Source organism: Heteronotia binoei, chromosome 2 (assembly GCF_032191835.1).
Source record: "Heteronotia binoei isolate CCM8104 ecotype False Entrance Well chromosome 2, APGP_CSIRO_Hbin_v1, whole genome shotgun sequence".
Lineage (NCBI taxonomy): Eukaryota > Metazoa > Chordata > Lepidosauria > Squamata > Gekkonidae > Heteronotia > Heteronotia binoei.
In genome coordinates this window covers 205,614,063-205,685,210 of record NC_083224.1, presented here as the reverse complement: position 1 = coordinate 205,685,210, position 71,148 = coordinate 205,614,063, and the positions used below count along the sequence as shown (strand labels likewise).

General features: G+C 46.9%; 2 protein-coding genes across 5 annotated transcripts; both read left to right on the top strand.

The window, feature by feature from the left end:
• Positions 1–16,787: 16,787 nt before the first annotated feature.
• On the top strand, positions 16,788–18,101 carry S1PR4 (sphingosine-1-phosphate receptor 4). Its single transcript, XM_060233159.1, has one exon. It carries the CDS (start codon positions 16,788–16,790, stop codon positions 18,099–18,101), a length of 1,314 nt encoding a protein of 437 aa, XP_060089142.1.
• A 15,836-nt stretch (positions 18,102–33,937) lies between these two features.
• On the top strand, positions 33,938–61,764 carry NCLN (nicalin). 4 transcript variants are annotated; one of them, XM_060232903.1, is made up of 15 exons: positions 33,938–34,240; positions 38,118–38,308; positions 39,407–39,551; positions 42,840–42,934; positions 43,179–43,259; positions 44,186–44,289; positions 44,375–44,463; positions 44,723–44,862; positions 53,650–53,828; positions 56,447–56,534; positions 56,638–56,676; positions 56,800–56,963; positions 58,243–58,296; positions 58,938–59,016; positions 61,231–61,764. In XM_060232903.1, exons 1-15 carry the CDS (start codon positions 34,054–34,056, stop codon positions 61,288–61,290), a joined length of 1,695 nt encoding a protein of 564 aa, XP_060088886.1. In that variant the 5' UTR covers positions 33,938–34,053; the 3' UTR covers positions 61,291–61,764. The 4 variants fall into 4 exon arrangements, with proteins under 4 accessions (XP_060088886.1, XP_060088883.1, XP_060088885.1 ...); XM_060232900.1 differs by having other exon boundaries at positions 33,949–34,240; positions 53,650–53,840; XM_060232902.1 differs by having other exon boundaries at positions 34,016–34,240; positions 53,650–53,840; positions 56,803–56,963.
• The last annotated feature ends 9,384 nt before the right edge of the window (positions 61,765–71,148 follow it).

Sequence of the window (71,148 nt, the reverse complement as noted above, 5' to 3'; positions counted from 1 at the left end):
CGCAAAAGGTCCGGCACTTCCTGGTTCTGCGGAGTTTGTGGGAAATCCGCGCAGACGCTGCGCGGTGAAGAGGGACGTCGCTCCGCGGTAAGCTCTGTGGGAAAACGCCCATAGTCTTAGTTCAGGAAAAATAGCCCCTGAGCAAACTAATTTATGCAGTAGCTCACAACTATAGTGCCAGTAGTTCACAAAGTAGAATTTTTGCTCACAAGACTCCACAGCTTAGAGGGAACATTGCCTGTGGCCAGTGTTTCCGCTAAGCTGAGTTAGCGTGAGCTAGCTCACAGACTTTTAGCCTCACACATTTGTCTTAGCTCAGAAAAATTGACTCAAGAGCATAATAATTTATGCAGTAGCTCACAACTTTAATGCCAGTAACTCACAACTTTAATATCAGTAGCCAGTAGCAGGAACTCCTTTGCGTATTAGGCCACACCCACTTGATGTAGCCAATCTTCCAAGGCCCTGTAAGAAGAGCCCTGTAAACTCCAGGAGGATTAGCTACATCAGGTGGGTGTGGCCTAATATGCAAAGGAGTTCCTGCTACAAAAAAAGCCCTGCCAGTCGCTCACAAAATAGAATTTTTGCTCACAAGACTCTGCAGCTTAAAGGGAACATTGCATGTGACCTGTTTTTCACGTGGAAGGAACATAAACACCTCAGTAAAAGGACAGCCCTCTTTCTCATGGTTCCCCAGAATGCTTGTGTTTTAAAATGCCACCCCTCCCCAAGTTAAAGCTGGAGGCAAAAAAATTGGCCACTAGCTTCCCTCAACCTCATCCTGGCCCAGCCACAGGCTCTGCTTGGCCTTGCAAGGTTGAGCCTCCCTTTCTGGCTGTGCAGGGGGTGAGTAGAGCAGCCTTTTTCTCTGGCTCCTCTTTGGCAGCCCTGGGAGCCAGTGAGTTAAGGCTTCATTAGACTCCCAATAAGCTCTTTGGCGAGTAGGCCTCATCCAATTGAGAAAGACTCAAATGACTCCCCGAAGGAATTGGCCATGCACAATGTTCAGTCAGAACTGGGACTGCCCACCACAGAACATGCTGCTTGAAGGCAGGAAATGGCAGGGCCACCAGCCTAAGCAAGCAGTAGAGGGCCATGGTAGAGCTCGCTCCCTTGTTAGCACCTACTTGGAAGTGGAGGAGCCCAGAGTTGGTTGCTGTCCCAGGAGCGGTGGCAGGGGTGAGAAGAGGAGCCACCTGAGCCCCAGTTCACACAGCGCTTTCCTCAGAAATGCCATGTGTAATGTACTGAGTTCGGAGACGTTTATAAGGCAACATACTTTAATAGCGAGTACATCACAAAGACAACATGGCGGGGCTGGGGCCCCTCTTATATACATTCCTCGGAACAACTCACATTTTGGTCAGGTCCAATCCTGATCGGTTAAACTTCCAGCCACTAGTCGTCATGGGTGGATTTGCCTTCATGCCTTACAATCAGGTGACCTGCGGCACCTAGTTGTGCTGTGTTGTTAACTCAGGGACTGAAATGCAAGACACAACACTCCTCTCCCCCTAGTTCAAGAAACATAGAGCATTTTCGCACTGACCTTACTCGGGAGCGACGTCCCTCTTCACCGCGCAGCGTCTGCGCGGATTTCGCACTAATTGCTCCGCAGAACCCGGAAGAGCTGCAAAGTCTCGCGGCTTTTGCATCGCAAATGTAAACTGGCCAAAAGCCGTGGGACTTTGCGGCTCTTCCGGGTTCTGCGGAGCAATTAGTGCGAAATCCGCGCAGACACTGCACGGTGAAGAGGGACGTCGCTCCCGAGTAAGGTCAGTGCGAAAACGCCCATAGTCTTTCGAATAAGCGGGTGGCCTTTGTTCCCTGCTCGACCTTCTAGGTTCAATCTGGGGAACTGGAGTGGCTGCTGTTGCTGCTGGGGCCACTGGTTCCTCATTGTGGGGCAAAGCCGGAAGGGCGCTGTCCGGTGCCTGCAGCCGTGGTTAACCTCCTACCCATGAGCAGCTCTGCGGGCCTTAGGCCAGTGACTGGGTTGGGGGTGATCTGGTTCCAAAAAAGGAAGGCTGCCAGGTGGTGATCCCAATCCCCCTGTACGTGACCCGGGGCCTCCTTGGTGGTGCGCACCATGCACTCCGCTTGGCCATTGGTGACTGAATGAAAGGGAGCAGACCGTATGTGTCGAATGAGGTACCTATTCAGGAACTCCTGGAAGTTCCAGGAGGTAAAAGTGGTACCATTGTCTGTGACTATGGTCTCGGGGATCCCGTGGGTGCAAAAAACCCTCCGTAGGGCTCTGACCACTGCCGCGGTGGAGGTTGAAGCTACGGGAATCACCTCCAGCCACTTCATGTAGGCATCCACCAGGATGAAGAATATTTGGCCCTGGTATGGCTCTGTGAAGTCGAGGTGTAGCCGGGACCACGGCACATGATTGGACTACCAGCGGTGGACAGGGGCGCTGGGCAGATCTGGCTGGGACTCTTGGCAGGGCTGGCACCTTCTAACCCACCTCTCTATCTCTTCGTCCATCCCCGGCCACCATACATAACTACATGCCAGGGCCTTCATTTGCACTATCCTGGGAGTGTCTCGTGCAAGGCTTCAAGCACTTTCTACCGGAGTTGGGGGGGAACCACCACCCTGCTACCCCAGAGGATACACCCTTTGTGTATGGAGAGTTCATCCCAGCTGGATGCAAAGGGCCTGAAATCAGCGTCCAATTTGCCTGTGGGCCAACCCCTCCCCACCCAGTCCAAAATGTGTGCAAGGATGCGGTCTTTGCCCGTGGACCAAGCTACCTCAGCAGCATGGAGGGGCCTCTCTGGGAGAGCCTCCCATCCTCATCACCAGTGGAATGTACTGAATTCGGAGACATTTATAAGGCAACATGCTTTAATAGCGAGTACATCACAAAGACATGGCGGGGCCGGGGTCCCTCTTATATACATTCCCCGGAACAGCCCACATTCTGGTCAGGTCCAATCCTGACCAGTTAAACTTCCCACCACTGATCGTCTTGGGGGGATTGCCTTCGTCCCTTATAGTCAGGTGACCCGCAGCTTCCCACTGGTAACCTCAGCGCACCTAGTTGTGCTGTGTTGTAAACTCAGGGACCGAAATGCAACACCATGTTTTTGCAGCAGAGAATGGGAGGCTCCAGGGCCTCAGCCACTGCAGGAGGAACATGGCAGACCCTCGTCACTCCCCAGTCAGTGGTTGCCACCCTGCAGCAAACGTACAAACAACCATTATGAAAATACGATCCTTTCTCAGCAGAGAATTGTCCAGAAGCAGCCTTGACTTTGAGCTTCAACTCCCTACAAGCAGGGCAGTTGGCAGGAGTTGCACAACTTGTGCACATGCTCACAGACAACCTCAGCTACTGTGTGAGGGGGAGGGCATGCTATTTTAAAAATTATTATTATTATTATTTTTTCTTTTGAACTTTTGCACCCCTAAAATTTTTGCGCCTGGGGCAAGCACACCTGTGGCCCACCCCCCAGACTTCCAGTAAGTGAAAAATCCAGTCCAGATATAGGTGCAGGTTAACGACTCATCCTTTCTCCCTCCTAACTTCTCTCCCATTCAAAAGTCTTTGAATTAGTTCCCAGACCATGGTGTGGTTTGGATCCTGTTACTGTTAAGTGGATCTGTAACTGGTTGACAGATCGCACCCCAAGAGTGCTTGTGAATGGTTTCTCATCCTCTTGGAGAGGAGTGACAAGTGGAGTGCCTCAAGGATCTGTCCTGGGACCTGTTTTGTTCAACATCTTTATCAATTATTTGGATGAAGGAATAGAGGGAATGCTTATTAAATTTGCAGATGATACTAAATTGGGAGGGGTTGCAAACACAGAAGAAGACAGAAGCAGGATACAGGATGACCTTGACAGGCTGGAAAACTGGGCTAAAATCAATAAAATGAATTTTAACAGGAATAAATGTAAAGTTCTGCATTTAGGTAGGGAAAAGCCAATGCATGGTTATAGGATGGGGGAGACTTGTCTTAGCAGTAGTATGTGTGAAAAGGATATAGGGGTCTTAGTGGATCATATGCTGAACATGAGTCAACAGTGTGATGCGGTGGCTAAAAAGGCAAATGCAATTTTGTGCTGTATCAATAGTAGTATAGTGTCCATGTAATGTACTGAGAACCGAGACGGTTTGAAAGCAACATAGTTTATTCAGTAGCACATTACAAGAGAGGGAACACGCGGGCCGGGTCCTGCTTATATACATTACCCGGAACTGCCCCCTTGTCTGGCCAGTCCAATCCTGGCCAGTCAAACTTCCCGCCACAGATCTTGATGGGCAGGGCTTCTGGCGAGCCACATCAGGGGACCCGCCGGTCGCCTTTAGTAGCGATCGCCATGCGGTACACAGCTTATGTTCAAGACATAACACTCCTCCCCCCTTAGCTCAGGACACATAATCCCGCAAGTAAGCGGGGGCTGTGCGCTCCCTGGTTGACCTCCTTGGGGTTACCAGTGGAGCCGGAGCGGTTTGGGGTGCCACCGGGGCCACGGCTGCTGTGGTGGCCGGGGCGGCGGTTTCCCCGTGTGGGAGAGACCCCGGCCTAGGGTTGTCTGTGCCCTGCTGCTCATCTGGTGCCCCTACTCTTGGGGAGTCGCTCCCGTTTCAGTGTGGCTCCACCACCCGATTGGCCAGGTTGGTCATAGGGGGTGGGGAGGCTCTTTGTGTGGGTGCGGCCGTGGGTTCCTCCTCACTCCATATTGCCGCCGGCTCTTCCGGCAAGGTGCAGCGGCACATCTGGTCTATATGCCTCCGCAGTATACTGCCTCCCTCCATTGATACGTCGTAGTGGCGGGACCCTATTACTCGTAGCACCCGGCCCACTACTCACTCGGGGCCACTAGCATAGTTCCTCGCGTACACCGGATCCCCTGGGAAGAATCCCCTGGCTGCTTCTTTATTCTCGGGGGAACTGCGAATGTCGGTGGTCTGGTCGGGGTGTAGCCTATCTAGTCTTATGATTAGCTTCTGTTCCATTAACAGCTCGGCTAGGCTGATCCCAGTGACTGGGTTGGGGGTTATTCTGTTATCAAACAGGAAGGCTGCTAGGTGGTGGTCCCAGTCCCCCTGTACGATACGGCTCAGGGCTTCTTTAGTGGTGCGCACCATCCGCTCTGCCTGGCCGTTGGTGGCCGGATGGAAGTGGGCGGAATGTATGTGCAGTATTAGGTATCTCTGCAAGAACTCCCGGAATTCCCGGGAGGTGAAGGCTGTCCCATTATCCGAGATGATGGTGTCCAGAATCCCGTGCGTGCTCAGGACACTGCGCAGCACCCGGATTGCTGCCACCATTGAGGTTGAAGCTACCGGAATAACTTCCAACCACTTGGTGTAAGCATCCACCAAGATGAAGAATATTTGGCCCTGAAATGGCCCCGCAAAGTCGATGTGTAGCCTGGACCACGGCTTCCTGTGTGCTTCCCAGCGCTGAATGGGGGCACTGGGCGGTTCGAGTCGGGATTCCTGGCATGCTTTGCACCTCCGGACCCACCCCTCTATCTCTTCATCCATCCCCGGCCACCAAACATAGCTGCGTGCTAAGGCCTTCATCCGTACAATCCCTGGATGTGTTTCATGAAGGGCCTCCAGCACTTGTTCCCGCAGCGGGGGGGGGGGGGGACCACCACCCTGCTACCCCATAAAAGGCACCCTTTGTGGGCGGATAATTCTTCCTTGCGTGTTGTGTATGCCCTGAACTCTTCGCCCTGTTTTCCCTCTGGCCATCCCCTTACCACCCAGTCGAGAATCTGCGCAAGTATTCTGTCTCGCCCCATGGCTCTCGCTACCTTTGTTGCGTGTAAGGGCCTCTCCGGTAGCGTTTTGATGAGCATCACATGGTGGGCTGGGGCCGGGTCGGGGTCTGTGGAGGGCAGTGGTAGGCGACTGAGAGCGTCTGCGTGTCCCATCGCCTTGCCCGGCCGGTGGACCAGGGCATACGTGTAGGAGTTGAGGAACTGATTCCACCGCAAAATGCGCTGTGATAGAATCTGTAGCGTTTGGCGGTCCGGGGCGAGGAGGCCCCAGTTTTGGAGGGAACTGTTACTTTTGGAGGGAAACTGAACAAGCCAAGCTTGTACTCCACACCAGGGTTCCAGAGAAGGCCTAAGCGTGCCCAATCAGGGGAAGGATTGAAACATAAGTAGCCAATCAACATCTAGGCTCATACTGTACCCTGATAGGCCCTTAGGCCTCTGTAAATAGCCAATCCATGTACATAGTTAAGGTCCAATCAGAAGGAGGCAAGAATTGTATAAAGGAGCGGGAGGTTTGAATAGAGCTCAGTCTGTGTTGGTGTTCCTGAAGTAAAGCTTGCTGAAATCACTCTCCGACTCTGGTCTCTTACTGCGCCGACCCCAGTCCTTTACACTGGCGACGAAGGTGGGATGCCAGTAAGAACCAGCAACAGAACCAGGAACACGGAAAGGTGGCTAAATCCAAGCCATCTGGGTCCGCACCTCCGCTCTGCGCACACCCCATCTCTCAAGCCGCCCAGACACGCTGCCAAGAATGGAGGCTTCAGCTAACCTCCTGCAGCCCTTTAGCATCGATCGCCCCGAGCTGTGGGACTTGTGGGTCGAAGGCTTCCAGTCATACCTGACCTTCTGGAAGATTACAGAGACTACCATGCAGAGAGCTCTGCTTATTAGTACGTGTGGCACGGAGACCGTGGACTTAGCCAGGGCTCTTCTCCAACCCAGGAAGCTCTCAGAGACGCTGGTGGACGACATCATCAGCGCTCTGGAGAAGTATTTCCAGCCCCAGCCAACCAAGCTCACCCGGCACTGGGACTTCCGACAAAGGACACAGAAGGCAGGCGAAACCACGATGGCATTCTTGACAAGCCTGCGCCGGGTGGCAAGCCGATGCAGTTTCGCAGACCTCAACGAAGCCCTTCTCGACCAGTTTGTATGGGGCTTGAGGGACGAAAAACTAGTACAGAAACTCCTGTCCCTCTCCGAGTGCGACCTAACAAAGGCAATCGATGTGGCCACCAGCTGGGAGAAGGGCAGATCAGCAGAGCCACGGCTGACAAGACAGGCTGCGGCACACCAGATCAACCCTGAACCATCTACAGAGGACTCAGACGAGGACAAAGCTCTACAAACCAGCTATCGTTCAGCAGGAAGGAAGACCACCCATGCCCCACAGGGCATGAGACACAAGACACCACCTGCATGTGCAAGCTGCGGGGGACAGCACGAGCGAAAGACCTGCTGATTCCGGAATGCCACCTGTCGACTCTGCAACAAGGAAGGCCACATCGCCTGTGCCTGCAGATCCACATCCCGAGCACGCGTCCCGCAAAGATCTGCGCACTCCGAAGGCCAGCCAGACTTCGAGACCGACGCTCTCCACGCCCACCCATACCCGGTACAGTACCTACCCTCGCCAGTCAGGCCCTCCAAAATCCGGGTCAATGTAGGGATCGGGGGGGTGCCCTGCCAAATGGAGGTGGACTCTGGGTCAGCATCATCTATTATAGCGGCAGAGACATTTTTTAAAATCCCCACCAGGCTGAGGCCTCGTCTCAGGGACCCGGGGTTTACCTTAGTGGACTTCCAGAAGAATAAGGTGCCTATCTTGGGAGTGGGCCCGGTCCCAGTCCAATACAAGGGGTTCAAGGGCCAGCTACAAGTGCTTGTGGTCAAGAACCACCTTACAAACCTTTTGGGTCTCGACTGGTTCAAGCCCCTGGGAATAGAGATCAGGGGGGTCAATAAGACTGTCGGAGTGGACTTTAACAAGGTTTGCGAAGAGTTCCCGGCCGTTTTTGATGGCACCTTGGGCTGCTACACGGGTCCCCCGGTTACACTACACCTCGACCCCACAGTGCGGCCTATTAGGCTTAAAGCGCGGCGAGTTCCATTCGCGCTCAAGCCTAAAATTGAGGAGGAACTGGATAAACTGATTGCACAGGGAATACTAGAGCCTATCACCCACGCAACCTGGGAAACTCCCATCGTGACTCCAGTCAAGCCCAGTGGGGAAGTGCGGATTTGTGCAGACTATAAGTGCACCCTCAACAAGGCTCTTCAGGCCCATGCATACCCTGTGCCCATCGTCAGCCACGTTCTAGCCACCCTAGCCGGCGCAAAAATTTTTGGCAAGTTGGACTTGGCCCAAGCTTACCAACAGCTGCCGGTGGATGAGGCCACGGCCAACGCCCAAACAATTGTGACCCACCGGGGGGCCTTTAGAGTAAAGCGGTTGCAATTTGGCATGAGTGTGGCTCTGGGGTTGTTCCAGGAACTCATGGACTCTCTTTTAAAAGGACTTCCCGGAGTCACTCCATTCTTCGATGATGTGCTTCCTCACCTGAAGAATTCGCCGCCCGCCTTAGAGGAGTCCTACAACGTTTTGAAACAGCCGGCCTCAAGGTCAAACGGGAGAAGTGCCTCCTGGGCGTGGATCGGGTGGAATTCCTGGGGTTCTCCATCGATGCCCAGGGGGTCCATCCCTCCGACACCAAGCTGCGTGCCATCAGAGATGCTCCAGCGCCCACCAACAAGCAAGAACTCCAGGCCTTCCTCGGCCTCCTAAACTTTTATCATGCTTTTCTCCCCCACAAGGCAGCGGTGGCCGAACCCCTGCACCGGCTTCTAGACAAGAACCGACCCTGGGCGTGGGGCCGCCAGCACGCTAAAGCCTTCCAGGATATCAAGGGCCTCCTGATGTCCAACTCCGTCCTTGCCCCTTTCGACGAGACCCTGCCCTTGGTCCTTGCATGCGACGCATCCCCTTATGGCGTGGGGGCAGTTCTGGGCCACCAACTCCCTGATGGGACCGAAGTCCCTATCGCGTACTACTCGCGGACCCTCTCGTCGGCGGAGCGGAACTACGCCCAAATCGACAAAGAAGGGTTGGCAGTCGTGGCCGGCGTCAAAAAATTTCATGATTACATCTACGGCCGGCCCTTTACCCTCTATATGGACCACAAACCCCTCTTGGGCCTCTTTGCATCGGACCCCTCAGGTGTTGTCCCCACGGGTCCTCCGTTGGTCCATTTTTCTAGCCGGCTACACCTACACCCTAGTGCATCGCCCGGGCAAGGCAATGGGCCATGCTGACGCCCTGAGCCGCTTGCCCTTGCCTGACATGGATCCTGATCCAGCCCCGGCTCATCAGATCCTACTGATGGACATGCTTCCGGACAGGCCATTGCTCGCCCGCGACGTTGCTGCCCGCTCCGCTCGTGATCCAGTCCTCTCCCGTGTCTTGGACTGGGTGGGGAGGGGGTGGCCCAAGGGCTTGACTGGGCCGGAATTTACTCCGTTTGCAGCCCGGAAAGATGAACTATCCACCCACAAAGGCTGCCTACTATGGGGCAACAGAGTCGTCATCCCCAAACCCTTGCAAGACCAAGTGCTGAGAGCCCTGCATGAGGCACACCCGGGCATAGTCCGCATGAAGGCTCTCGCACGGAGCTATGTCTGGTGGCCCGGCCTCGATGCAGAAATTGAGGCTTGGGTTAAAAGGTGCCCGACATGCCAGGTGTCAAGGCCTGACCCCCCACGTGGCCCAGTGCAATCATGGGAATCCACCAAAACCCCCTGGTCAAGACTGCATATGGACTTTGCTGGCCCTTTCCATAGGCGGACTCTACTCATACTAGTGGATTCATACTCCAAGTGGTTGGAGGTGGTCCAGGTGCCCTCGCCATCGTCGCAGGTGACCATCACAGCTCTGAGGGCCATCTTTGCAACCCACGGGTTGCCGGAGACCATCGTCACCGACAACGGCACAGCATTCATGTCCGCAGTGTTCCAGGACTTCTTGGCCAGGAACCTCATCAGGCACATTCGCTCTGCCCCGTTTCATCCAGCCACCAATGGCCAGGCAGAGCGGATGGTGCGCACGGCAAAGGAGGCCTTGAACCGTCTGGGCCCCTCAGACTGGCCAAAAGACATGGCGTGTTTCCTAATGGCCTACCGGACCACACCCACCGCCTCCACAGGTCGCAGTCCAGCCGAACTCCTCATGGGCCGCCGCATCACCACCCTGCTGGACAAGCTGCACCCTGACCAAGCCCCAGACAGGCGACCGGCGCCGGAACACCTTAAAGCCCCCAGAGGGTTCTACCCAGGTGAGACAGTGTGGGCACGGAACTATGCCACCACTGGCCCCGCCTGGCTCCCTGGAAAGGTGGACCACGTCACCGGACCGGTCTCCTATGCAGTGGCCTTAGAGGGTGGACATCTCCTGAGGCGACACATCGACCAACTCCGAGGTCGCCTGCCTGCCGGGGAGCCAAGGTCAGAGGCTCCAGATCCAGACAACGTAAGTCCCCGTGAGCCTGACACAGAACAGGGTTCCGTAGAGCCCGCTTCGGCCCAGCAGGAGGAGACCCCCGACCGTGCAGCTGAACCCAGGTCTCCCGGGGCCGCCATCCCAGATGTCTCCAGCTCTGCAGCCGCGGAACCACCAACCGAGTCGGAACGCCCAGTCCCCTCGGAGCTCCGACGCTCGACACGAGACCGCCGCCCTCCGGCATATCTCCAGGACTATGTCACCTGATAGCTGGAACTATGGGGGGAGGGGTGTTGTGTCCTAGGTTCAAATGGAGAACTGTTACTTTTGGAGGGAACTGTTACTTTTGGAGGGAAACTGAACAAGCCAAGCTTGTACTCCACACCAGGGTTCCAGAGAAGGCCTAAGCGTGCCCAATCAGGGGAAGGATTGAAACATAAGTAGCCAATCAACATCTAGGCTCATACTGTACCCTGATAGGCCCTTAGGCCTCTGTAAATAGCCAATCCATGTACATAGTTAAGGTCCAATCAGAAGGGGGCAAGAATTGTATAAAGGAGCGGGAGGTTTGAATAGAGCTCAGTCTGTGTTGGTGTTCCTGAAGTAAAGCTTGCTGAAATCACTCTCCGACTCTGGTCTCTTACTGTGCCGACCCCAGTACTTTACACAAGGTAAGAAGGAGGAAGAATTTTTTTTTAAACAGATAGAAGAGTGTGGAAAGGATAGGAACCTAGCCTAAATGCTGCTCTTTCTGTCGAGGCAGGAAATAAAACTGGAAGAAGGGTGGTTCCCACAGCCACAGGAAGAGGAGGTTTTTAAGATTCCTGCCTCCCTGATTGGACGGTGGGAAACACCCAAGATGTCCTCCGCCTCTTAGGGAGAACTTCAGGAACAGACTGGAAAGGTAACTTGCTGAGTTGCAAGTTGTTACAGCACTCATAACAATGGAATCCCCAGGACTTAACAGGGATATTGTTTTTTTACTATACTATACTTACTATACTACTATACTAGTATCATCCATTCTGTACGTGTGTATTCTCACTAATCTCACAGAAGGGCCATACATCCTCTTTATTTCTTATTTGGAATAGCAGATTGTAATGTAATGCAATGAATGTATTAGAATAATAGAACGGTAGGTTTGAGTTTATTTCTCTTGCGTGAGGACAGCCAATCACCTCACTGTACTGTACGCAGCCACTCACCTCACTTTAAAGAAGATGCTGTAAGATTACCCCCAATGCTTGAGAGGAGATGGATGGAGATGGGTCTCAGTGAATTACTCTCAGCATCCCACAATTAAGGATATATCAGCCCATCAGTCTCCAATTTTGACATATTTATTTCCTTCACTGTTTTCCCCAGGAATTGAATCCAAACAAATGGTAACAATATAAACAAAGCTTGTTATTCCTGTTTGGTCTTTGAATCTGTTAAGCATTGTCATTATGCTGTATGCTAGTTTACTGCTGTCCTATCTGTATGGACTGGAAACTTTCATTTCATGAAAGCTTATACTCAGAATAAAACTTTGTTGGTCTTAAAGGTGCCACTATGCTCTGGGATTATCTCCAACACAGCACACTTTTCATTTGTGAGAGATTGACTTTATTGATAAACAGGTAACAGATACATAGAGGTTTGTTTTATTGGTTCACCTGGGAAACAGCCAGATCTTTATACCCTTGGATGGGCTGTTACCTGGCCCACCAAAAGAGACAATAAAAAGCCTGCAAAAGCAATACAAATTGTTTCTCACTCAGCCTCCACATAACTAACAGTTTACAATTCAAGCAGTCTCTGTAAGGAGATAGCATGGCCTTGAGACATAGGCACTACATGGCAAATGGTTACATGTGATGTTAAAGCAAAGCAGGCAGAGCAGCACCCCCCAACATTCCCAAAGCAAAGAACAAAAGAGTGGATAAGACAGTACAGAACTAAAAAACAATTGGGAAAAAACATAATGGCAAGGGCACTTGACAAAACTTTGTTCTGTTCCTTCAGACCAACACAGCAACCCAACTGAAGCTATTAGTCAAGCATGCAGAAAAAGGAAAATAACACTTTAAATGGGACCATTACAGAGTGAAGTTCAATGAGATCTTTATGGACAGACTTTGAAGGTTGTTTATGGCCATGTTAAGAGTCATGTCATGTGAATTCCTCAGCTAAAATTCTGTTTGCAGCCAGTGGCAATTAATTTTTTCAACAGTAAGAAAAGAGTTACCATGTGGAAGCAACTTTGAATTTTGTCTTTGGGGAATGATCCCTTGACAATGAAGGGGGTGGGGAGAGAATTGCACCTGGCTCAATGCAAATATTAGAGATGCAGTGACCACAAGAGAAACGTCGGGAATCTCTAGTTTCACATCTGGGATCCAGCCTCAGGGGAAAAAAAGAAAATGTACCACTGGCCCTCTGTGTATTGCAAAACAATTTGTAACCTCCTTCCACTCAGGGAGTGTGCCTCCCCTCTCATCCACTTTGTGAAGGAATGCACTGGGTTCTGGGGAAAGGGGAAGTTAGGGGCCCTCTCCCCCTCCCTGAAGTCTTACTCTGCTCTTGCCAGTGATATTGGCCATCTCCTTCCCCCTCCCCTTTCCCGTTTGGGTGGGGTCCATCCTGTAAAGTGTGGTTTCAGAGTTCACTGCGCTTAGCAACGGCTCCTTCCTCTTGTCTGCTAGGTAAAGGAAACACCCTTGACAAAATCAAGCTGTGGGGTGGGCACTTGGCCAGTGAGAGCCCCGTTCGGAACAGAGAAGAAGAGTAGTATCAGTCTGAGCAGGTGAGTCAAGACAGGATCCAGGGTTTAATCCTGCAGCTCCATCCATCCATCTGCCACCCCCTTTCAGCCTTTTTTATTTACTTTCAGTCTTTGTCTTTCACACCTTCTACAGCATCTGTTTACAGCTTTTAACATCAGCCTGGAGCATAAAATTCTCTCACCTGCATCACAGATGGTTATCAAAGCAGGTGAACATTTTTCTTGGCCACCATTCCCTTTTTTTCCTCTCTAGGGGCAACTGTGACATGGAGGGGTCTGCAATTTGAGACTCCCAAACATGAAGTTCAGGGACAAAATGCAGTTGGGGTTGCCCAGAAGATGGGTCTTTTATGCTGTTTTCCAGACTGAAAATCATTCCTCCTGCATTAGGCCCTGCCTGGGAAAAAAAGATAGCCATTTTTTTGGGGCCCTTCTCCCCCCCCCCCAACACTAGTGCAGCTTAAAGCTGCTGCAAGAGGGATGGAGATTTTGGAGTAGGGAAGCAGCACCAGAGTTAAGCCTTTTCCCCCAAACTGTGGCCCTTGATCCATACCAGTCATGCCCATCCCACCCGCAGTCACTTTTTGCACCCACATCAGATGCCAGAGCTTTTTGGATTCCTGATAGTTTCACCCAATGGTAATAAAGGAGGGAATTTTGGCAGGTGCAAGCTTTTCATGGGGCGATTCCAGAACAGTTTTTACTTTTTTAAAATCATCCTTGTTTTTCACCTTAAGATTTTTACCTGTAGTTGTTTTAAGGAATATTGTGATACCACTGGTGCACTCAGAGCCTGCCTTATTTATGTCCCCCCCCAGTTGTTGCCATGCAACATTTATCTTTAACCTTCTCAAGTTCAGCCTTTAATAACCCTTCTGTGATATTTGTGTGTCTCTTTCTTGCGGTTCTTTAAACTTGTAACCTTTCCACATTGAGATCTTTGCCTAGATGCATTCATCTCACATAGAACCCTGGGGGGACTTGTCTTGAGGATGCCCCCAAGCTCCCCCCACCCCTAGCTATGCAGTGCAGAGGGAAATTGGCAGCTATGTCTCAGGGAATCATGACTGCCATTACTGGGAAATCCCCAATAAGTTTTGGAGGGACAGCAGAGCGTTCGGAAATGACAGCTCTTGAGTGACAAGTGCAGTCACATCTCTGCAGTTCTGTTGCAGTGGGAAATTAGATAGGTGCAGTCAAGTTTCCTCTTTTACCCGCAAACTACAGGAGGTTTGCCTCACTTTACATCTTTGGCACCCGCCTTTCTTCTCCTCTTTCACAGCCTCTTACTTTCTTAAATCTCCCACCTGAAACAGTGAGAAAAGGGGGCAATGGCAGTGGTACAACCACCTTAAAGTGGGGTTTGTGTGCCACTGATTAACTGGTTCCAGTCCCTTGTGGAAATGCTATGCTCTGCAGAGAAGGTATGTGGGTTATTCAGGAAGAAGTGGAGTTACAATTGGAGGCTTTGTTGCTGGTCACCTCTGGAGGGAGGGAGAGCCAGTTTGGTGTAGTGGTTAGGTGTGCGGACTCTTATCTGGGAGAACCAGGTTTGATTCCCCACTTCTCCACTGGCAGCTGCTGGAATGCCCTTGGGTCAGCCATAGCTCTTGCAGAGTTGTCCTTGAAAGGATGGTTTCTGGGAGCGCTCTCTCAGCCCCACCTACCTCACAGGGTGTCTGTTGTGGGGGAGGAAGATAAAGGAGATTGTAAGCTGCTCTGAGACGCTTATTTAGAGAAGAATGGGGAATAAATCTGCATCTAAAAGACACTCTTTTCCTGTATTTTAGAGGAAACTAATACTATCAAAATCTGGTTTCTGCCAAAGCATGTTATTGGTCATACTTCAAGAAAGGCTCACTAAAAGGTATTTTGAACTGTAACTCAGCTTACACTCCTGTCTTTGGAGTTGATCTAGATTCAGTTCAGTTATCTTTATTGGTATTAAAGGAGAGATAAAAGAGAAAAAAAATAGATGTACACACATATGCATACAAATAGATAAAACATGCCAACATGCGTCAAGACAAAAGAACATTCTGAAAGCGTCTAAAATCCATACAAAAATAAGTCAAAAGTCAATCTGTCGAATACAAATTTAAATTACAATACATTACTGTGTATAAGAAGTGCAGCCTGCAAAAACTTTGCCACAGCATCAGTTAAGTTCCCAACTGTGTTGTTTAGTAGATACAGCAGTTTATAAGAATCAGGAAGGTCTAAGATACCATCAAAAATTAAGAATAAAATGCTGTGCCAAATATTAACATAATAACAGCATTCTAATAACACATGAGACACAGTTTTAATGGACTCACTTGCACAAGGGAATAGTTAGCAAAAGGTGTCCTGTTACATCTCCCAGTTAACATCGCTGAAGGAAGGGCATTGAACCTAGCAAGAGAAAAGATTTTGCATAATGCTGGAGTCTGAAGTTGGTATAGCTAGCAGGAAGGCCCACAGGGGCAATATCCCATGACTAAGAGGGAAGCACATCTTATTAGCTGCATTGTACAGTTCAGATAGCTCTACCTTAATAATCTGTCCCTTATTGTTTGCATTGCCTCTAATTCTAAAAGGCAGAGAAGAAATTCAAAAGTAGTATTCTGTGTTCTTAATTTGTTTTCAGTATTGACCAGAATATTATATTCTGTCAAGAATTGGGCAGAGTAGCTAGAGGGCTCAGATCTATAGTGCAATTGAAGCCCTTGTGGTCATAAAATTTTGGCCATATTCCAGGCATAAGGCCACATATGGAACACAAGATGGAACACCCAAAATCTTCCGTAGAAAGCCTTAGTGTACTTGTTCAACTGCCTTATTTATTGAATTGATTTAGATAGGGGCTCCATAGAGTTATTGAGGGCCAATTTTCAAATTAAAACTTTTAACACAGCTGTAACATATTGGTTCCCTCTTTCAGAGAAATAGAAGCGCAGAATTGCATTAACATTTGCTTTAGCATTATTATATAATAAAAATTGTTACTTTGCATTGTTGGGTCCATGATGTGGTAGCATGGAAATGCAAACCTAAGTACTTAAAGTGTTTTGCTTTACCCCTGCTCTGTCATTTTATGAAATGCTCTATAATTTGTGGCAAAATGTCCCAAATCAGGAAGGCAATTAGTTTCTGTGTGCAGATAGGAATAGTAAGTTTTAAATGTCGAGGAGGAGAATTGTCTGAAACTGTTTTCCAGGCCCATGCACTGATTTGGAGAAGACTCAGAATTGTCTACCAGCTGCATTTTACTATAAATTTGTGCCACCCACTCTAAAAAAAAGCTGGTAGAAGTGATGGAGAAAATCTTCAACAACAGGAAATGGTGTCATCTTACCACTTTGAGAACCTCCCTTGTTTACCCTTCTTCACTCTGTTTTGCAGAACGGTGAGCTGCCACAAGGGAACTTCAGGCCTCCTTCCTTTGGGGTGCTGTCACCTGCTTGGCCAAAACAACAGTCCTGATTCCACTGCAACTAGTGCAAGGAATTCTGGTGTCTGCACTGCTGGTTCTCATTCTCCAGGTGCACATCAACTAACATCTGATCACCATCTCATCATCAGAAAAAACGTTTGCCTTGTCTACTGCAGGCTCAAATGCCATTTTGCATCCACTGCTGTAACACATACGGTGGTGGGCCCGATTCCTTTTGAGTCGATTGAAGTTGAGACAGTTGCTGCTTTGACTTTCACTTTCATGCAAACATCTGTCCTTCTTACAATAATAATCTGATTTCATTCTGATCCCTCAGATGGTTTAGTTTTCAAGGAGATGCCTGACCTGGATCTTAACATGGCATCCTCTTCCTCCCCACTTTCAGCTCTTCCCACTGAGCTCCTGGAGGCCGAGTTTGGTTTGGTCCATGGCATGGACCTCTGCCTACATTATGCTGCCACAGATAACAGCCACCTCATCCTGCACCATTACAATCTCACAGGAAGGATGGCTAACAGAAGGCCCCAGGAAGACAACATGGGCACTCTCAAGGTGGTCTTCCTTGCTGCTGGTTGCCTCATTGTCATGGAGAATCTACTTGTCCTCATGGCCATTGCTCGAAAACTGCGAGTTCGCCGGTGGGTCTACTCATGCATTGCCAGCATCACTCTAAGTGATCTCTTGACAGGTGTAGCCTATATGGTCAATCTTTGCCTGTCAGGGAGCAGAACCTTCCATCTGTCACCCACAATGTGGTTCCTTCGGGAGGGGGTCCTCTTTGTTGCCTTGGCAGCCTCCACCTTCAGCCTCTTAGTAACGGCGATTGAACGCTACAGCACCATGGTGAAGTCCATTGCTGAGAATGAGGCCAACAAGAAGGCCCGCCTGAGAGGTCTCTTATTCTCCTGTTGGGTTCTGGCTGTTATCATTGGCTCACTCCCTTTATTGGGCTGGAACTGTCTTTGTGATTTGCCCAGTTGTTCCACATTGCTGCCTCTCTATGCCAAGAATTACATTCTCTTCTCGGTGGTCATGTTCATCATTATCTTGATGGGCATAGTGGCACTGTATGCCTCCATCTACCGGCAGGTCTTGAAAAGCAACTGGCAAGCCACATCTAGGTGTGGCCGCAAGAGGTCACTACGGCTGCTGACAACGGTCTTGATCATCCTTTTTGCTTTTCTTTTTTGCTGGATCCCCCTCTTCATCCTCCTACTGATGGACATCTTTTCTGAAACTAGGAGCTGGAAGCTACACAAAGGCTTAGACTGGGCTTTGACCTTGGCGGTGGCCAACTCATTCATCAATCCCATCATCTACTCTTTCAGGAGCCAGGAAGTGAGGAGAGCAGTCCTGGACTTACTGTGCTGCTGCTGCCCTGGAGAATGCCTTACTGTTACTGATATTCCATCAGGCTCTTCCACGGGCACAGAAAGCTCCTTGAAACCACAAGAGAGCTTTCGAAACTCCAAGGCAATTAACATGAGGAGGGCTAGAGAGCCTCTTTCCAGTAATTCCAGTGCCATGAGTACCATGCTACCAGATGACACATCAGAGTTGCAGCTGGCTAGATGGGAGGAAAGCCACATACATTGTCCTGAATCCATAGAGGAAAGGCGGGTTAAAAATCTGTTATACACCATGAACTAGAACCTTGACTGTTCTGAACATGAGGATCAAGATTCACAATTCAGCCTAAAAAGCTATTAGTCTAATGACATGAGTTCCAACAGAAGATTAACTGAGAAGAGTCAACCAAAAGTAGCACCATTCCCATTCTTGTGGCATCTTCCTCGGTCTTGCATGTGTGTTGCTTTCACACACTCAGTCAGTATTCAAATTCAGTGTATACCGCCCAGTATATACTGAATTTATATACTGGGTCTATATATATATATATATATATATATATATATATATATATATATATATATATATATATATATATATATATATATATATATATATATATATATATATATATATATATATATAGACCCAGTTTACACGTCAGGCTAAACCAGGGCCAAGAAACTTTTAACTCAGGTTAGTGAGACCTCCAGATCTGAGTTATACTTAGCTGGCTTATCAGAATCACAGACCAAGTGAGCTTGTAAACCATGGTATGTGCTGACAAGTAATGTGCAAACTAACAAGCTGCTACAACAGCCACTGTGCCACCTCTTGAGGTCCCTGGAGAGCTGAGGAGATGGGAAATGACAGCAGCTCTTAGCTACAGCTTTGCTTGACCATATGAAACTTTGTACAGTGGGCTGGAGTTTTGAGCTATAATTAGCATAAAAACCATGGCTTAGCACAATGTCTGATTTGAGCCATAAAATTTGGTTCAGGTACTGCACCAAATCAAGATTAGTAGGATTGTGGGAATACAGGCCTAACTACATCAAAGTAGGACACATCAGGCAGGACACTGAAACTCAGGTTGGAAGTCATTTGATTAAACACAGATTCAGGTGGGTAGCTGTGTTGGTCTGAAGCAAAAGTTTGAGTCCAGTGGCATCTTTAAGACTGTGTGCATGCATATGAAAGCTTATACCCAGAATTAAACTTTGTTGGTCTGTCTTGACTACAGTTTTGCATAGCATGCAAATTCTGGTTCAGTCCCAGCTTTTTTCTGCTTCTGCTCTCTTTACAATTCTGATCTCAGGTGGGGTGGGGGATGCAGCAAAGGTGAGGAAACCAGCATTTATCAAGAATGGTCATCTGCAAGCTGAACCTAGCCACTGAGTTTGGGGTGATGCTTTTAAGATTAGGGTACACTCATGATAATCTATATTACAGTGTCCTTTCTGCAAGGGGAGGGAGGCCTACTCTGTTACTGACCCATAAGAACATATGGATCAGGCCAATGGCCCATCCAGTCTAACACTCTGTGTCACACAGTGGCTAATATGTGTGTGTGTATACACACACATATGCATACATACATATACATAAATACACACACACATATATATATACACTGTGGCTTAGCCACTGATGGACCTCTGCTCCATATTTTTATCCAATCCCCTCTTAAAGCTGGCTATGCTTGTAGCCACCACCACCTCCTGTGGGAGTGAATTCCACATGTTAATCACCCTTTGGGTGAAGAAGTACGTCCTTTTATCCATTTTAACCTGACTGCTCAGCAATTTCATTGAATGCTCACGAGTTCTTGTATTGTGAGAAAGGGAGAAAAGTACTTCTTTCTCTACTTTCTCCATCCCATGCATAATCTTGTAAACCTCTATCATGTCACCCCGCAGTCGATGTTTCTCCAAGCTAAAGATAATAATATAATAATAATATTTTATTTTTATATCCCGCCCTCCCCGCCAGGCGGGCTCAGGGCGGCTAACAGACATGGGAGTCCCATGATTCACATAAAACAACATAAACAGTTTAAATATCAATTACAAATAAGTTATTAAAAATAGGTAAAATATAAAATAGGTGCTAAAATGCTGTAATCATAATGTACACAAGATGGCTAGATGTCCGCTCGTTGGGTTAATCAGGTTCTATCTCGAAAGCCAGCTGAAAAAGAAATGTTTTGCAAGCCCTGCGGAATTGGTTCAGGTCCCGCAGGGCTCGCACCATCTCTGGAAGGTCGTTCCACCAACGAGGGGCTATCACCGAGAAGGCCTGCTCCCTAGTAGCCTTCAACCTAACTTCTCTTGGCCCAGGGACTGTTAGTAAGTTCTGAGAACTAGACCTCAGTGCTCTCTGGGGCACATATGGGGAGAGGCGGTCCTTTAGGTAGGCAGATCCCCAAGCGTTTTAACCTTTCTTCATAGGGAAAGTGTTCCAAACCTTTAATCATTCTAGTTGCCCTTTTCTGAACTTTTTCCAATGCTATAATATTCTTTCTGAGGTACGGTGACCGGAATTGTACACAATATTCCAAATGAGACCGCAACATCGATTTATACAGGGGCATTATGATAGTGGCTGATTTGTTTCCATTTCCCTTCCTAATAATTCCCAGCATGGTGTTGGCCTTTTTTTTTATTGCAATTGCACACTGTCTTGACATTTGACCCATGATAACAAGTAGTCCACAAAAACAGAATGGCTCCATTTTTTTTACCACTTGGGTCAGGGTTTTGTAGCAAGAATTCCTTTGTAGCAGGAACCCCTGATGTAGCCAATCCTCCTGAAGTTTACAGTAGGGTCTGTACTAAGAGCCCTGGAAGCTCTTGGAGGATTGGCTACATCAAGGACGTGTGGCCTAATATGCAAAGGAGTTCCTGCTACCAAAAAAAAAGCCCTGGATGGAATGCTCAGAAAATGAGAAAGAATTGCATGAGTATCATACCCCGTGACACAGAATGGTAAAGCTGCAGTACTGCAGTTGGAGCGCTCTGCTCATGGCCTGAGTTCGATCCCAGCAAAAGCTGGTTCAGGTAGCCGGCTGCAGGTTGACTCAGCCTTCCATCCTTCTGAGGTCGGTAAAATGAGTACCCAGCTTGCTGGGGAGAAAGTATAGATGACTGGGGAAGGCAATGGCAAACCACCCCATAAAAAGCCTGCTGTGAAAACATTGTGAAAGCAATGTCACCCCAGAGTCGAAAATAACTGGTGCTTGCACAATGGACTACCTTTACCTTTATCATAGCTAAGCTTAGCCACTCGATTACTGAGTGGTTTCAGTCAACAATATTTAATTCAAGTATGTTACTTTTTAAAAATGTAATAGTTTCCTGAATTGGCTTTCTACATAGATACCTTGACAGTTTTGCTGGCATATATGACAAACAGCACTCCAGAAGTGGAGGACAGAGAGAGGGAACCAAAAACTGTTTTCTGGGATAGGTCATTCTACCCACAGAATGTCTGCTGAAGGAGAACCATTTTACACTGGTACATTCTATTTGTTTTTGTGCCCATTTTACAGGGGTGTGTTCTGCTCATGTGCTTGTAAATAAAGCAAGTTACAATTACCTGAGACTCACTGTTCTTCTCTCTCACCCTCAAGACATTAAACCAATAGCATCTCAGCTCAACAAAGTTGGCAGTTCTTAATAGGCAGCAATGCTTCTGTAATTTTCCTCCTCTAAGTTTCACCCTGAAGAAAAAAGGCCATTGGTATAGCCCAATATGTCAGATCTCAGAAGCTAAGCAGAGTGGGTGCTTGGAAGAGAGACTGTTAAGGAAGACTCTGCAGAGGAAGGCAATGACAACCCCTCTACTCCTTGAAAGCCCCTTGCTCGGGTCGCCATAAGTCAGTTGCGACTTCATGAGGGTTGCCAAGACAATTCAAGAAATATCTGGGGCTTTGGGGGTGGAGCCAGGAGACATTGGGGTGGAGCCAGGAACAAGGGTGTGACAAGCATAATTAAACTCCAAGGGAGTTCTGGCCATTGCATTTAAAGGGACAGCACATCTTTTTAAATGTCTTCCTTCCATAGGAAATAATGAAGGATAGGGGCATCTTCTTTTGGGGCTCATAGAATTGGACCCCCTGGTCCAATCATTTTGAAACTTGGGGGGTACTTTGGGGAGAGGCACTAGATACTAAAATGAAAATTTGGTGCCTCTACCTCAAAAAACAGCTCCCCCAGAGCCCCCGAAACCTCCAGATCAATTCCCCATTATACCCTATGAGAATCGATCTTTACATAGGAAATAATGAAGTGCTCAGCAGAAGTTTCCCTCCCCCCCCCCCCCCGCTGCACTCCCACCCCATTTCTGGCTACTCTGAAGCGAAGGGTTGGCCTCTCTACTCACGAGTTGCTGCCAACTTCATCAAAGTAACACAGACACACCATCCCAAGAGGAAGCCTTTCAATTGGAGACTGAAGTCTCTGGAGGTAGAAAGGCACATTGTTTTCTGAGGGCGGCCAGCTGACTGGGTGTGGTTAGGAGCCTGGGAAAGCGGAAGAACTTAGAGAGGGGTATTTCTTTTTAGAGTAGTGGAACAGAAATATTAAAAACAAGCCAGTTATACAAACTTGGACCAGGCTAGGTTTAAAGGTTCAAAGATAAATAAAATTTCTTTTACAAAGAATAGAACAAAATACACTTAAAACATCCAAAAAGGAAAAAGGTGCACACTATTAGCAGAGCTAGCTAAACAAAAAACCCTAACTATTTATGCTTACCATCAATGTTCCCTCTAAGCGGCAGAGTCTTGTGAGCCAAAATTCTACTTTGTGAGCTACTGGCATTAAAGTTGTGAGCTCCTGCATAGTGTGCTCTGGGGTCATCCTTCTTGAGCCAAGACAAAAATGTGTGAGCTGGAGGCTAAAAATCTGTGAGCTAGCTCATGCTAACTCAGCTTAGATGGAACACTGCTTACCACATAGTCCTACACTCAGTTGCAATCTTGAGTTTTCTCCCAAAAACTAAGTAAGCATTTCACAGCAGGATATCTTACAAAGCTTCGTGGAAGCCAAGGACAAATGGAGTTTCATGCATCCTATAGCATCTTCAGCTGCACCACCCTCAAGTTTGCAAGCTACAGACTCCTTTTGAGCTAACTGTGGCTCCCTATATCCTGGCCTTTGCATTTGGTCCTAATAGGCCAACCAATCAGAATGACTTACTAATCTAGGTGCTGTCAAACTGGTTTTTACCATTCTAGATCTCAAACTGTCAGATAAATTATTTGACTATACCCAGCTATATATAATTAATGACAGACCTAGCTGCTCTGATACCTTAATTACCTAAAAGTCAGTTCCCAAATGACTTACACACAGGAGAAGCCTTTAAACGAACAAGGCTTGAACTTTTACATAACTTAGAGACCCACCGAGGAGACTCGATCTCAACAGATGGCATAAGGACTGCTCTTATATAGTGTTTTATCACTATATGTATGCCTGATAGTACTGGGGGGTAGAGGAGAAATATGCAAATGAATTAAAACCGATGGCAGAATTTGGAGGAAATAAGGGAACAAAATGGAGGAAATCTGCTTGGCCCTATGAACAAGAGATATGTATGCATTGAAATGTTGCTTGGGAGTGGCCAGGCCTTTCCATAATTGGCAGGTATGATTGGCAGCCAGTTTGGTGTAGTGGTTAAGTGTGTGGACTCTTGTCTGGGAGAACTGGGTTTGATTCCCCACTCCTCCACTTGCACCTGCTGGAATGGCCTTGGGTCAGCCATAGCAATCTCAGGAGTTGTCCTTGAAAGGGCAGCTGCTGTGAGAGCCCTCTCAGCCCCACCCACCTCGCAGGGTGTCTGTTGTGGGGGGAGAAGATATAGGAGATTGTAAGCCGCTCTGAGTCTCTGATTCAGAGAGAAGGGCGGGGTATAAATCTGCAATTCTTCTTCTTCTTCTCACCTCAAGCATGGAGAATGTATAGCAGTTCTCTGTGAGGACCAATTCCCCATTAGTCTTGTCCTCTTGCTCCTCTTCTTCATGGGGCTTCCTTCTGATTTCACACAAGCTGCCCTGGGGCTGCAACTCGCACAACAAGCAAGATCCTCTAAAAACAAGTGAAGGGTCAGCTCTCCTAAAACAAGAGCTATTGCAAGCTCAAGCTGTCAGTATTGCATTAAGACAAATGTGGTAGGGTACTCACTATGATGGGGGAAATTTAAACTCCAACAAAGGAAACCCACTTCCCAAATAAAGAAAACAGATTCAAATTCTTTATTCTAGAAAAATAACATTTATTATTTAGCCAAGGCAAATCTCTGACACCCCAAAGAATCCAGAGATAAAAGAAAAGTAAATTCTCTTGCTGGGGCATCATGTCCTTAGGAGAAAATACAGATAAAATAGTACAGCATGTTAGGGCATTTCTTTCTTGAATAAAATTAAGCATTAGTAATAATGCATATATTGAATATAAACCATAATCTCCCCCTTCAACTAAAAGTGAATGTTTCTCATTGCATCATCATAATTTATGCATTGGCCAGATAACTTTCAACATAGACAATATAGCCAGGCAATATAGTCAATATAGCTCCTGATACACTGCTGACCTAAGATAAGTTTTTATAAACTTCATTTTGAGAAAACTTTTTGAAAATCATTAGGGATTGATTTGAAAGAATTTGTAAGAAAGCCATAGACATCAGAAGCATTACTATTTCATATCTGTGCAACTCTTCCATTAACACAAGGGTCCTCAAAGTTGCTAAATCTATAGGCTCTTTTGAAATGCTGAGAAGGCACAGCGGTACTACAGACTTGATAGGTCTACTCACAAAATGCTTTGGGAGGTAGGGAGCAAAGTGTTGGTAGATTCTAAACCAAGAGTCCTCTTCCTATGATGTGGGCAGCTGTTTCCAAATGGGGGCTCTCAGTTGACCCAAAGGATACTTCCTGGAATCTTCTGAATCACATCCTGCTCCAGTGGGATGGAGGAAAGCTAACCCTTTACTTTGGGGAAAATACGCTATGGTGCAGAAGCAAGTGGGCAAAAGGAAACACATTGGAAGGCATCATATTGGGAATTCACATTAACCAATTATGGTATTTCTTAAGCCATTCTTCACTGCAATGGCACTTTGCTCCCTACAGCCCTGTTGGGCTGCTTTGGTGCCTCCATTTAGAGCAGTTATCCTTTCCTCACCTCAGGCAGTCAACTCCCATTCAAGCAATTTCAAGGAAGTAAGCTTTGAAAAAAGAACTTTGTCTTGTTTCTCCAAAAGTGTTTATAACACAGTCATCTTTAGGATCACCTCGCGGCTCTTGAGCAGCACTTATCAAAAGGGAAGAGCCACAGCACTGTTTCATTCTCTACATTATGCCAACTCAGCCCTCACTTCTGCCTGCAGTGACTGAGAGGACTCCCATATGTCACAACAACTCTCAAAGTCCATGTCAATCAGCAAGTTCTTCACCCTTTACAATCATTAAAATGAAAATATACCTTGGCCATAAGGGCACTTTCACACATGAAATGCGTATTTTTATGTATGTGTGTGTGTATATATATAAATAAAACTTGGAAGTAAATAAGCAAGTTCTTGGCTTACTGCCAGGCAAGTGTACATAGGATTGCATTTTCTTAAAAAGTTGTGGAATTTCTTCCTTTTTTATGTGTGTTGGATGGTTCATATGTACACCCCATTTTAATGATTCCCTCCTCCCCATTCTCTGTTTGAGATAAACCACATTTATGAATTTGCACAAGCAGCTCAGTGGTGTCACTCACAATGTACGAATGTACTTTAAAATGGTAACTAATCCATGCAAGGTGTCCAGAGGGTGGGTGGGTGCCTCATTCCAGCACACATCATTATCATCATCATCGCACAGAAGAGAGGCAGGTTTCAATTCAGAGCATCCCCAGGGCGATCCAATGGGCTCCTCCACCAGTGTTTCCCCTTCCTTTGATGTGGCCACTCAACTGCCAAGACTGTGCTCCTCCCGCCCCATCCATTAGGCAAAGGCAACCTGAAAAAGAGATGCCAACCGGGGACAGGGGTATTTCCAGCATGCTGTAGATAGTTTTGTAGCCTTTTGTATTTGGTGTTCCCCCAGAAGGTCAGGTTGCTGCTGTAGGAGAGCGGCTTCCCCAGCAGGCTCCTCCTTGCTTCTCCTCTTTGCCTGCAAGCCAAGCATGCCAAAGAGGAGCAGACTGTCCCCTTGTGAGTGTGCAGCGTTCAGGAGCACTCTGCTCCAGCTGGACTCCGCTTTCTTCATGCTGCCGCTGTCCGCCAAGCTGCTCTCCAGTCAGAGCTGCTCTCCTGCCTTCGTCATCTCCTTGGTTGTGGGGCATGGCATGGCATCATGGCGGGGGTAGAAGGGGCAGTGGCAAGAGCAGCAGAGGGTGTGTGCAGGCACCCATTTGGAGCAAGCTGGGAGGCAAGTAGCCTTTTCAATGCACCAAGGAGAGGTGGGAGCAGCGGCAGGCAAGCGCTGGAATTCTGCTTTCCACAAAGAAAGGGGGGGGAAGGGGAACTGTGGGCCATCTTGCTAACCTCCAACCAGGAGTCTGTGGGGCTTCTGTGCAGGGAGAAGAAAATGAAGGACAGTGGTAGCTCCCCTCAGAGAAGTTCCTGCCTGGAAACTGCCCTCCAGCAGCCAGAGATGGCTATGGGTGTTTTTACACTGACAGTTTGTTGCTATCTCCGCATTGGAAACTCACTTTTTACACTACAGAATGTGCTCACAACTGTCTTGCATCGCTGCTTCCTGAAACATCTACATTTGTTTAGGTGATATGGGTGTCGACTTCGCTGTTGCCTCGTTTTCCTTGAAACTAGTTTTGATCTGGACATTTCTCAAGAGGTGTATCAAATGAATGGTTGTAGTTTTCCAAGAGCCCCGTGGCGCAGAGTGGTAAAGGCAAGGCTAACTTCTGGCATCCCCCCCTCCAATAACCCATTTTTAAAAACAGATGAATTGTGGGGAAATGAAAAGCCCCAAACTTGAAATTGCTCCCTGACCTGGATAGCCTAGGCAAGCCTTATCTTGTCTTGGAAGCTGAGAAGGGCCAACTCTGGCAAGTATTTGGGTGGGAGACTTCCTTGAAATAACAAAGTTGGGACCCCACCTCGGTAGAGACCTGAGCCTATCATGGCCAGATGGGCAGAGTCAAGGGAGAGAAGTTCCACCAATGCGGCAAGGGGAAAGGGGTCAGGCTGGGCACGCACGCAAGAGAGACAGAGAAGCCTGGCGTGCTGCCGTGGTGAGGGTGGGGAATGGGAAGGGCGGAGCTGTGGGATTGGCCATCCCACGCGTTGCCCACTGTCAGAGACTTGTGGCAATGGGAAGCAGGTGAGAGAAGTCATGAGCCGAGCCCCACCCCCTGCCATACGCAGACAGGGAAAACATTGGGCAGGAGTCTGCAATCAGGGAAACCAGGCAAAATGTGTGTCCAGGAAAAAGGAGACACAGCCCCAGCATGTCCAAGTCCCACAGGACAGCTCTGCCCAGCACAGAGTCTCAGGCACCCCCCTTTTCAAGGAACCCTGCCCCCATTGGCAGCAGGACACAGAGTGCAAGGATGAGGGGGGGGGGAAGACCATCAGACTCTCCTGTCCACTCTATCACAGAGGTGGCTCATAGACTCGGCCCCTCCCCACCCCCTGACAGAGGGAACACTGCACACACTTGGAAGGGGGTAGGGCAGAGGGAATGTGCGACAAAGAGCAGCACATTGCAACACTTTATTGGTCAGCAACTGGGTGCAACAGTTTTCTAGGAACATCTCAGAAATTCTTGCTGGGCGTGAGGGGCACAAGGCTTCACTCCGAGAGGAGGGTGGGAGCAGCTGATGAAGGAGGCGGGGGGGGGGGGCAGGTGCCTCACATGGAAGCCTCTCTGTTGCATTCCCACCTGCAAAATAGAAACAGAGATCAAAAGCACCCGAAGGCGTGGCAGCTGCAACCATGCTGTGCTGAGGGAATCTCTTAAAGGGACAGTCTCTGACCCAACTCCCCACATCGGGGCAGCTGCCAGACACCCCCCCCCCCCATGCCCTGCCAGGGGTTGGGAACATGGCAGAGGGCAGACCAAGGGAAGGGAGCAGGCAGCAGCACCGGGGAGCGGGGCCAGCAAATGTCCCCTGCTGGAGCCCACTGCCTGGTTCAAGTGCCGGAAACGCTTGCACACAGAAACCTCACTCTCCCCCTCGCAAGTCAAAGATACTGTCAAAGCAACTGCTCAGTGAATAACCCATCACCATCCCTCATTCTAAGTCCGAATGGCAGGAAGCTCCCCGGTAGTACTTCCCACCACGTGAAGCTGTCCCTAACAAGTGAGTTGTGCCAGGCCAGAATGGAAGTATTTTTGGGGGAGGGGGGGGGCGCAATTGGGTGCTGGACAGGGGGCTCGTCAGTCCGAGGCGCGAGGGGATTGGTGAGGCAATCACACTGCTCCCTAAGGAGCAGCGGTGGCGGCGACCTTTGCTTCTGGTTTCAATGAGTGCCTATGGGACACGCTGCTGTTTTTGCAGATGTAATGTTGTGCCTCTCGGGGAAGGGGGGGACATGTCATGGCCCAAAATACTCAGGGAGCTGCCTAAGCCTGGCCATGCCCAGCTCCACAACCCTCTTGTGCCTGAGCGCCGTGCTCCACCGCACTTCCGCCAACACTCGGGCACAGCCCTCAGGCAGCGCTGCTCTCGTGCGGAGCGGCGCTCTGGTGGCCCCACGCGCATGTAACTCCCCTCCGCTGTGGCAGAATCAGCCACAACATAGTGAAACACTTTCGCCACCCCCCTTATGTTTTTGTGTGATTCTTGGCAGAGGGAGGATTGGAACTTGAGCCTCTAGCCACTACACCACTGATACTTTCTTATTTCTTAAGGAGATCATCATCATCGCTTTATTACAGTACATAACCAGCACAAAACAGTCCAGTCTTAAGGAGATCAGATATGGTGGTTTCCCTCAGCAACTTCGTCTTGGGAAAGCAACCTTCCCACCTCAGCACTTTGGTGTTCAAACCCTCTCCATTTTTATACTGGCAGAAAAACCAGTTAAATCCAATCCATTAATACCTCCAAAAGATGAGGGAAAGCAAATACATAAACAGATAAATATCTATTTATTTCACAGTCTTTGAAAAATAGTGACACTAGTGATATTGGGGAGTAAATGTTTATAAATGGAGAACAGATAAGAAAGACTTAAAGGTTAGTGTGACTTGGAAGCCTGAAATATAGACGATGGCAGCAGCAATTCAGAGGGTGGATTCCTCTTCCCCAAACATCTAGAGATGTTAATAATAATGGACAGCTAAAAACAGTCATATAAGATCTGTTGGCAGTGGACATTTTCTGTCTCCTTCCCACCCCCATACAATTTAGATAGAAAGTCTGAAGTGCCTGGGAATGTGGCTAAATGTTCAGAGTAAACAAATGCAGCAAAGGCTTTTAGCCAGCTGCCTTAGTTTGCTCGTAAACCCCCTCTCCACCATACCTCAATCCTTCTGTGTCAACCTTTGCTGAGACTCAGAAAAGGTATTTTACTGATAGACATATTACAGCAGGTATGACTCTTTGTGTCAAATCTGGCTATATACCCTCTCCTGAGCTGTTACCAGCCTGCAAAAATTCATATCGAAAAGCCCGCCCAAAGCAACTGTTTCTCACCCAGCCCCCCACTGCATGCTAGCAGGTGTTGAGACACTCTTTGTTAGGGGATACCACGTCCCTGAAGTCCAGACATGGCCAGGGCAGAGTGGATACTTAAGTAAGTAAAGTAAGTAAGTAAGTAAATTTTTATTTATACCCCGCCCTCCCCGCCAAGGCAGGCTCAGGGCGGCTTACAGAACATGATACGAAATCATGATATCACAATAACAGATAAAATCAATAACAATATAAATACAAATATAAATTAGTTTTAAAAAGTTAAAAACAGTACAGTGGTGCTACAGTCTCTATTTATCCGGCAGCGTAATATTTATTCTGGTTACATCTTAAAGGCTTCTTGGAAGAGGGCAGTTTTGCAGGCCCTGCGGAACTAATTGAGGTCCCGCAGGACCCGCACCTCCTCTGGCAGCTGATTCCACCATTGGGGGGCTTTTATAGAGAAGGCCAGTTCCCTGGTTGTTTTAAGTTTGGCCTCCTTAGGCCCAGGGATTTCCAAGAGATTTTGTGAGCTGGAGCGCAGTGCTCTCTGGGGAACATATGGAGAGAGGCGGTCCCTAAGGTAGGCAGGTCCTCGGCCATATAGGGCTTTATAGGTGATAACCAGCACCTTGTAACGAACCCGGTATACAATTGGCAGCCAGTGCAGTTCCCACAGCCTAGGCCACACGTGTTCCCACCAAGGTAGTCCCACTAGTAGTCTGGCTGCTGTGTTCTGCACTAGCTGCAGTTTCCGCGTTCGGTACAGGGGCAGCCCTATGTAGAGGGCATTACAGTAGTCCAATCTCGAGGTGACCGTCACATGGATCGCTGTTGCCAGGTCGCCTCGCTCCAAGAAGGGGGCCAACTGCCTCGCCCGTCTAAGATGAAAAAAGGCGGATTTGGCAGTGGCCGCTATCTGGGCCTCCATTGTCAAGGAGGACTCCAGTAGCACTCCCAAGCTCCTGACTTCCCGCACTGGTACCAGTGGCATCCCGTCAAAAGCTGGGAGGGGAATCCCCCCTTCTGGGGCGCTGCGGCCTAGGCAAAGGACCTCTGTCTTCGCTGGATTCAATTTCAACCTGCTCAGCTTGCTCCAATCAGCAACGGCTTGCAATGCCCGGTCCAGATCTATAGGGGCATCGGCGGCTCGGCCTCCCATAGAGCTGGGTGTCGTCAGCATACTGGTGACAACCCAGCCCATGTCCCCGGGCAATCTGGGCAAGGGGGCGCATAAAGATGTTAAATAGTATTGGAGAGAGAACCGCCCCCTGAGGCACTCCACAATTAAGTGGGTGCCTCTGAGACAGCTCTCCCCCAATCACCACCCTTTGTCCCCGACCTTCAAGGAAACAGGAAAGCCACTGTAAGGCTAACCCCTGAATCCCTGCGTCGGTGAGGCAGCGGGTCAGCAGCTGGTGATCGACCACATCGAACGCCGCCGATAGGTCTAGCAACAGCAATACCGCCACACCGCCTCGATCCAGATGTCGCCGGAGATCATCCATGAGGGCGACCAACACCGTCTCTGTCTTGTGGCCCGGGCGGAAGCCGGACTGAAAAGGATCTAAGGTGGAAGCGTCATCCAGAAAACTGTGCAACTGCAACGCCACAGCCCTCTCTATTACTTTGCCCAAAAAGGGCAAATTTGAGACCGGCCGGTAATGCGCCAATTCGGCCAGATCTGATGTGACTTTTTTCAAGAGAGGGCGGACCACTGCCTCCTTCAGAGGAGTTGGAAAGAAACCCTCTGAAAGAGATCTATTTATGATGTCCCGTATAGGACATCTTAACTCCTCCTGGCAAGCTTTAATTAACCAGGAGGGGCAGGGGTCCAGATCGCAGGTTGTTGGGCGTGCAGCCGAGAGGATTCTGTCAACTTCCTCCAAGCTGAGGGGGTCGAAACGATCCAGGATCAAACCAGAAGGCAGGCACGGAGCCTCGAGTCCACTTACTGTATCCAACTTGGCGGGGCAGTCGTGGCAGAGCGATTGGACTTTGTCTGTAAAAAATTTCGCAAAAGCCTCACAGCCTATCTCCAATTCCTTAACATTTGGCTTGCCTTGCGGCAGTGTAGTTAAAGTCCGAATTGTTCTAAATAATTGTGCCGGGCGCGAATTTGCAGACGCAATCTTAGCCGCAAAGTATGTCTTCTTTGCGGCCTTGACTGCCATCTCATAGGACCTCATAAATTCTCTATAAGATGCTCTAGTCACTTCATCGCGAGTACGCCGCCATTGCCTCTCTAGCCATCTAAGGCCCTGTTTCAGCTGGCGCAATTCCGGGTTATACCACAGAGCCAGCTTAGTCCGAGGTCGCAGAGGGCGCCGAGGTGCGATCTCATCGATGGCTGTAGACAGCCGGCTATTCCAAGACTCAATAAGGCCATCGAGGGAATTGTCAGAGGGCCAGGGATCCCGTAGAGCCATCTGGAACCGTTCCGGGTCCATTTGGCTCCACGGGCAAGCCATAATACGCTCGTCGCCTAAGCAGGTTTGGGATGGAATGTCCATACGGGCCCTGTAACATACTTCATGTGTTACAGGCAAAAGAGAAAGCAAGCTGGCAAAAGCAACTCCATACATCCTCCCACAACATTCCCATCAGAGTTACAGTAAGCAGGAAGGCCTGCAGCCTCAGCAAATACAACAACAACAACAACAATTTTTTATTTGTATCCCGCCCTCCCCGCCGGAGCAGGCTCAGGGCGGCTAACAGCATAATTTCATACATTGGTCATACAACATTAAATAAAACTACATTGACAGTTTAATTAAAATTCTGATTAAAATTCTAAAATTAATAAAATATACTAGTGCTATGATTACGTTTACATTTACGATGGCGAGTTCTTTAACAGTTTCCCTCTTAATCAGTGAAGGCCAATCAGAAGAGGGTAGTCTTGCAGGCCCTGCGGAACTATTCAAGGTCCCGCAGGGCCCGCGTTTCCTCTGGAAGTTGGTTCCATAGGCGTGGAGCCATAGTAGAGAAAGCTCGGTTGCGGGTGCTTGCAATTTCACCGCTTTCGGCCCGGGAATGTTCAGCAGGTTTTTCCCGGCTGACCTCAGTGCTCTCTGGGGTTCATATGGGGAGAGACGGTCCCTAAGGTAGGCAGGTCCTCGGCCATATAGGGCTTTAAAGGTAGTAACCAGCACTTTGTAACGAATCCGGTATACAACTGGCAGCCAGTGCAGTTCGCGCAGTCCAGGCTGTATGTGACCCCACATTGGGAGCCCCAACAGCAATCTAGCCGCCGCGTTCTGCACTAGCTGCAGCTTCTGGATTCGGTACAGAGGCAGCCCCATGTAGAGGGCATTACAGTAGTCTAGTCTCGAGGTGACCGTTGCATGAATCACCGTTGCCAGATCTTGGCGCTCTAGGAAAGGGGGCCAGCTGCTTTGCCCGCCTCAGATGGAAAAAGGCTGACTTGGCAGTGGCTGCCATCTGGGCCTCCATTGATAGTGAAGGCTCCAGTAAAACTCCCAGGCTCCTGACCCGGCACGCCGCTTTCAGCGGCGCCCCGTCGAAGACCGGGTGCCCTGATCTAGGCAAAGGACTTCTGTCTTCGCTGGATTCAGTTTCAGCCCACTCTGCCTTAACCAAGTTGCCACAGCCTGTAGAGCCCGGTCTAAGTTCTCTGGGACACAGTCAGGCCGGCCGTCCATTAGTAGATAGAGCTGGGTGTCATCCACATATTGGTGGCACCCAAGCCCATATCTCCTGGCAATCTGGGCAAGGGGCGCATGTAGATATTAAATAGCATCGGTGAGAGAACTGCTCCCTGAGGCACTCCACAATCCAGTGTGTGTCTCTGGGACAGCTCGCCTCCGATTGCCACCCTTTGCCCCCGATCTTCAAGAAGGAGGAAAGCCATTGTAGGGCTGACCCCCTAACCCCCATACATGGCAAGGCCCCTTGACAGCTTTTTCCAAAACCAATTAGCAAGTCTTAGCCAACTTTGCTCCATGGGGTAGAAACCGCCATTCAACTCTCAGCAGCGCCCTTTTGACAATGAAAATCTACCACTGCTGGGTTACGTCACTTGGCGTTGAGTCTTCGTTTCCCCGCCTGCCCAAGGCTGCGGGGACCGCGGCATTCTTGCTCGGGTTAGGCGGCCAAAAGCGCTACTGGGTCTCCCCCGCCCCCTCCGCGCTGCTCTGGGCCTGCTCATTTGCTGCCCAGCCTCGGCCCGCACAGCAGAGCTCAGACGGAGAGCCTCCAGCTCCCAGCATGCTTGGCGCGTACCCTAAGAGGGGGTCGCCATTTCCCAGAGGCCTCTGGGGCAGGGCTGGAGCGAAGGTTTGACAGATTCTCGGACACGGCCCCCTTTTCCCCATCACCCCTTGCGGGAAGGAAAAAGCCTCCAACTCCCAGCGTACCGGGAGGCGGCCTCCATTTACCAGCATTCCCTGGGGCAGGCAGAAGTAACAGTTTATCGGACGCTGCTCCCTTTCCCCTTCAGCTCCCAAAATGCTTTGCGCGCCAGGGCTGTGGGAGCGGACTCCATTTCCCAGCGTGCCAGGCGGGCGGGCGGGCAGCCTCGAGGTGGCTGAGGCGATGGTGTGAGGGAGCGAGCCGGCCTCCCTCTCCGCCCCGGAGCCGCTGCCGCGATGCTGGAGGAGGCGGGCGAGGAGGTGCTGGGCTCGGTGCTGCTCAAGGCCTCGTGCCTGCCGCTCAGCTTCCTGCTGGTGGTGCCGGCCGTCCTGCTGCTGCTGCTGGGCCCGCCACCCGCCTCGGCCGCCCACGAGTTCACCGTCTACCGCATGCAGCAGTACGAGCTGGGCGGGCAGCCCTACGGTGAGGCAAAGGGACTGGTGGGTGGCCTTGCTCGGCCAAGGGCAGGAGGTCAGGGCGCCGTGCTCTTGCCCTCACAACAGGCCTGTGAGGTAGGCTAGGCCTGGCCCGGCCCGGCAGGGTTTGCAGCTGAACTCTAGACAATCCACCTGTTAATCTGCTTAATTTCTATTTAAATGTCCCCTGTTGGTGTCTTATGAAGAATTTTGTTTTGGCAAGCTGTTTACTCTTTTTAAAACTGGTGTAGCTTCCCTCACTAAAATTACGACCCACAAAAGAGTTTACTGGCAGAAAGTGGCCTTGTGAATATTCTCAATGAGAAGAAAATTGAATGGTACTAGTGCAATCCTGAACACGGTTATACCCTTCTAAGCCTATTGAAGTCAATGGGCTTAGAAGTGTGTAACTCTTTTTAGGGTCGTGGTGCTTGTTATTGCTTTGCGTTAAAGCTACTGTCTAGTTATTTAAACAGATCTTGGAAGTAAATCACTCAGAGTGCAATGAAATTAATCCCCAGTCAAGTGTGTCTGGGACTGCAGTCTTAATTATGTGACTTTTGACTAGGTTTAGTCAAAGCATGTATTTTAATATATATATATATATATATATATATATATATATATATATATATATATATATATATATATATATATATATATATATATATATATATATATATATATATATATATATATATATCTATATCTGTTTGCCACAGCAGGCCCCATTTTGGAAGAGGCATTTCCAGGGGTGAGAAGTGTTGCTTCTAAGATGGTACCTATGCTTTTGTAAGCTTGCATATTAGAAATAACATAGGAAAGAAATTTCCTGGTTGGAGGCACCTTATCATATGTCTTCCAGTCACTCAACCTACCTGGTTAGCCAGCTGAACATTGCAACATTTCTATGTAGTAATAATGATTTGTAGCAGTCTCTTGCAAGGTGTGTTTCTCTCCCCCCACCCCCCAGGAGGAGGTGGTGGTTATGTACCCTATCTAAATTGCTTTTAACCATCTGCCTATTTGTAATCCTGAAGGGGGTGTGTGCAGGATGTTACAGACCTGTTCTGCTGGTCTTAACTGGTTCCTTGCTTAAGAGAAGGGATTGGTGTGTGTGTGTGGCAAGCAGAACACATGTTGCAACTTCGCGGGGATATCTCCAGGAACTCCTTTGCAGCCCACATCCTTCCTGTGGAGTGAGAGGACGACACACAGTGTGCAGAAGTGAACAAGTGAGGTTGATTGATTGAAAAGAGGTTTATGATTGTCGTCATTCTCAAGGCTTGGGAACAGTGTTAAGTTTGGTAGATTTAGGTGGGCACCCATGTTGGTCTGAAGCAGCATTACAAAGTCTGAGTCGAGTGGCACCTTTAAGAATTCTGGGTTGGCCTTAAAAGTTCTTCTTAACTCAAACTTTGTTTAGTTTGGTGACCTTCCTACCCCCACCCACTGAGGTCTTCTGTATCTATCACATTTTTATTTTGCCTTTCCTGCAGGCAGCTTAAGATGACACATGTGGTTCTCTCTGCCTCCACTTATTCCTCACAACAACCCTGTGAGGGATGTTCAGCAGGGAGTGTATGACTGACCCCAGGTCACTTAGTGAGCTTCTTGGCTGGGTGGGAATATGAGCCTGGATTTTCCAAATCTGACACACTGGCTTTTTGAGCCTGGGGGCACCTTTGGAATTCTGACACACTGTGGTGGGCACAGCCACAGGGGATGGAGGCAACCATAAAATGGCTGCTGCAGCTTACTTTCAGTCACAGTGAAAATTCTTGTGTTATGGTGGCAGCTGCTGCCAAAACAATTTTTTTTAAAAAATCTGCCAAACCAATCTAGTGCAAAAGAACAGTGGCAGCACAATATGTAAAATACAAAAATACAAAATATTATGCAAAAACAAACACTCTTGACTGGTGTATACAAAATTCTATTGTCATGAAATGAACAGCCTACAACAGTGGGCATGCATTCATACAGTATAAATAGACAACAAACAAAAGTCTCAAAACAATATTCCAAGGAGGACCCCATCTGGCTCCACCCACTTTCTAAAATTACTTGCCAGGCACTGTGGTGCCCACAGGCACCGTGTTGGGGATCACTGCTCTAGGTATTACACCACCCTAACTCTAGGATGTGTTCCACTCTGAGCATGTCTGTGAAAGGGATTGTGAAGTGTTCCCTAGTTGGCTTGCTATCTAATGCACATTTTTTAACTATTATTGTAAGGTGTCAAGTGGCCTGCTGTCCAGGCCTAGCAAGCACATTTCGTGGGATGCTTGTCAATCATGCCTAGCTCCAGTCAGTCCTGGGGGCTTGATTAGCAAAGGAAGCCAGCCTGGGAGAAAAGTATCTTATTCCTAGTTAAACTTACTGTCCTTGAGCAGCAGAGTTGCAGCTGATACTGGAGGAACTAACATAGAGGGGCTTTTGAAGCAGAAGGGAGCTTGTCTCCCTCCAGCCCACATAATTTTCTTTTCTGAAAATGGCCCTTCAGAGGTATGCCTTTTGCTTTGTTGGAGGAAATGTATTGGCAATTGTATATTTTCTCTCAGTAAAGTAACCATTTAAAAATGTGCTGGTGACCATGCACACTGGGACAGTGGAGAAACTAGGCGTCACAAGCCCACGATGCTGTATTTGACTGAGTCAGACCCTTAGTCTGTTAGAACCATCATGGTCTACTTTGATTGATATTGGCTCTCCTAGGGATCAGGAAGAGGTCTTTCACCTTGTCTCTTTCATGATCGTTTTAACTGCATACATCAAGTATTGAACCTGGGTGTCAAGGATGGAAGTTTCAGATAACCAAGTAATTGTTTAATACAAAGTCTCAGTTTATTGATAATCCATTGTTGCTTCAAGGTGGAACACTTTGAAAGTGATACAAAGTACTGTATGGTATGAAGCTTTAAGGGTTACATCAAAGAGCATAGAACAGATAGTTAAAAGATAACAAGGACGTGTGAATTGCTACAAATATGCACCTTGCTATCTCTGCGGTTACAACTTCCTTCGGTCTCATGAATTCCTGTTACAGTTGATAGTTACTACATGGAAACCTTTCCTGGAGGCGCCTACTATCAAAGCATTACATTCCTACATTTGCTATTCAAAGGTGGGAAAGGGAAAAGGGAGGTGATAACAAAGGGGGACTACTTAACTTTGATATGCAATTATACAGAAAAGAATTCTAAGGAACAGAACCAAACTTTCAACTTAATAAATTGAAATAAACTTAAACTACTGAGCTTGACACTGGGACCCTGTACCTTCAAGTAGCCTCTCTCTCTTCACAACGCTGATCGGAGCAGCATAGAAAGCTGAAAAGTGTATATAAATGGAAATAGTAGAGCAGTTGTTGAAAGGAAGCATCTAAACCCAGAGCACAGTCAATATTCCCAAAAAATTCTGGGGGAAGAGTTGGGATATTTATTTGAATTTATATTCCACCCTCCTTAGAATGAGCTCAGGGCAGATATTAAATATGGCCTCAATGGCTGGTGACTACAGTACAAAGCTCCCACACAGCCCCACTGGTCCTCCTTTAGTGTTGAAAGGATGGGTGTGCAGGCAATTACTGGTGTAAACCCTACTGAACTTGGTGTTATCCTAGTGATGGAGGGGTGTCTGCCAAGCTTTTTGTGCTCTGTTGTCTTTTGGCAGGATTCTTTTGCCCATATTGCTATGCCTTTTTGTGTTTTGCACCATGTCAACTTGATTCAGACCAAATCTATACTTTGAGAACCTGGAGGCAAACAGCCTGGAGTGGGAATACTGGTGGAGGAGGGAAAATTCACTTGGGGTTGGAAGTCGGAGAGTTTCTGTAGTTTTAGAGCCTCTGCTTACAAGATCCCTTCTTCTGCTCCCACCAGGCACTCGGAATGCTGTGCTAAATACAGAGGCACGTACGGTGGAAGCGGATGTGCTGAGTCGGCGCTGCGTGATGATGCGGCTAATGGACTTTTCCTATGAGCAGTACCAGAAGGCTCTCCGCCAGTCAGCTGGCGCTGTGGTGATCATCCTGCCGCAAAGCATGTCATCAGTGCCTCAGGATGTCATCTGGGTAAGCATCCCTTTTGGAATATAGCAGTGGAAAGTCTTCCAATAGGTTATGTTCAAGATTGTTAGAGTAGATCTAAAAGAGGGAGTCTCTGCATCAGCAGGGTTCTTGGGGGGAACTTGGGTATTCTGTCACTCAAAACCCTGATCGTAAAAAACATCTGCATGAAGCTTGGGCTGAGCAGTCAAGTTAGCCTGCTGAAATAGGCGTTGTGTTTGCGGGCAGTGATGAGGTCCCACAGTAAGAAGGTTTGTATAGGCAGACCAAGTTCCCTGAAAGACAACCGAGTCTTCTCCTGCAATACTTAGTTCAAGGGAGAATAGAATGAGTTCTAGGGTATGCTGTTGGGCCCTGTATACCAAATGTGACTCCGTAAGGCCTGACTGATTCTGGCCTGGCTCCATATGGCCTGACTGATACAGAATATGCTTGAGAAGCTCCTTTGCTGGCAAGCTAATGTGGAAAGAGTCTGCTGAGAGTGTAAAGTTTCAAAACTGCTGACTTAGAAGCTGAGTGTTCATGCTTGTGTGATCTGTAGGTGAGTAGCTGTTGTGGTCAGGTGGGTGAGGTTAGTGCTGGAAGATCCTGCTACATTTTACTGCTGTTCTACCTTGGGATGCTTAGGAAAGGCAGTGAGGATACTGTTCCTGTCTTGTAGTAACAGTACAGGATGTTTACCTTTGAATTATTCTTTGGAGTGTTCAAACTGCTTTACATAAACATCCTACAAGTAAGACTCCCTCTTTCAGAGAGTCACCATCTTGTCAGTTTGGGACTGCAGAGTCTGACAGAGGGAAGATCTAGAACAGGGACATCAAGCTTTGCGGTGTTTAGCCACCACATTGCAGAGCACATTTTTCAAAGACAGCAGCTTCTGTTCCTCATGGCACAAAGGAATGGCACAGCTACTGCTTATCAGCCTGGCAGTAAAACAGCAGAAACAGAATAGGCTGTAGAAATATCACAGAAGCATCATTGCTGCAGTTGAATGCAAGGTGGTTTTGCAAAGGTGGGCTGCAACACAACCAAAGCATCTCTTTCTTTTTCTTTGGAACATCCTGATTGTTCTCTGACTCCTGGCACATCCTCCTGTGTCCTCAGCAATTCATGGAGAGAGAGCCTGAAATGCTAGCCATGGAGACCATCGTGCCAGTCTACTTTGCCGAGGAAGATGATGAACTTCTCTCCATCTATGAACAAACCCAGGCGGCTTCTGCATCACAAGGCTCAGCCTCTGCGGCTGAAGGTAGAGACTTGCAAGTCTCCTTAGGAATGTATGTGTTGGGGTGTATTGCATTCCTCTTATCTCCTGTGTGTTTTTAATAGTGTAATCAAGGCTAAAACACTCTTGTTCATAATGCACACCTAGCAGGCTTGGGTTCTGTGTCTCCACCCGCCATCAGAAAGGCAGTTTAAACACTTTAATTGTCTCTCCCTTCTGCATTCTGGGGCCATTGTGCTGACTGTGCAAGATGAAAAAATAGAGGGTGGCAAGGTATATTGAGAAGGCAGTTGTTGGAAAGGGAAATGGAGAAAGTGGGGGAATGTAGGGAAGAGGGGTAGATTGAGAAAAAAGGAATGGGGGCAAAAGAGATGGGGGTAGATTTCTTTCCAACTGCTCCCCCTTCCTTGCAGCCTCTAGGAAAAAGACAGTCTTTCTCTGCAGTGGGAAACAAAGCAACATTCTCCTCTCCCCTTTTTGTTCCGCACAACAACCCTATGAAGTAGGTTAAGCTGAAATTATGTGGGTGGTCCAAAATCACCCAGTCAGTTTCCACAGTAGAAACTTGGGTCTGACAGACCCTGCTCTGAAACGCTGACTATCACATCACAGTGGCTATCATAGCAAGGGCTGCTGCTGAACAGGAGCAAGCAACCAGGGCTATTTAAGTCATGCCAGTCAGGTGGCATCAAGTCACCAAGGGTAGGAAACCTCCAGGTGGAGGCTGAAGATCTCCTGGTATCATAACTGAACTCCAGACAACAGATCTCTTTCCCCCTGGAGAAAATAACTGTTTCGGAGGATGGACTGTATGGCATTATATTCACCTGGGGCCCTCTCCAAAGTCTGGCTTCCATAGACTCCACCACAGAATCTCCAGGAATTTTCCAACCTGAAGCTGGCAACCCTTAGTCAGTACTGGTCCCAGTGAGTTCTCCCTCAAAGCCAAAATAGGCCTGGAAAGGGCTTCCTCACCCTGCTTTTTACTGGTTGTAGGGTTGCCACGTCCAACTCAGAAAACACCTGGGGTCTTTGGGGGTGGAGCCAGGAGATTTTCCTATCCCCCCCCCCAAAAAAAATAAAAATGCAGCAGTGCAGTTCTCCTTAATACAGTATTCATTTCCTCAACCCCAGCAGTTGGCTGCACTTCCACTGAATGAAAGTGAACACACACACTCACATAAAGCAGCCAAAGTAAACACAGTTTGCAGGCACACACCTTTGTGATCTCACTGAGGTAATTTATCCACTGAATGTAACCATCTTTTGTATTTCAACCAACTTCTTCAAACAAACAGGAAAACAAAAGCAGAGCAGCCTAGAAGTGAAGTTTTCTTCCAAACAAACAGAGGGACTGTGCTTGCTTCTCTTTCTTTAACACATTCACCAAGAAGACCCAGGTGGCTCTGTCTACTCGCCCCACCCATTCAGCTTTCATCTTGGTCTCCCATCCAAGTATCTCAAATCCACCTGCCTTGCTTTGTCACACTAAATATCTGTAGCAACAGGCACTGAAGGGAAAGCAAAGGCAACTTCCTCAGTGGCTCAGTCTTAAACAGAGGACTTCATTTTCTCTCTGTCTCTCTCTGTAAACCTAGAATATTTTTTTGTCTGTGTCTCTTTGGCTGTTTGGTTCCCCTGAAGAGGAGGGGGAAGAGCCCTCAACCAATAGAGGGAAGGCTTTCTGTAGTAGTTTTCCTTCTCTTCCCTCTTTCATCCAATGGAGGAAAAGCTTTCTCTCCTTTGTGAAGCAGTGCCTCAATCTTCAGCCAATGGAATTCAACAGACTTTAGTGGCAGTTGATGAGCCAAAGGTTGATGGCGTGCACACCTCAGCCAATGGGAGATCTTCAATACAGGGCTTTTATGTATACAATACCCCTATTATTTGTAATAAAATTGTCATATACTGAGCATGATATGATATTAAGCTGTTCAAATGTGTAACTACAAGGATTGCTTTACAATAGTTATAAAAATCACCAGTTATTTTCAAATTTGTCTTTTGGTCTTTGATTAATGTAACTTGTCAATTTTGCCATAATTGCATATTCTTGCATCTTGTCTATCCAATTCTCAAGAGCTGGACAATCCTCAGCTTTCCATTTAGCTGCAAATACGACTCTTGCTGCAGTTAACATTTCTGAGCAATTCATGCTTTGAATTTTCCATTTTCACTGGTAAAATGCCTTAACAGCATAGCAAATTTAGTCTTTTTTTACCTTTTTGGTATGTATATTCTTCCAGTATTTGCTAGGGTTTTTTTTTTTTTTTGCAAGACCATTACATATGGTAAAAGGTACCATCTGTCTCTTTACACGTCCAACACAGTCATTGATAAGTTTTATCCATCTTCTCAATAACTTCTGGGGAGATATACCAGTGGTAAAATGTTTTATATCAGTTTGCTCTAAGTGCCTGACTCACTGTGAATTTTATGTCCTTTGTCCATAGCTTTTCCCACTGCTGGAATAGGATCACTTTCCCAAAATCTTGTGACCACTTCACCATACATGTCTTAACTTGCTCTGTTTCTGTGTCATATTGTATTAGAAGTTTGTACATATGACCTAAGAGATTATCCTTTTTATTCAAAATTATCTTTTCAAATTGAGTCAAGTTCCTTAATGTATCTCTTCGGTGCTTATCAGTTGAAGATATATTAACCCTTGTATCTTATTTCCTTCTTCACTAATAACTTGCCAGGGTTTGATTTTGCCCAGAGAGGGGAAAACCTTGTGTGGGGAGGTGGGAAGTTGCTATCATAACAGCTTCTGGGGGTGGAAAGTGCTGTCAAGTCACAGTCCACTCATGGTAGTTCCAGAGGGTTTTCAAGGCAAGAGATGTTCAGAGGTGGTTTGCCAATCCTGACTGCATAGCAACCCTGGGCTTCCATGGCTGTCTCCTATCCAAGTAGGACCAATCCAGCATCACTTCTGAGTTTTGACAGGATTGCCTAGCCGGGGTCAGGCAAACTTAACAGTCTACTTGAAAGGGGGGGGAGGGAATTCACTGTCTACAAGTGGCTCCTCCTCCTGTTGGCTTTGTTCTTGGCCTTAATTAATTATTCTCTCCCTGATGATTAAACTATTGTATTTTTATCCTGGCCTTCCTGTGAAAAACTTGAGTGCTTCTCCCCTCATCACTTTGGCCTCATTTAGTGAGGTAGGTTAGATCTGGCCTCCATGTTGCTTTCCAAATCATTCAAACCATGACATCTCCTTTTTTATTGGCTACTTCTGGTTTTTTTTCACTGGCTGCTTTGGGTGTTCACTGTAGGACTGAACAGCAATTGTGTTTCCCCCTCCTCCAGTTCTCTTGCACACAGCCACTGCCAATGGCTTCCAGATGGTGACAAGTGGGGCCCAGAGCAAAGCCATCAGTGACTGGCAGATCATCAGTGTGGAGGTGAGTGTGGAGTGTGCATGGCGTGGCCTGCTCTGCACAGGTGCTATCTTTATTTCCTTATTATAAAATGCATACCCTGCATTTAATCAAAAACTGTGACAGCACAAATTCAGCAAAGCTACAGACACTACAGCAAAGCTGAACAAAAGCCAGACACTTCCAGGGTCTGTCCAGGGTGTGCTGGGCTGGTTTCTTTAGTGGTGAGGCACATTTTTCTTGATTAATCTTCTGTTCCCCTCATCAGGGGCGGCTGACTGGACTGGGAGGAGAGGACCTACCTACTATCGTGATAGTGGCTCATTACGATTCCTTTGGTGTTGCCCCGGTATGTTGACCTTGGCGAGTTCCCCTGACCTTTCAGTGTTTTCCATAAGGTGCTTTTTTGCCCACTTGCTGGAAGTTTAGGAGTTTGAAATTTGGGTGAGATTGAAGTTTGGGTGAGAGGCTCTCTGTAGGAGTCCTGCATGGGCTGCAGCACCCCACATGCTGGTTGGTGTAGTTTAATCTTGGGGAGCTTGAAGTTTGGTCAAGAGGCTCTTTGTAGGAGTCCTACGTGGACTGCAGCACCCCACATGCTGGTTGTAGTTTAATCTTGGGGAGCTTGGAAGACGCCAATCAAACAATGCTTTTAAAACTTCTAAATGGGTGGGCGAGGGAGGGACCCACGAATTGAAATAATTGTTTCTCCTTTCCCCCCTCTGTCCTTCTTGTTATCCCTTTCTCACTCCATCTTTCTCCTCATTCTGAGATGGGAAACATACAAAAAGTCCTCTGGCAAGTGGGGGGCCCTGCTGGTGCAGCTTGGTGGGAGGTCCCACACTGCCTGAGCTGTCTGAGTTTTCTCTAATCCTTTGGAAGTCTGGGTGTGTGTTTGCCATTCCATCCTAATGAACGTCTTGGCCAGTCCATTTAACAAACATGTAATTGGCTCTCTAGATGTCTCTAGGAAACACATAACTATGTTTGCATGAAGTATCTGAGAGGAAGATTGTGATGTAACTCATAGTAACATCTTACATTTATGTGTAGAAAATGGTTTTTCAACAAGAGAAAGAAAAGGGCTTCTTCTGCTTGTGTTGCTGGCTGCTGCTATTTTCTGTGGAAGGATTCTGGCTGCCAGTGGTGCATTTTGCATAGGAAGATGATACAGCTTGGCCTGTGCTGAGTCTCAGCTCTGTCCTTCATTGTCCTTTGCTCCCAAGTCTGACCCTGTTAGTCTTATGTTTCACTTTTTCTCCCCCGCCCCACCAGTGGCTCTCCCATGGTGCTGATTCCAATGGCAGTGGAGTTGCAGTGCTCTTAGAACTGGCTAGGCTGTTTTCTCGTCTCTACACCTACAAGCGGACCCATGCCGGGTAAGAAAGGGAGCGCTTTTCTCTTTTTGGAGGCCAGTGGGGTGTGCATTTGCCAATCTAACCCTCCTTTCCCTCACACATGCAGGTACAATCTGCTGTTCTTTGCATCTGGAGGTGGCAAGTTTAACTACCAAGGGACAAAGAGGTGGCTGGAAGACAACCTGGACCACACAGGTATGGCAGGCTTTATTTTATGTCCTCTCTGCTCGGGATGCTGGGTGGGGAGGAGAAGCACAGCAAGAGGAGCTGGCAGGTGACCTGCTGCCAGAACTCCCAATTACAGCCTTTCTGAAAGGCATGAGGGGCAGCTGAACCTCTGTTGTGGTTCCCAGGTTTGTCCTGTGGGCTGTGCTGCTCCATGCCGAGAAGCTGCCTTTTCTTGGACCCTGCAAGGCCACAGTAGTTTCATATCTGTGACCACTTCTGTTTTCAGATTCCAGTTTGCTGCAGGACAGTGTGGCTTTTGTCCTTTGTTTGGACACTCTGGGCAGAGGGAACAGTCTTCATCTGCATGTCTCAAAGCCTCCTAAAGAGGGAACCCTTCAGCATACCTTTCTGAAGGAACTGGAACTGGTAAGGGGATTCAGAGTCTGCTTCCTCTTCTGGAAGTGGCGGAAGTAGCAAACTGTGGAATATATGTAAAGCAGCAGGCACCTGCCCAGTGCTGCATTCCAGGATGCTAAGTAGGTGTATATACTAAAAAAAAAATTCGGGATTTTTTGGAATTGGATATATTGAACCCCCAAAAGTTCAGGATTCCCCCCCGCCCGAATTCTAATACTGGTATGATGTTTGGATTTTTTTTCATAAATCCTGAATTTTTCTGGCTTCATTATACCCTATGGGACCATTATAGTCAATGGAGATTCGGGGGGGGGGGGGGCGGCAGGGGGTATGTGTTTTGAGGTTGAGGAACCAGATATTCAGCTTGGCCTCGGCTACCTCTTCTCAAAAGGAAGATGATGATGATACCAGATTTATATCCTGCTCCCCACTTAGAGTCTCAGAGTGGCTCACAATCTCCTTTATCTTGTTCCCCCACAACAGACACCCTGTGAGGTGGGTGGGGCTGAAAGATCTCTCACAGAGCTGCCCTTTCAGGGACAACTCTTCAAGAACTATGGCTGACCTAAGGCCATCCAGCAGCTGCAAGTGGAGGAATGGGGAATCAAACCCAGTTCTCCCATATAAGAGTCTGCACACTTAACTACTACACCAAACTGCCCCCCACCCCACATTTCAAAAAAGACTGGACCAGGGGATCCAGTTCTGTGGGCCCACAAAGAAAGTGCCTCCATTGCTTCCAGTGGTGGGGGAAAAAACTGCAAAAAAAAAAAAGGGACTGATTTATTTACTGGATTTTTTTGCCCACTCTCCTTATACAGTAGGCTCAGTGGGGTACAACAACCATAAACATTAACAATTAATTTAGAAGAAGAGAAGAATTGCAGATTTATACCCTGCCCTTCTCTCTGAATCAGAGACTCAGAGTGGCTTACAATCTTCTATATTTTCTTCCCCCACAACAGGCACCTTGTGAGATGGGTGGGGCTGAGAGGGCTCTCAGCTGTCCTTTCAAGGACAACTCCTCTGGTAGCTATGGCTAACCCAAGGCCATTCCAGCAGGTGCAAGTGGAGGAGTGGGGAATCAGACTCTGTTCTCCCAGATAAGAGTCTGCACACTTAACCACTACACCAAACTGGCTCTCACCAGTTACCATAAATAAAATATTAAAATATAATACAATCTTTAGAATTGGCACCATCAGAATTGCTTAGTACTGCCATTAGATAGCAATCTGTAGCACAAATCTCAAGTCCCAATCCTATCACTTGCAAGGGAGTTGGTCACAGTAGGTGGAACAGGGCAGGGGAGACCAGTGTAGATGGTTTACTGCCACCTCAACCAAAGATATAATGGAACATCTCCATTTTACAGGCTCTGTGGAATTCTGTGAAGTCCTGCAGGGCCTGGATCACTTAGGAGAATGTTCCACCAGTCTGGCAGTAGAGCTGAAAAAGCTCTGGCTCTAGTTGAGGCCAGGCAGACTTCTTTTGGGCTGGGGATCACCAGCACTTGTTGATCTGAAAAGCATAAAGCCCTTTGAGGGACATATTGGAAGAGGTGGTTCTGCAGATATGTTGGTCCTGGTCCGAATAGGTGGTCCTGCAGATCATAGAATCATAGAGTTGGAAGGGACCTCCAGGGTCATCTAGTCCAACCCCCTGCACAATGCAGGAAACTCACAAATACCTCCGCCTAAATTCACAGGATCATTGGTGTTAGTTTATTTTATTTATTTATTTATTTATATTTTGACTTATATCCCGCCCTTCCCACCGAAGTGGCTCAGGGCGGCTTACAATATAATAAACTCACATAAATTTAGCTTAAAAAACATTTACATAAGATTAAAACAATAAATTAATAAGACATAAAAAAACATAAAAACCAGTGGTCTATTAAATGCATTTTAATAATTTAATAATTTAAGTTGGCCATTTAACTGTTTAAAAACCTCCAAGGAAGGAGACCCCACCAACTCCTGAGGAAGCCTGTTCCACTGAGGAACCGCTCTAACCATTAGGCTGTTCTTCCTAATGTTAAGCTTCTGATTTAATTTCAACTTATTGGTACTGGTTGAATTTCAACCCACTGGTACCTTCTGGGGCCACAAAAAACAATTCCACACCATCCTCTAGATGACAGGTACTTAAAGATGGTGATCATATCACCTCTCAGCTGCCTCCAATCCAGACTAAACACGTCCAGCTCCTTCAACCGTTCTTCATAGGACTTGGTCTCCATACCCCTCACCATCTTCATCGCCGTCCTCTGGACCCGTTCCAGCTTGTCTATATCCTTCTTAAAATGTGGTGTCTAAAACTGAGCACAGTACTCCAGGTGAGGTCTTACCAGAGCAGAATAAAGCGATACCATCAGTTCACGTGCTCTGACACAGCCCAAAATTGCATTTGCCTTTTTAGCTACCACATCACACTGTTGACTCATGTTCAGCATATGATCCACTAAGACCCCTAAATCCTTTTTGTACATACTACTGCTAAGACAAGTCTCCCCCATCCTGTAACCATGCATTAGATTTTTCCTACCTAAATGCAAAAATTTACATTTAACCCTGTTAAAATTCATTTTATTGGTTTTAGAACAGTTGTCCAGCCTGTCAAGGTCATCCTGTATCCTGTTTCTGTCTTCAACTGTATTTGTAACCCTCCCAATTTAGTATCATCGGCAAATTTAATAAGCATTCCCTCTATTCCTTCATCCAAATGATTTATAAAGATGTTGAACAAAACAGGTCAGATCCTTGAGGGACTCCACTTGTCACTCCTCTCCAAGAGGATGAGGAACCATTCACAAGCATTCTTTGGGTGCGATCTGTCAACCAGTTACAAATCCACCTAATGGTAACAGGATCCAAATCACATGTTACCAACTTGTCAACAAGGATAGTATGTGGAACCTTACCAAAAGCCTTACTGAAATCAAGATAAACGATCTCTACAGCATTTCCCAGATCCAGCAAGGTAGTCACTTTCTCAAAAAAAGAGATCAGATTAGTCTGACATGACTTGTTCTTGAGAAACCCATGCTGGCTCTTAGTAATCACATCGATCCTTTCTAAATGTTCCAGGACTGACTGACTGATGATTTGTTCTAAAACTTTTCCAGGTATAGACGTCAAGCTGACAGGTTGGTAGTTACCCGGATCCTCCTTTTTCCCCTTCTTGAAGATGGGGACAAAAGTCGCCCGCCTCCAGTCTTCTGGCCCCTGTCCTGTTCTTCAAGAATTCTGAAAAATAATAGTCAGAGGCTCAGAAATTACATCTGCAAGCTCTTTTAGAACCCTTGGGTGCAGTTCATCTGGCCTTGAGGACTTCGTTTCATTTAAAGAAACTAGGTGCTTATGTACTACCCCATGCTGATCCTAGGTTGGAACTTCATACCCTCCTTATATGTTCTGTTTTTACCATGTTGAACACCGGTTCATTCAGAAGAGAAGACTGAGGAAAAGTAGGAATTGAGCAGTTCCGCTCTCTTTTCTTTACCTTTTACAATTTCACTTTCCTGCCCTCACAATGGGCCTACCATGTCCTTGCTCTTTTTCTTACTCTGAACATAGGAAAAGAACCCTTTTTTGTTGTTTTTAGCATCTTTGGCCAGCCTAAGCTCATACCGAGCTTTAGCTTTCCTAACTTTTTCTCTACTAGCACTGGTGATTTGTTTATATTCATCCTTGGTTATAAAGCCCTCCTTCCAATTCCTGAAGGAGTCTTTTTTATAAGTCTTTAGAGAGCTGTCTATGGAGCCAACTCAGCTTCTTTAGGCTTTTTCCATTTTTCTTCCCATAGGAATCTTCTTCTCATAGGAATCTTGTGATTGCACTTTCAGTATTTCGTTTAAGAAACTTTCACCCCTCTTGAACCCCCTTCTTCCTAAGTATTTCTGACCATAGGATTTTACCCAGCATAGTTCTAAGTTTGTCGAAGTTTGGCTTTCTGAAGTCCAACCTATAAGTCTGACTACGTATAGCTTTCCCCTTCCCTAGGATTGTAAATTCCAGAATCACATGGTCACTACTGCTCAGGGTGCTCAGTATTTCCACTTCTTAAATCAATTCTTCCTTGATGGTGAGAATCAAATCCAAGATAGCAGATCCCCTTGTTTCCTTCTTCATTTTCTGGAAAAGGAAGTTGTCAGCAAGACAAGTCAGGAATCTATTTGACCTTTCATTTTTAGCAGAGTTGGACTTCCAACAGATGTCCAGGTAATTGAAATCTCCTGTGATCACTGTGTCCCTCCTCTTGGAGAACTTTGCAGTCTGTTGCAGGAGTATCTCATCCAAGTCCTCTGCCTGCCTGGCAGACCCCCTCCGTAATGTCACTAATTTCTTACTCTTATTTTTATCCAGAGACTCTCAACTGAGCTGCCATGCTCAGATTCACATATTTCCTCGCAAGTATATACCTCCTTCACATATACTCCTATGCCTCTGCCCTTTCTCATTTGCCTGTTCCTTTTAAATAAGTTGTACCCCTGGGTAAGGCCTATTATGTCATAGTCTCCTTCCTTTATTAGGACTTTCAGTTCCTCCTGTTTGTTTCCCATACTCTGTGCATTAGTGTAGAGACATCAGAATCCATGTTTTATGCATCCTGAGGGTTTAGTTTCCGTACATACTTGCAAGTTAACATTACCTAGTGTATGTGCCACTCTGCAAATCTTTAGTGCTCTTATCCCCAGTTTCTGGCAGATATGTTGGTCCTGGTGTAGAACCAGTTGAATATGCGCTCTTAATGAAGTCCTTGTGAGGACAGATGCAGCTATTGAATTCTGTATCAGCTAAAGTTTCTGGGTTACTCTCAACGGTAGCTCTGTGTAAAGCAAGTTACAGTAATCCAGCCTGGAGGTGACTGTTGAGTGGATCACTGTATCTAAGTCACAGGGAGAAATATAGGGGACTAGTTGCCTGATCTGCCAAAGATGGAAATATGCAAAGGGGGAGTTTAAGCCATGACCTCTCTCCTCTCCAGTAAAGGAGTCCTTACCATAGATGTTCAACAAATTAGCTGGTTAAGGATTTAAGAAATGGGATTTTGTGTTTTTGGACTTACCTGATAGATGGCATTTGGTAAACATTTTTTATCCTTTCTGCAGGGATATAAAATTTCTCTTCTTTCCGTTTGTATCTGAACTATGGTAACGGTGTTATTTTATTTTTTTAAATAAAAATATTTTTTCTAAAAAAATGACCTATGACCTGGGCCTCCATAGAAAGTGAGGCTTCCAGGATTACACCCAGACTCCTCACTGTTGGCATGAGTGTTAATAACACTCCTTCAAGAGTTAGGAGCTCAATCCAAAACCCCATATCCCCATGGCTCAGGTACAGGACATCCATCTTTGTTGGATTTAACAACTATGCTTTAACCAACCAGCCACAGCATATCTAGGGTGGTGTCCTGCTGGCCTACCCATCAGCAGATATAGCTGGGTGTTATCAGAATACTGGGGACAACCCAGCCCAAAGTTTAGGACTAACTGTTAAGCCAGATTGTCTCTGCAGTAGAAATTGAAGGTTGTGGAGGGGGGTTTCCAAGCCCTGCAGAACCAATGTATGCACAGAGTGCCCAGTAGAATTAGTGCCGCTGTGGCAATGCCAACTCAGCAAATCAAAGCAAGAAGAGGTTGCAAGCTCAACACAACCAGCACATGTACAGAGTGCCTAGCAGAACCAGTACATGTACAGAGTACCCAAAGAAGGTGCCCCCATCCACCCTTGTTTTCAATAGAGGAAATAAAGCATTTAAGGGAAAGTACTGGGTTTTGCTGGGCACTGCTACATTGCACTGGTATTGCCTGGCACTCTGTATGTACACTGGCTATGCTGGACTTGGACCCCCCCCCCCTTTGGATTTTTTGAGCTGGCATTGCCACAGTGGCATTGGTTCTGCAAATATCCCCCCCACACACAGTTCAGTTTTTACTTCAGAGACTGTAGCCGGAATTTTTGGGTGGACTGCCACTAGTCTTATTTAATTAATAGAGTGAGAGGAATAGCTCCTTCCCGTGTTAGTTAGGGGGCCTAGTTAGCAGCACTTAGCTGGCATAGCTGGCATAGTCTTGTTATTTTGTATCTTAGACCTGACTAAGAAGGATTTGCCTTGTCTTGCGCCATGTCTGACTTCACCAGCAGTTAGGTGCACAGGGCTGCCACGTACCATCCAGTGGAAATAATGGAATTTTTATTTATTTATATTTATTTATTTATTACATTTGATTTATATCCCGCCCTCTCCGCAAGCGGACTCAGGGCTGCTCACAGTATCTACACAATTAAACAAATAAAATATATAAAACCATAATTTACATTTCCAGTTTAAAAACGTATTACAATTCGAGATTATTAAAACCATTATATAGTGCTGAATACATTATAGCGGCGTTAGAATTCCAAGCCGTGAACACCGGCGTTCTGTGTGATGTCCGGTGGCAGCCATCTTCGTCAAGCCTCGAAGGCCTGCTTGAACAACTCGGTCTTACAGGCCCTGCGGAATGCAGACAGATCCTGCAGGGCCCGTATGGCTTCTGGAAGAGCATTCCAAAGCTCTGGTGCTGCCACCGAGAAAGCCCTAGATCTTGTCATGCATAGCCTGGCTTCTTTTGGTCCGGGGACCGAGAGTAGGTTTTTTGCCCCTGAACGCAGTGCTCTCTGGGGGATATGCGGAGAAAGGCGGTCCCGTAGATATGCAGGTGTCTGACCATAAGGTGACCATAAGATGAGGTCACCTTCTTTGGGGGCCCATAGAATTGGACCCCCTGCTCCAATCTTTTTGAAACTTGGGGGGAGGGGTTGAGAAGCTGTGCTCCACAAAGAGGCCCCTGGATTGATTCCCCATTATAACTTATGGGGCTGTTATAGCTTATGGAGCTTTAGCCCCGTTATAGCCTATAGAGCTGAAGGCATTTAAAGATGTTGCAGCTTTACCAAGAACTGTGGCTATCCTGTTTTTTTAGGTAATCTGAAAATTTTGAGATTGGCTATACTCGGTAGCTGAAAACACATGCCCTTCAGAGGTGTCAAATTTATTTGTTATGAGGGCCAGATCTGACATAAAGGAGACCTTACTGGGCTTGACCATGTGTATTCCTATTTATGATTAGGTAGCAGAGATATAAACTTTATAAAGGACACAAACAATGACATTTTTTTAAAAAAACTTAAACATTAGCACTTGTTGGTCTTAAAGGTGCTTTCTTTGTATTTCTCCCATGGGATCCATGGAACTAGGCAAAGGAAGCTTTCCTTTCTTCCCCAGGGGACCAGGATGGGGAGGAGCCTCAGCCAATAGAAGGAAGAGGAGCTTGGTTCAGTGGTTCTGCTGGTGCAATTGAGAGCGCCTGGAAAAACAAGCTGCCCCCCCTTCCTGCCCAAGGGAGGAGCCTGAGCCAATGCAGAAAATAGAAGTTTTGCTCTGTAGCTCTTGTGCGATTGAGCAAGCCTTGCAAAGCAAGCTGTGGTGCAGAAGGAAGCAAGAGAGAGGGAGAAGGAAGCAGACAACAGCCAGTTGCTTGGGGGCCTGATAGGAGTCCTCCAGAGGCCTGATTTGGCCCCTGGGCCACATGTTTGATGCTGCTGCTCTATATCCTGTTGATAAAAAATCTGATAAATTCCAATAAGGTATTTTCTAGCGCTTTTTTTTTTTGCTCGGATAAAGCTGAATGCACACCCCTAATGCTAAGTGGGATGCTAAAATGAATGGCCTTTCTAACCTCTTTGTAATCAGTTTGGTAATACAGTAGTGCCACCTGCTAGTGGTTAAATAACCATGAGAGTGCTACACTAACACTTTGATACTTTGATTTAGATGTCCCAGGATAGCCCCATTTGATCAGATCTCAGAAGATTAAATACTAAGCCTGGTTAGTACTTGAATGGGAATCCACAAAGAACATAAGGAAGCCATGTTGGATCAGGCCAAAGGCCCAGCTAATCCAACACTCTGTGTCACAGTGGCCAAAACCCAGGTCCACCAGTCACGCCAGAACTCCAGAAGCCCAGAGTTGCTATGCAAAGGCAGGCAATGGCAGACTACTTCTGTTCATCTCTTGCCTGGAAAACCATGCAGGGTCGCTGTAAGTTGGCTGTGACTTGACAGCACAGACCTTGCATGTGCATATGTGCTCACATGTTGATGCCTCCATGTTTTTGCAGAACTTTGAGCTTTCTAATCTTTCTTGTTCCTCTATTTTGAAATTTACTTGCACAGAAGGGTAGCTGATAAAATGTAAAGCGCAGCTGTTGAATGGGTAGCACTGCGGAAAAGGGGAAGTACAACCCAGTGAAAGATTTCTTGTTAAATCACTGTAAGGGGTGGGTTGGTTCCTGGAGACTCAGTTGCTGTTCACACTGCTGAAGATGTTAAAGGGCTTTCGATCCAGATTTTGGCTTGCAGGAGGAAGCAGAAGGTGCTTCAGTGGGCAGAGCCCGGGTTGTTAGCCCTTCTGTTCTCAGACAGCACAAAATAGAAACCCTGTCATATTTTTTTTATTCATTTAAGGAAATTTATATTCAGTTTTCTGCCCTCCCAAGAACATAAGAGAAGCCTTGTTAAGATCAGGGCAATGCCCCATCCAGTCCAACACTCTGTGTCACACAGTGGCCAAAACCAGAGTGCCATCAGGAGGTCCACCAATGGGGCCCGAACTCCAGAAGCCCTCCTACTGTGGCCCTACAAGCACCAAGGGCTACCTTGTTTATTACTTATGGCTCCAGGGGATGGTAGAGGTAGGCCGATGGGTGCCATAACTCTTGTGGCTGCAATTTTTTGCTCCAGGTAGTTGTCAGCCAATTCCCGGAAGTGAAATTCTCCATGGTGCACAAAAAGATCAACCTAGCAGAAGACATGCTGGCCTGGGAGCATGAGAGGTTTGCCATCCGCCGGTTGCCGGCGTTCACAATCTCTCACCTGGAGAGCCATCGCGACGGCCCACGCAACAGCATAATGGATGTGAGGTCAGCTGCTGGGTGAGAAGGCTGTGCTAAGAGATTAGGTGGTGTGTGTGTAGGGGTCATTTTGTGCCGATTGCTGAAGAATGCCCTTTGTTCTGTGGGAGCCTTAGCAGAGTGAAGTGGCAGAGCTTAGGCTTCTGGCCCCTTAACTGTTAGCTGCTCTAGAAAGCTATTGTGAGCATACTGTAGGGACTGTGGCTAAATGGAAGAGACTGCTCTGCATGCAAAGGTCCCAGTTTCAGTTCCTGCCATTTCCAGTTAAAAGGACCAGAATGTAAGTTATGTGAAATACTTCAGCCTGAGAACCTGGAGAGTCAGTGCCAGTCTAAGTACACAATACTGACAGAGATGGACCAATTCATGTATATATTCTTTGGGAACCTAAAAAGAGACTTGCTGGATCATACCTGGGCTAGTATTCTGGTGCCAGGAAGGGCCAACCAGCTATCTCTGGAAACCTGAATAACAAATAGTGGAACCACAGGAGTAACAAATCTGTAATATCAAGTAAACTCACCATGCTAGCAAGTTATTATGTCTATTAAATAGTATACAATTCTTTACAGTTTTATAAACACCTCAGTATTTTACACAACAGCTTTTTGATAACACTAGTGTAACAGACACTTAACAATGGTTACAAATAATTTTCCAAAAGAGCTGTGACGATGCTCTGTGAGCATGTGACTTCAATATGGTTGCAGTGTCCGTTTTGGTCCTTTCTCAAAGGGATGTGGGTTCTTTGAGTATGCAGTGTCTTTATTGGCGTCCTCCCACTGTATCTTACTGCACTGACCAGCTCAATTAATCATGCTCTAGTTGTCCAGTTGTACATCATAATTCAAGTGCTCTGCTCACTTTACTCTATGCACAATGGCTTTCTAAATCCTTGGTGACAGCTTATACGTAGTACATCTAAATGGTCACAAGATCACAATGGTTGCAAGATTCACAGTGAGCAGTAGAGCTGTGATGCCAATACTCCGCATACTCAAAGAACCCACATCCCCTTGAGAAAGGACCGAAATGGACTGTGCAGACATTGAGTACCGTTGGGACAAATACTGAGAGAATTTTTGCAAGCACTGCAACCATATTGAAGTCACATGCTCATATAGCATTGTTGCAGCTCTTTTGGGAAATTATTTGTAACCATTGTTAAGTGTCTGTTACACTGATGTTATCAAAAAGCTGTTGTGTAAAATATTAAGGTGCTTATAAAACTGCAAAGAATCGTATACTATTTAATAGACATAATAATTTGCTAGCACGGAGAGTTTACTTGATATTACGGATCTCTGGAAACCTGGCCAGCTGTAGACATCTGTGCTGACAGTTGCTCGACATATGCTGTTCCTGGCATCTGATGCTTGGCCATATGGTCTCAGAGCATGAAGACTCCACCAAGCCTATTAGTATATGTAATATTCCTCAAACAGATTGATTTTCTTTATTGCATTTGAGATCCAGCATGGTGTCATTAAGAGTGTCAGACTGGGATCTGCCAGACCTGGGTTTAAATCCCCCCACTCCACTGTTGAAGCTCACTGAGTGACCTTGGGCTAGTCACATGCTCTCAGCCTGATCTACCTCACAGGGTTGCTGTGAGAATAAAATGCAGGAGAGGAGAAAGGTTGGGTCCCCCCTGGGGAGAAAGGAGGGATACAAAGGAAGGGAAATTTTAAAAATAATACTAATTTGGACTGGGTGGTGTACATAGTTTTCTCATTCTTCATTCTGTTCTTACAAAAATCCTGTGAGATAGATAAGGCCAGGAGAGAAAGAAGGACCCAGTGTCATTCAGTGAGTTTTGTGGGGAGCAGGCATCGCCAGGCCTAATCCAACACTCTAATCACTATGCAGTGCTGACTCTCTGTCTTAAAAAACCCCCAGAACTAAGGTGGTGGTCATCACATGTCCTGTCACTGATTGCAGAAAGTGCTCACCATTATCTCCTGAGCTCCTAAGCAGAGCTCCACCTGTACCAGTGGGAATGCCACAGGCCCAGAGGGGCCAGCTGCAGTTCTGCTTCCAGTGTCATTCCAGAAGGATAACTGCTTGGCTGCTTTGGCCCCTTCCTCCCCTGACCTGGGTCCCATTTTGTGCAACAGAGCACTAAGTCCCTCCCTCACACATAATCTGATATTGCCTTAAGCAAATGGTACAGAAAGAAGTGGCAACCATGGGATGGGCACATTTGCAGTGATGCTTTCCTTTGGGGGAAAAGAAGGCACCTTATCTTGGAAAAGAAACATCCCCCCAAGTGTAATGGATCTGTGATTCCATTCTAATCTTGTAGACTTGGGAGGGAAGTTGAAACCTCTATTTGGAGATGTTGGTTTCTCTTTAATCTTGCTGTGCTCTGTTGGAGAGGTGTCCCAACCAGTGTTCCCTCTAAGCTGAGTTAGTGTGAGCTACCTCACAGTTTTTTAGCCTCCAGCTCACACATTTTTGTCTCAGCTCAGGAAAAATGGCCCCAGCAAACTAATTTATGCAATAGCTCGCAACTTGTATACTGGTAGCTCATGAAGTAGAATTTTTGCTCTAAAGACCCCACAGCTTAGAGGGAGCATTGGTCCCAACAAATAAGGAGCTTTCTGACACAGCTGTCTGTTTTGCAGGGCCCAGGTAGACCCCAAAGTTCTGACCCGCAACACCTGGATTGTTGTTGAGGCCCTGACAAGGGTGATCTACAACCTCACAGAAAAGGTGAGGCTCTCCCTTTCTTCTTCTTCCCAGTGTTCTGGAGATGCTTTGTCCTGGCCCCTGCCAGCTCCTCCCCATCATGCCTCTTCTTTCTCTCTTTCTCCAGGGGGTTCCTGCTGATCTCCAGGTCTTCACAGAACAGATGGTAAGTGAGTACAATCCTGTTGAAATAGGTGCCCAGTCAGGAGGGCAAGGTGCGTGACTCAATAGGCTTCGACCTGCAGAACACGCTAACATCTTTTTTCTGCTCCTCTTGGCGTTTCTACAGCAGATCCAGCAGGAGCAGATGGAGTCAGTGATGGACTGGCTCACCAGCCAGCCAAGGGCCGCTCAACTGGTCGACAAGGAGGGCACCTTCATCAGCACCTTGGAATACTACATGAGCCGATACTTGAAAGATGTCAAGCAGCACTATGTGAAGGCTGACAAGCGGTGAGTGAGGCAGGAGTTAGACCCTGGGGTCTGGGGTTCAGAAGTATCTGAAGAAGTGAGCAGTGTCGTGAGAGCTCTTACCCTGCCACCAATTTTGTTAGTCTTTAAGGTGCTACTGGACTTTTGCTCCTTACTGTTGGATCAGCCAGTTTCTCTCACTTTAAACTACCTCATGGGGATGTTGTGATAAAAGGGAAGGAGGAGTGGACTGTTGGCTGCTATCAGCTGTTTAGAGGTGGGAAGGGGTACCAATAATGTTGCTATTATCTGTGAGCGTTGCCAACAGATAGCGTTAAAAGAGTGTGAACGCAATCAGGATAGACAAATAGGTGATAATTGATTATCCTTTTTCTTGTTATGATCCCCATTATGTTTCCGCCCTTTTTTCCTCCCTCTTTTTGCCCAAGTTGGAGATGGGACACTGGATGATAACAGAACGGAGGCCCAGAAACATGCAAACATCCTATTCCAGCCTGAAAGGGCCACCTTTCCAACCTTTGCCCTCCTGTTTGATCTTCTGCCCCCTTGTGAGGTGGGGCTTGGCTTCCTTGAGCCATTTACCTATTTAAAACATTTATTCCCTCTCCTGTCTATGCACAAGGTTGTCTAGAAGCAGTTTCCATGTGCAATATAATGTTAGCATGATCAGCAAAGTGTAACTCCCTGGTAAGACCTGCTGCATAAGAGAAACTGCATAAAATCAGCAGAGGAGAATGTCTCCAGTAGCTCTGTTCTGCAAAATGGAATGGTGGTCTAATGAAAGCTGGAATGATTGTGAAACCGGTGCCAAGGGGCAAGTTAGCAACAGACAGACTAAGCTGTGGGTTCTGCTGAGGAAACATTTGCTCTGTGGGATTTCTTAATGCTGTTCATGCTCACTGGGTGTGGGTGGTCTCTTGCTTTCTGGGTTAAGATGTTAAGGCTTCTTTGAGTTGTAGGGGAGCAAGGCATTGGGTGTGAGAAGGTACATGTAGAATGCATCCTATAGCCAGCAATTCCTGATGCCATGACAGTTACAAGGCCAGGGCTTAGCTAGCAGAGGTATGGCCAAGGCTTCCTTGCCCTTTGTGATGTTGAGATGTGGATTTTGGAGGGGTCAGACATTGTACCTGGCACACGGAAGGTTCCCATCTCAGTCCTCAGCACCTCCCAGTTTAATGGCTTCCTGCTAATTGGCAGACTGGGCACAAAGTAACTTCATGAGATGTCTTCGCCTTCTAAGCATCACAGTTGTGTTTAAAATGTAAGTAATTGGGCCCTTCCTTCTCTCACCAAACAGGGATCCAGAGTTTGTGTTCTATGACCAGCTCAAGCAAGTGATGAATGCATACAGGTTAGTGAATGTGATCTTGGGTTGTCATCCTCACAGCCACTGATACTGTAGGGCTGGTTTTCTTCGGCATCTGCTCTCCTGGATTGGGGGAGGAAAGAGATGTGAATCTTATTGGTGTTGACTGAACGAAAAAAGAGGAAGCGAGTTTTGTAGTCTCCCCTGGATCAATCTAAGCCCTGGAAGTGGCTAGTACAGAGGTTCAATCAGTCCTCCTCCTCTTCCTCATGAGGAGCTTTGGCTATGGGTTGGAGGGAGGATCTCACAAGCTGTGACACTTGCCATTCCAGCAGCCCATGTTAAAGAAGCAGGTGTACATTTGGGGGCTGTAGGTCTCTGTATAGCATCCTAAATACATTTTTATCAAAGGATGGAAAATTTCCTTTCTAGAAGAGGAAGATGAAATACTCTGGGAAGGGCCAACTGGTCTATTAAAAACAATGGTAGTAGACCTAGCCTGCAGACAAGTGGTCTCCCTTGGATGTAGCTGGCCTGAGAAATAGTTCAGAAGTACAGACTCCTCTTCAGATGGGATGTTGAACTCAGTTTCCTTCACTTAGTTTCTCCCTCTGAGGTAGCAGAACTGGAGACCTAACTGAAGGCTCTGTAATTGCACATGAACATGGGCAACATTGCTGTTTCAGGGTCAAGCCTGCCATTTTTGACCTTCTTCTGGCACTCTGCATAGCAGCCTACCTCGGTGTGGCCTACATCGCAGTCCAGGTGAGTGAAATGGATGTCCCGGCAGCTTGGTGACAATGATGGGGAAGTGCAAAGAAGAAGGCTCGATAGTGGTAGAGGTAGGGCTAGAGTTTTTTGCACAAATATTTGCAAGAGGGACAGCTAGGAACCTGAGAACTGTTAGTAGGAAAGCTTTAAAGACATGAGTTTGCTGGTCACTGGGTGCCAATTCATGGGTTCAGTGCTGTGGGTCATATTTGCCTTCTCTCTATCATGGAAGTTGGAGCTTTTCCATCCTGATGGCCACCAGACTGGCTCAGTTTTTTAGCAGGGCCACCAGTTCAGGGCCCTCTGGCCGTTTCAGGCCTGATTGATAAAGCTCCTTCAGTATCCACCCCTAGCAGAGAACATCCCTGTGCTTGGTAGGTTTTTTGTCTTTGGAAACTGCTGCTACAGCTCTGCTTGGTTCCAGAAGATTTTTTGTCAGGTAGCAAAGTGGAGGTGGTTTTCAAGGATGAACACAAACTTCAAACTTCTCTGACCCACAGAGCAAGCTGCAGAAGGGTAGCCAAATGGAAGCCCACCAGATCCAGCACATATCCAGCATACTTTCCCTCATGGTGTCCCAGCAGATGCTTAGGAAGGCCTACCAGCAAAGGCCAAAATCTCACCATATTTGTTGCTACAGTAGTTAGTATTCAGTAGTAGTCTGCCTCTGAACATGGAGGTTTCATTTAGCCAAAATAACTGCAATTACCTTTCGCTGCACCTCTCCACTCCCAATCTCATCTTCAAGGCACCTGTGGTAATAGGGCCGGCGTGTGGGAGTTGGCAAACTAGGTGATGGCCTAGGGCGCTGGCTCCCACAGGGCCGCCTCCCCCCGCCGGCACAATCGGCTGCGCCCCTTGGCCCCTCCACTCCTGCCTCCCCCCCCACCTGGCGGCGCGATCGCCTCGGCCCTTCCACTCCCGTCTCCCCCCTTCCCGAGTCCTGGTACAATAGGCTGCGCCTTGGCCCTTCCACTCCCTCTCTCCCGGTGTGATTGGCTGCACCTCGGCTCTTCCACTCCCCCCTCCCTTCCTCCCAGCGTGATTAGCTGTGCCTCGGCCCTTCCACTCCCGCCTCCCTCCCTCCCTAGTCCCAGCACAATTGACTGCACCTCAGCCCTTCTGCTCCTTACCCCCCCACCTCATCGAAGCTCCCCGATCCTCCACCCCCTGTGCATACGCGAAAAATATTTTTAAAAAGGCGGAGGACTGATTTCGGCCTGGGACGATGGGAAGGCCACCGCTGGGCGTGTGTGGTAATGGCCATCACTGTAGGCTGTGACCAGGAGCTGTTCACTGCCAGTCTTGTGAAGGCTGTTTTTGGTTGTCTTGATTCCCCTGTCCATCAGCTCCATTGGATGCCCTGAGTTTAAGTGTTTTGAGAGCTTTTTGATGCCCGGACAATATTGTTGAAGATTGTAGAAAAACATTAAATATATCAAATTTCAAGTTTGGTTTGTTTTTAAATATTGTGTTGGAGAGGAGGGCTAGTTCTAATAGTCAAATTGTTTCTGAAGCTGACACAAAGGTCTTAAGCTAGGCCAGTGGCGTCTTTGACATGAATGGTTTGTGTGCCCACCCCTCCCTTGCCAAACTGCTTTGGAAATGCCCATCTGCCTCATAAGCAGCTTGTCTTAGTGTGTATGTTTGAAATAGAAGTAGGTGGGTCCTGTCTAAGGAGATGCCTTCAGTCCTGTGGGAATTGCTTGAACTGATTTTCCACTTCCTTGAATCAGTTTTTTGAGACCTCAAGCAAACTGGCTGAAGTTGAGCACTTTTAAGGTTCCCTCAGTCTCCACAAGATCTGTTTAAACTTGCATATTAAAAAAGGAAAGGTGGATTGGCTTGCTTGTGCAGAAGAGGTGCTCTTCCTCCCCATAATCTTGTTTGTAAAAAGTAAACAAAACGCAGCATCCCTGACTTTTTAAAAAAAAATTGAAAACGAATCTTGCAGTAAGTCTTCTGCTGCCTTAAAGATCAGCACATTTTGCTGTGGCTGGACCCAAGCATGTTGCTCTCAGCAGTTGCACCCCTGGCTGTGTTGACTACAAAGTATGTTCGAGACAGCTGATCCTCCAGAAAATGGCAAGGGTAGAATCGGAGTTCAGAGGTCCTGCAGGCAAACCCTGTCACATGATTGATACTTGACTTTCAGGTTGATCCAAGTTCAGGTTAGCACTCATCCAGTGTCTCTTGTTTGCTTTCTAGCATTTTGATCTTCTTTACAAGCTGGTACAGAAGCTGTCTCTCAAATCCAAGCAGCAGTGACTGGACCTTCCTCCCTTTAAAGCTGAGCTGTTGGAGGGAGTCACTCCCAAACATCTTCTCCCATATCAGATGCCACAGCTGTCTCCGCTTCCCCTCCACCACCCTGGAATGGGAGAAGAGGCTCAGATACAGAACGCTTTTTCACTCTGCATTCTGCAAGGCTGCATTTCCTCCCCACCTCTTTTCCAGAGACATCTGCAGATTCGTCACTACTCCTCCCAGACTGATCAGGCATGGGGATACTCTTCTCCCCCTTGGCGATCTTTCTGTGAACAAGACAGTTTCATATTTGTGAAGCTGCTGAACTAGAAGCAAGTGAACTGTGCCATGTGTCCAAACTTTGGGAGCAAAAACCTGGGGGGGGGGGGCAGGTTTTGGGGACCTGCCTGTCACAAGAGAAAGGACTTGGAAGTGGGGGACATTACGTTGTTTTTTTAAAAGAGCACATATAAATTAAAGGACTGCTAAGAGGTTTCTTCCTTCATGTTGTTTGAGTAGTGTTGAGAGTTTCTTCAGTAGTTTTGCTTTGTGTGGCAGGTAGGCAGATGGGACGACAGGTTTTCTTGCAGGAACTTGCAGACAAGGGGAAGGGGAGGGGCCTCCAGGGTCATCTAGTCCAACCCCCTGCACAATGCAGGAAACTCACAAATACCTCCCCCTAAATTCACAGGATCTTCATTGCTGTCAGATGGCCATCTATCCTCTGTTTAAAAACCTCCAAGGAAGGAAAGCCCACCACCTCCTGAGGAAACCTGTTCCACTGAGGAACCACTCTTAATGGTCAGGAAGTTTTTCCTAATGTTGAGTTGGAAACTCTTTTGATTTAATTTCAACCGATTGGTTCTGGTTCTACCTTCTGGGGCCACAGAAAACAATTCCACACCATCCTCTTAGATCAGGGGCGTCAAACTCATTTGTTATGAGGGCTGGATCTGACATAAATGAGACCTTGTTGGGCCAGGCCATGTCAGTCCAGGCCATGTGTATACCTATTTAAGATTAGGTAGCACAGATAAAGGACACGGGCAAACACAAATATATATATTTATAAAGGACATGGGCAAACACAAATATATATATTTAAAAACCCTTAAAACATGCTTAAAACGTTAGCACACATTGGTTTTAAAAGTGCTTTTTTTGAATCTCTCCCATGGGAACCAGGGACCTGGGCAAAGGAAGCGCTGGCTCTTTCCTTCCTTCCCCAGGGGACCAGGAGGGAGAGGAGCTTCAGCCAACAGAAGGAAGAGAGGCTTGGCTCAGTAGCTCTGCCGTGCGATTGAGAGAGGCTGAACAAACAAGCTCTGCCTTCCCCCCCTTCCTCTCCAAGGGAAGAGCCTCAGCCAATGGAGAAAATAGAGTTTCTGCTCTGTGGCTCATGTGTGATTGAGCAAGCCTTGCAAAGCAAGCTGTGGTGCAGAAGGAAGCAAGAGAGGGAGAAGAAAGCAGATGACAGCCAGTTGCTCGGGGGCCTGATTTGGCTCCCGGGTAAGGGTGTGCAAAAAAAAAAAAATCGGAATTAATCTGATTCGGAAATATAGGGGGCCAAAACATTCAGAATACCGTATATTTCCGAATACCGGTATTTGTATATATGGTAGAGGGGAGGGGGTTTGAGGGACAGCCCCCAAATTTGTAGGAGACTCTCCCCTATGAACCCCCCAAGTCCCAAAAAGATTGGGCCAGGGGTTCCCATTCCAGAGGAACCCAAAGAGGGTGCCCCTATCCCACCATTATACCCTATGGGTCATTGAACTCGATGGCAAAATAGGGTATAATTAGAGGCTACTGGGGGACAGGGGGTTTGAGGGAGAGCCCCCAAAACTGCATGGAACCCTCAGACTCCAAAAATAGCTCTATAAAAACATGTAAGCTCTATAATAGCTCTATAAAAACCTCGGTGGGGTAGGGCGGGATATAAATCGAACAAAGTAAAGTAAAGTAAAGAAAGTGACCCACCCCACACAGTCCACACACCAACCCCCTCACACCAACCAGAGGTAATTAAAAAAAACCCAAAATGTGACAGAAAGAAACTTAACTTTTAACACCCCCCCCCTAAAAAAAAAAAAACAGAATCAGGAAAAGGGACAACAGGACAGGATGCAAAACCAACAGCAACAGATCCAAACAAATCCGAGAAAAGGTCAACAAACTCAACTGTTAAAAAAGTGAACTTTTTAACAATAAAAATTAGGCCAAACAGTGCCTCCCCCCCCCCCAATTTAATAAGCATTCCCTCTATTCCTTCATCCAAATCATTTATAAAGATGCTGAACAAAACAGGTCCCAGGACAGATCCTTGAGGCACTCCACTTGTCACTCCTCTCCAAGAGGATGAGGAACCATTCACAAAGCACTCTTTGGGTGCAATCTGTCAAGCAGTTACAGATTCACCTAACTGTAACAGGATCCAAACCACATTTTACCAACTTGTCAACAAGGATAGTATATAGAATCTTATCAAAAGCCTTGCTGAAATCAAGATAAACTATTGATCCTCTGCAGCAATTGTGTGTTGCTAGGATGCTTTTCTTTTAGGTTGGCTCATTTGGAACAATTCCTCTCTTTTCCTATCTTGTTTCATTGTGCATTTGTAATGTGATTTTTGCTATCGCACAAGGTAAAATCTCCCACAGCAGCAGGAGGTCTTAGGGTGGTGGTGGGGGAACAAATCACAGCCCTTGTGTTCTTGTGTTTTAACAATTTATTAATAACATATGGTTACAATATTTAATTATATTCTTACTATCTCTAATCCATATGATATTTTCTATCCCCCCTCCCTCCATTACTAGACTTCCCCCAAAGTTATATATTTAAATTCAATTATAAAGGTACCCCTAACCAATCAAAGTTCAGTGTCTTTTTCTTCTCATTCATGTTAAAAGATTGTCCAATGTCTTTTTACGTTCCACTCTTGCTCTATATATCTTTTAAATTTCTTCCACTCATTTTTAAACACATCCAAATCACAGTCTCTTAAAGTTCTTGTTAATTTATCCATCTCACTCCGCGATAAAACTTTCACAATCCAGTCCCATTTCTCTGGTATTTTTTCTTGCTTCCACAACTGCACATACAATGTCCTAGCAGCTGAGAGCAAATACCAAATTAAAGTCCTGTCTTCTTTTGGAAATTTTTCTATTTGTAATCCTAGCAGAAAAGTCTCTGCAACTTTCTTAAAGTCATAGCCCAAAATTTTAGAGATTTCTTGTTGTATCATCCGCCAGAACTTTTTTGCTTTTTCGCAAGTCCACCATTATGAAAAAAGAACCCTCATGATGTTTACATTTCCAACATCTATCCGACATCTTTTTACTCATCTTTGCCAATTTCTTCGGAGTCATATACCACCTATACATCATTTTAAAACAGTTCTCCTTGATATTCTGACATGTTGATATCTTCATCGAGTTCTTCCAAAGGTACTCCCAAGTATCCATTTGAATTTCTCTGTTCACATTGAATGCCCATTTGAGATTTTACTACTTCCTCTTCTCTAGACCATTTCAATAATAATTTATATACTTTCGATATTAATTTTTCATGGTCTCCAAGCAGAACCCTTTCCAGTTCTGTTTGCTCACATCTAATTCCATCAGACTTAATATATTTTTCCATCAGACTTTTTATTTGTTGCATTTGAAACTAGTCATATTTATTACTTAGCTCTTCTGCAGACTTTAATTCGACTTTCTCACCTTGAATCTTTAGCAATTGATTGTATGACAACCCTCTTTCTTCCTCAGATTCAGCTGCTATTTTTATTACTTCTGCTGGCACTATCCAGTGCGGCTTCCTCTCATCACCATATTTCTTATATTTTATCCAAGTATTTAGTAAACTATTTTTAATATAGTGGTGAGAAAAAAGACCATCCATCTTATTTTTCCCATAATACAAATACGCGTGCCAGCCGAATTTATTCCCATGAGCTTCTAACCGTAAAGGTTTTTTATCTAACAGCATTATCCAATCTTTAATCCATGTCAAGCAAACTGCATCATGATACAGTCTCAAGTCCGGGAGCTGAAAGCCTCCTCTCTCTTTAGCATCTGTTAAAATCTTCATCTTGATCCTTGGTTTCTTTCCGGCCCATACAAAATCAGAGATCTTCCTTTGCCGTTTATTGAATTGTTTGCTATCTTTCACAATCGGGATAGTTTGGAACAAATACATTATTCTTGGCAAAATATTCATCTTAATTGCAGCAATCCTGCCCAGCAAAGACAAATTAAGTCTGTTCCATTTCATCAAATCTTTGTCCATCTTCCATCATAGCTTTTCATAATTATTTTTAAACAAGTCAATATTCTTCATAGTTATTTCTAAGCCGAGATACTTAACTTTAGAGGTAACTTCACATCCCGTCAAAGCCTGCAGTTCTTTCTGTCTATTTGGTTGCATATTTTTACACAAAAATTTCGACTTCTCTTTGTTTATATATAGTCCTGCTAACTCTCCATATTCTTTTATCTTGGCTAATAACAACGATGTTACTTGAATCGGATTCTCTATTATGAACACAATATCGTTTGCAAATGCTTTATATTTATAAGAGAATCCTCTGATTTTTAATCCTTCTATTTCTTTGTTGTTTTGTCATTATAAACAACAATGTCATTATAAACAACAATGGTGATAGCGGGCATCCTTGTCTTGTAACTTTGCTTACCTTCAATTCTTTTGTGAGATCTGCATTTACACACAATTTTGCTTGTTCTGTATATACTGCTTTCGTCATTCTTACAAAATGTTCCCCTAAATTAATTTTTTCCATTACTGCAAACATAAAGTCCCAGTTCAAATTATCAAAGGCTTTTTCTGCATCTACAAAAAATAAGGCCACTTCTTTTTCTGGATGCTTCTCATAGTATTCCACAACATTAATAACAGCTCTTACATTATCTCTTATTTGCCTTTTAGGAAGAAATCCAGCTTGAGCTTCTTTTATAAAATTTATCAGATATTGTTTCAATCTTTCTGCCAGAATCTGTTTCAGGACTGGGTGGGAAAGTGGAAGTGGAAAAAAGGTGGGATGTCAGGGTAATGAATGTGTTCTGCAGGGCCCCTATCAATTTTTAGAACTCATAATTCAGCACAACCTGTCAAAACTGGCTGATGTTTATAAACTGGTATATTTTCACACCTATACCAAAGTCCTGAGAATTCTTTTGAAAGAAATCTCCCTGTCTCCCAGTTTGCTTGGTTTTTCTGGCATGCTCCCCAGCAGTGTTTTTTTTTTTTTAAATGAAGTTTGATACTCCTTGGGAGGGGTTCCAGATTGAAACATGGAAGGCTTACAGGGGTGTCAGACTGATTTGTTATGAGGGCCAGATCTGACATAAATGGGACTTTGTCAGGCTGTGCCACATGTTTCATAAAAAGTAATACCAGGTAGTGTAGACATAGACTTAATATAAAGGACACAAACACAATAAAGATATTATTTTTAAACTCAAAATATAAACATGTTTAAAATAACGCTCTGGCTATATTTGTTTATTTAATAGTCTTTGATAACTGACACCTCTCGAACTTCCCTCCCTCCTACTCTTAAAAGATGTCTGCCTAAAATGGAAAGGTTGGGGGACTAGTAGAATTTGGCAATGACATTTTTAAAACAAGAAAAAGCACCACAGCAGAAACTAAAAATATAGAGTAAAAACATAAAATGCTCTGAGCTTAGGAAAATATGAAATGGCTGTGCATTGCAAGCTTCCCTTCCCCTTGCATCTACTCAGAGTGGCTGTAGCTCTCCAGGGCTTCAGGTTTTTGTATAGGTTGGTTTGAAATAATACCTTTGTTTGTCCTCTTCAGCACTTATTTTGTATTGGAGCCCCATAATAGGAGAGAGAGAGAGAGACCGTATATGTTAAAACTAATATTTCTCTGCAAAACTGGAGTTCCTTGAATTCATAGAACTCTATATTTTAATGGTGGTTGGTCCCAAACCTCCTGCCCCCCCCGCCCTTAAAAGATGTCTGCCAAAAATGGAGAGGTGGGGAATAGTAGGATTTGGCGATGCAGTTTTTTAAAAAAATAAAACATCAAAAAGCACAAGGATTATAGCAGAAACTCTCTCTCTCTCTCTCGGCTTGACTTCGCGAACGAAGATTTAAGAAGGGTGCAGTAGTCCACGTCTGCTGCAGGCTCGCTGGTGGCTGACAAGACCAATGCGGGACAGGCAGAAAGTAAAAACTATAAAATGCTCTGAGCCAGGAAGATCTGAAATGGCTGAGTACTGCAAGCTTCTCTCCTCCCCCATTTCTACTCTGAGTGCCTGTGGTTCTCCAGGAGTAATGTTCCCTTTGGCTTTAGCTGTGGGTACCCATGTTAGAGTTCTCAGACACCCATTCTCCTGTCCATTCAGCAGAGACAAGCTGACTCAAAACATCAGCCATTTGCAAGGAGACAGCTGAAGCTGTTGGTTTTTGGAGTTAACATATAAAACTGGAAACTGAAATGAACACGCCAGTCAATAGGACCAAACTAAATCATCTAGATATTGAGGGGAGTAAACTGTTCCATTACATACAAAAAATTTGCAAAGGAAATGCGGAATGGATTTTTTATTAAGGTCTCTAGGCACAGATAGGCTACTCTGGGAATGAAAAATTCACTCCGCATTTTCTTTTGAACTTTTTCTGTGTTTCAATGGAGCCTGGAGGAGAAGGAAGTTCTCTGCTTCCTGTAGCTTGATCTTTAAAGGGTGAGGACAGGCAGGAGAAGGGGGAGGTCAGAGAGCTACAGACCTGATTAACTCCCTTGATAGGCCAGTTCTGGCCCGCAGGCCACAAGTTTAATACTTCTGCTTTACTAAATACTTGCCCAAACATGGGCTTGTGTGTGGGCTGCAAAGCCATGTGCATGTCAGATGTACTGAATGTAGTATTCCTTTTCTTCTGAATCATAGAGTTGGAAGGGACCTCTAGGGTCATCTAGTCCAACCCCCTGCACAATGCAGGAAACTCACAAACACTTCCCCCTAAATTCACAAGATGTTCATTGCTGTCAGATGGCCATCTAGCCTCTGTTCAAAAATCTCCAAGGAAGGAGAGCCCACCACCTCCCGAGGAAGCCTGTTCCACTGAGGATTCGCTCTAACGGTCTTCCTAATGTTGAGCTGGAAACTCTTAATTTCAACCCATTGGTTCTGGTCCTACCTTCTGGGGCCACAGAAAACAATACCACACCATCTTCTATATGACAGCCTTTCCAAGTACTTGAAGATGGTGATCATATCACCTCTCAGCCGCCTCCTCTCAAGGCTAAACATCCCCAGCTCCTTCAACCTTTCCTCATAGGACGGTCTCCAGACCCCTCACCATCTTTGTCGCCCTCCTCTGAACCCGTTCCAGCTTGTCTATATCCTTCTTAAAATGTGATGCCCAAAACTGAACACAATACTCCTGGTGAAGTCTTACTAGAGCAGAGTATAGTGATACCATCACATCACGTGATCTGGACAATATACTTCTGTTGATACAGCCCAAAATTGCATTTGTCTTTTTAGCCACCGCATCACACTGTTGACTCATGTTCAGCGTATGATCCACTAAGACCCCTAGATCCTTTTTGCACATAGCGAAAAGTCTCCCCCATCCTATAACCATGCATTGGATTTTTCCTACCTAAATACAGAACTTTACATTTATCCCCATTAAAATTCATTTTATTGATTTTAGCCCAGATCTTCTTTGTGGTCTCTGTACTTCACACCCATGGGATAGTGCGCCTGCGCCAATCCCCGAATCGGTACCTGAAAAGCCCAGGATTTTTCCGCACTCGGCGCCGGTGGGCATGCGCAGGCGTCCCAGTACGCATGCTCACCAGCGCCAGTGCGAGGATCCCGCCAGTTCCTTTCTGACTGCCACACGGAGAGGTTTCCCTTCTCGTGTCCCCGGTCGGTGAGAGTTTTTTGGCCTTTGCCTTTCTCGTGTATATAGCCCGTTTGTTGTTTTTGTTAGTGTAGTTAGTTAGATAGTTTAACCCCCCCCCCCAAAAAAACCCCACAGTTTTTCCATGTGTGTTTGTTGGACTGCCCTTCGGGGCTTTCCCTTCGTCTTTTCCCCCCCAGTTTTTCCCCTCAGGACTCTGAGCGGGTTTTTTAGCAGCTATTGTCAATGGACAGTCGCTGTTTTTTTTTCAAGCGCTGCCGTTCCTGTGGGAAGAAGATTGGCCCCCCCAGACTGCCATTCTTTGTGTCTTCTCTGCTTGGGTGAAGCGCACCGTGTGGAGGCCTGCCCACACTGTCTTTTCTTCTCTAAGCAAACGCAGAAGAACCGGGCGGTGCGGCTCTTGGCAGCCTTAACTGAGTCAGCACTCCGCCCTTAGAGGTCGGCAATGGGCCAGTCGGTATCGACAATGGCGGATGCCCAAGCCCTGGCGGTCACATCGGCTGATGTGACCCCGATCGCGACCGAAGTGCCGGTAGATCAAGGCTCCTCCACCAAATGGTCCCATGATGGATCGGTGGATACGCCCGCCAAGAAGCGTCGAGATGACTCGGGGACCCGAGCATCTACTTCGAAGAAGGCCGAGTTGAAGGAGAAGCGGAAGAGGCCCTGCACTCCATCGCCTTCACTGGACGCTTTGGCACCAACGACCTCCGAGCCGCCGAGGAAGATCCTGGCTTCCATGCGCCATAGTCCATCGGCACCAAGAGGCAGTGCCCTGCAGCCCCGTCTCTCGACGTCGGAGCCCGAGATCAATCTTACCCAGCGATCCTCGTCCTCAGGGTCGCGACGGCGTAGTGTCAGCAAGTCGATCTTAGAGTTGGAGGCATCGGCTCCGATGGACCCGGATACACTGGTGAGACCTAGAGGCAGACGGGAGCCTGAGCCTCCGTTAGAACCACGCCGGTTCCCACCACCGCCACCATGGGAGCAGCATCGCTGGCAGGCCTATCCATACTCCTACCCCCCGTACCAATGGTACCCGCCGAGGGAGTTTCTGGAGTGGGAGCAGCAGTCGGAGGTGTCCTGCATGTCCAGGGTCTCACATCACTCCCAAAAGCTGTCGGCATCGGCGTCGATCCCTCCGGAGAGGCGCATCGTACCGGTTGAACTTCCTTGACAGCAATTGACACCGATTCGGTCACCACTGCGGGAATCGACACCGATGCCGGTGGCCTCATCGAGAGTCCTCCTCGTCAGAATCGGACAGTGATGTCCAAGAGGGTGCCTTGGAGCCATCGGCAGTTTCCCAGACGGCCGAAGATCTTCTGATTTCACCGTCGGAGGATCTGAAGTCTTATGGGGACCTAGTGAGAATGGCTGCCTCCCTCTCTCTGCCGGTGACTCAGCCACAACCTGTCGTGGACAACAACGTCTTCGACATCATGCAGAGGGACACATCCACTGCTATCGCCTTACCGGTCACCAAGGTGATTTTGCAGGCAGTCAAGGAACCCAGAAAGAAGCCATCCACAACACCGGTGTCTTCCAGAAGGCTGGACCACATGTACAGGGTCCAGGAGACGGGGTCTGAGTTCCTTTTTAACCATCCGAAACCGAACTCAGTTGGCGTCTCGTCCACGTCTCGCAAGGTCCACTCTTCCCCACCAGATAAGGAGGGGAAGAAGCTCGATGGTATGGGAAGGAAGGCTTATTCCGCAGGGGCCCTCGGAGTAAAGGTATCTAACTATGCAGCCTGCATGGTTAGATACCAATACTCTGGGAACAGCTCACCCCTTTCCTTTCCTCCCTGAGTGAGGATAAGAAGGCTGCTGCTAGAAAGTTGCAGAAGGAAGGCTTTGCTGTGGCCAAGCAACAACTGGCTGCAGCAAAGCACATGGTAGATGTGTCGGCTAAGGCCATCACGTCTGCTGTGTGTATTCGCCGTCACTCCTGG

Coding starts and splice junctions, on each gene's coding strand:
- S1PR4 (XM_060233159.1), top strand. CDS start 16,788: ATGCCTGACCTGGATCTTAACATGGCATCCTCTTCCTCCCCACTTTCA.
- NCLN (XM_060232900.1), top strand. CDS start 34,054: ATGCTGGAGGAGGCGGGCGAGGAGGTGCTGGGCTCGGTGCTGCTCAAG. Junction 38,309..39,406: donor TGCCTCAGGATGTCATCTGG/GTAAGCATCCCT, acceptor CTGTGTCCTCAG/CAATTCATGGAGAGAGAGCC. Junction 53,841..56,446: donor GATGTGAGGTCAGCTGCTGG/GTGAGAAGGCTG, acceptor TCTGTTTTGCAG/GGCCCAGGTAGACCCCAAAG.